The sequence below is a fragment of the Tenrec ecaudatus genome, chromosome 12 (genome assembly GCF_050624435.1).
Source record: "Tenrec ecaudatus isolate mTenEca1 chromosome 12, mTenEca1.hap1, whole genome shotgun sequence".
NCBI lineage: Eukaryota > Metazoa > Chordata > Mammalia > Afrosoricida > Tenrecidae > Tenrec > Tenrec ecaudatus.
The window spans coordinates 130,416,330-130,488,418 of NC_134541.1; the positions used below are offsets into that span (position 1 = coordinate 130,416,330).

General features: G+C 49.9%; 1 protein-coding gene across 1 annotated transcript; it reads right to left on the reverse strand.

The window, feature by feature from the left end:
* Positions 1-611: 611 nt before the first annotated feature.
* Positions 612-41,747, reverse strand: LOC142422965 (2-acylglycerol O-acyltransferase 3-like). The gene is made up of 11 exons (XM_075528164.1): positions 41,633-41,747; positions 41,242-41,327; positions 3,562-3,633; positions 3,414-3,465; positions 2,861-2,941; positions 2,621-2,728; positions 2,445-2,515; positions 2,071-2,275; positions 1,577-1,751; positions 856-1,058; positions 612-766 (listed from the first exon to the last, which is right to left on the reverse strand). Exons 1-11 carry the CDS (start codon positions 41,745-41,747, stop codon positions 612-614), a joined length of 1,323 nt encoding a protein of 440 aa, XP_075384279.1.
* Between the last annotated feature and the right edge of the window lie 30,342 nt (positions 41,748-72,089).

A 72,089-nucleotide genomic window follows, 5' to 3' on the forward strand; every position in this document is an offset into this window, starting at 1 on the left:
CCCAAGAAGAAGTCACCAAGGCACATACTAGTTAAACTATCCAACTATGAGGAAAAGGAGAAAATCATGAGAGCAGCTAGGGAAAAACAAGCAATCAGATATAAAGCCTTCCACATAAGAATATCCTCAGACCTATCAGCAGAAACGATGAGGAAAAGGAGAGAGTGGAGTAACATATTCCAAGAACTGAAGGAAAACAACGCAAACGCAAGAATACTCTACCCAGCCAAATTATCGATCGAGATAGATACTTATTTATGCTTGGTGGGTTGTTCTTCTGCTCATACTGGGTCGGCAAAGATAGAGGTGGGAAGAGTCAGGGGAGCAGGGCTTGTTCACAGTCACACATTGCATTGAGCCTTCCTAGGAGGAGAAATCAGGGTTTTGCTGCCCACGTCAAAGCAGAAGCTCAGGTGGAACATGGGGGGCTGCCTGAGCCTACTTGCTCGAATGGGAATGGGCTGGCTCTGAGCAGATGGGCACCCGACTTCATGATACTGGCCTCCTGAAAGGAAACCAGCTTTTATTACGTGGAGGGGAGCCACAGGTCAGGGAGGGGGTGGCATTGTCCTGACCATGCACTCGGCAGAGGAGGGAGGGCGAGGCCTGGGTTAGAGGAAGGTGAGGTGAGCATCAGCAGGGACACCACAGCTCTCCTTGTGCTCCTCAAACAGCCGGTCCAGGGCCTTCAAGTAGAGTGTGTGGTAGTGGTCGACGTCTTCCTCCGTGGGGTGGAGGACCTGGGGCACATCGATGGGGCGGCCCACTGGGGAGACAGGGACGCAGCTGCTGTGCACAGATCCCTCTCATCCCCAAGAGTATGAAGGCAGCTTGCCCTCAGAGATGAGTACTCACCCACCGTGGTGATGGGCCTGCGGAATGGCATGAGGCCCCAGGAGGTACCCGAGAAGATGCTCTGGCCAAAGAAGATACAAGGAGAAAAGCCCACCAGTTTCTTGAAGGTCATCTGGCAGCGGTACTGCCAGCAGTCGGCAGGAAAAGTTTTGACATTGAAGATATCATTCTCTCCGAAAGAGTAGATGGGTACCAGGGAGGCCCTTGGGAGGAGAGGAGGGAGGCATGAGGCTGGTGGCTGGCGCCTGAGTTGTCTCAGAGCCTTTCAGCTGCTGCTTCCCAAGACCTCTGAAATCACACCAAAGTGGGGCGTCCACCTCCGGCCACCAAGAAAGAAATGGCAGAAAGGGCTCACCTTTCTTGAGACTCAACGGTGCACTGAAATCAGTTACTTTTCTCATTTTGCCTTTACAATATGACATGCTTGCCATGCGGCGTGTGTGCTACTTCCCATGTGAGAAAACATGGGCTTGCCTCTGAGATCGTGGTAGGGATTTGAACCCAGGATGCCCGGGAGCCCTGTTTTGGCCACTCTAACCTTGCCTTTTTCTGATGCACAGATATGGAGTGTGGTGGGCAGAGGTTGCGCGCTGTGATTGGCTGAGTGTGAGCACTCAGTCACGGAGGTGGGCACTCTCCCTGCCTGTATGGCCCTTCAGCGGGACCCTGGTGAAAGCTCCAGCATCTTCCACTGACCCCGGGGGAAATCAGAGCCACTCACCCATGCCGAAGCGCAAGGCGCACGAAGCCTTTGCGATTCAGGAGACTAAGGCAGTGCTGGCCAGGGCTTGAGTACAAGGCCTCCTGCGCACCCCCGACGGTGATGACCACAAGCTGGCCGCACCGGTTCTGTGATAGGATTTGGTCCAGGTTCTGACGGTCCACAGAAATCAATCCTGTAAGGGGGGGATGGGGGGTGGCTGGGGACGCAGGAAGCAGTCATCACCAGCACAGAGTCCCCTGAGTCCCTCCACTTTATGGGAAGGGTGAGCTCCAACTTCTGTCCCATATCCTCTCATCCCACTCTGTGTCAGCCTCTAGTCCACAGGCCTGCACCAGATCACCAGCATCCACTCAAAGCACCTGAAGCGAGTGGTGCTGGTGGAGGTGTGACTCTAGCCCTGGTCACTGTTTCCTGCTGCTGCTACTCCTCCTCCTCCTCCTCCTCTTCATCACCTCCTCCTACACTTCGTCCTCCTCCTTCTCCTTGCTCACCAGAAGTCATGAGATATTCACGGTAGATGGGGACGTAGAAGACTCCTGCCAATGTGGTAAACAGGGACCGGAGCCCAGGGAACTGCAGGGAGAAGGCGTTGCTCTCTGTGCAGAAATTGCTGAACAACCCGATGCCCATGACCCCGTGGGGGTGGGCGCCCATCACGTAATTGCGGTCAGGGGGCAACTCGGCTGTTTTCACCAGCTGTGGGTGTTCCGGCAGGATTGGGGAGAGAGAGACAAAGGGAACGTCACACTGGGAAATGTTAGTCCTCCTCCTCAGTGGACTTCCAAGTGCAAGGTCCTGGGAGGGGCCAGAAGTTGGCCGTGTGCCCCCTCCCCACTGCCTGTGCCTGGGCCATCTGACCAGTCACCTTGATAGGAAAATAATCCCTCAGGTACTTCCAAATTGTCCAGTTCCTCTTCCACATGGAGCATCTTCCACCTGGGATCACAGGTCACAGATGTTGGCATGTCAGAGTCCTCCCAGGGTCCTGTCCTGCCAATTTTTGCTGGGAGGGGGCCGGGGAGGGAGCTGTGCCAAACTCACCTTGCTTGGGGGTGTCCCAGTCCAGGTAGAGCCAGGCAAAGTAGAGAAGAGAGATTGACCACAGCGAGGTGAAGAGGAGGAGGAAGAGCAGGATGGTGGAGAAGGCGCCTGGGTGAGAGGTGAGAGGGAATGAGGAATGAGCTCCCTAAGAGCTTCCGGGCTCCCTTGGCCTGTAGGGTGAGGACAACTGGTGGCCCTCTCTCCAGTCCCAGGCCTCCGAGCCTCTCCCATTCTGCTCACCCAGGAAAAGAAATGTGGTCACATAGTACAAGGCTGATGCTGATTCCAGCCACCGCCTTCCTCGGGTTTTCATGGTAGGTGAGGGCGAGGGAGCCTCCATCGCAAGGCCTCCTGTCTTCTGTGGGTTTCAGGGTGCCAGAAGGCCCCCAAGCGAGAGCTTCGAAGCCTGCCCTTGGTAAGGTTTACTCAGCCTGGAAGCCTTGCTTTCACTGTGCATGTGATCTGGTGAGTGGCTGTGGCCCTGAGATCTGTGGACCGGAGACCAGAAGGCTCCAGACTCCTCCCTGGAACTGATCTTTGAACTTCTCCCTATCAGTTTTGTAGTCTGGCCCCTGGGCGGACCGGGAAGTCGTGTTCTAGGGAGGGGCAGCCCCTGTGTGCTAGAGATTGGTGTGGGATGGGGGCAGTGGAGCTTATCCAGTGGGTCCCAGCAGCTCCAGTTGTGTGGGGGGGGGGGGGAGGCGGCGGGGGGCGTAAAATCCCCAGGAGATGATTCCTCCCAGCCTGCCTGATCCTAGGCCTGTTTACAAGTCACAGAGAGGGTCAATGCTAAGGGGCTCCAGGGTTGTCGCGCAACCTGGACCTGACGTGCACGTGGTGTGCCACTGTGAACACAAACAAGCGCGCGCGCACGCACACACACACACACACACACAATGAGTGTGCCCGCCGTTCCCGTCTTTATTTCACTCCCTGGATACCCGGGGTAGAGGGTGGGGGCAGCAGATTGGTTTAGGAGGGTTGCTGGAGGTGTGCAGGGCACAATAAAACGCCTGCAAGAAGGGAACCAGTGGAGAGGTCTGGGAGGCTGGCCCCAGCACCAAAAATTAAGTGGATTCCTGCCCCTCCCCCAAGAAGAATTTGTTTCAAAGGACGGCATTGATTCTGCAGCTCCGGGAGAGGGACATATCTGATCAGAGCACACGGGAGTAGATGAAGGCTCAGGAGGAGAGAGTGGAGCACAGCCTGGCCCACCAGGCCATGAGGATGATGTTCCTGATTAGAGCAGCCAGTTCACAGAGAGAACATGGCTGGCCCCACTATGAGACATGATGCCCCTCAGTGACCAATGGCGCTACAGGGGACAGCACCGGAGACACAATCTGCGAATTGCACCTGACCTGATCCCACCACACCAAGGCAAAGCACTGAGGTAGTGCAGCGGAACAGCAAGGGAATGGAGCGGCAAGGTCCTCAGGGAATGCTGAAAGTGGACTTTGGGTCCAGGACGTGGTTCCCCAACAGATTGGACTGGAAAACACTCCTAAAGGCCAACAAACAATCCTTGAACTAACTACAAGCTTTTGTTTCTTGATGTGTTTTGTTTTGTTCTTTGTCAATGGTTTGTTGTTGCTGTTTTGTTGTCTGGTTGTATACTGTTGCTTTGTTTTCCTCTGTCTTGTTTTTGTGCATGTTATTATCTCTACAGGTCTGTCTAAATAAGACAGGCTGGATGAACTATCTGGATGAAAAACAACAGGAACGACAGTTCCGGGGGGACTTGGGATAGGGGGAAGTGGGGGGGGGGGTAAGGAAGTGGTGTTAACAAACCCAGGGACAAGGGAACAACACGGGATCCAAATTGGTGGTGAGGGGGTAGTGGCAGGCCTGGTAGGGAATGATCAAGGGTAAGGTTACATAAGAAGAGGTATAGCTGTAACCCAGGTGGGGACAGAGCATGATAGTGGGGCAGGAGGAAAGTCAAGGGAAATAGAGAAAAGAGCTAGGAGACAAAGGGCATTTATAGAGATCCAGACAAAGACATCTACATGCAAATATATATATATGAGGATGGGGAAATAGATCTATGTGTCTATAGTTATAGGTTTAGTATTAAGGTGGAGGAAGGACATTGGGCCTCTACTCAAGCACTCCCTCAACGCATGAATACTTTCTTCTATTAAATTGGCACTCTACGATGCTCACCCTCCTGACACACCTGCTGAAGCTAAAACAGGTGAACAAGTAAATGTGGTGAAGAAAGCTGATGGCGCCTGGCTAGCAAAAGAGATAGTGTCTGGGGTCTTAAAGGCTTGAAAGCGAACAAGCTGCCATCTTTCTCAGAAGCAACAAAGCCCACATGGAAGAAGCACACCAGCCTGTGTGATCACGAGGTGCCAAAGGGATCAGGGATAAGGCATCATCAAAAAAATCTTACCATAGTGAATGAAGGGGGAAGTTCAGAGTGGAGACCTAAAGCCCATTTGTCAGCCACTGGAGATCCCCTCACAGAGGGGTCTAAGGGAGGAGATGAGTCAGTCAGGGTGCAACATAGCACCGATGAAGAATACAGCTTTCCCCAGGTCCTGTGCTTCCTCCCCGCCAACTCCTGTTACGGCTTAATAGAATAAAATAATTTGTCTTAAGTTACTCCATTTTGAAAAGCTAAGTGCCACCCCCATTCTAAGAGAGGTATGTTATCTTGGAAAAGCAAGTCACTGTGACCTTACAACTATCTGCTGGTAAATGTGAGCAAGAAGTTTTGCAAGATCATCTGGTCCAAGATAAGCTGAGCAGGACATGCTGAACTACCCGCATTCCTGTTATCTTGTGTAAACACCCTTTCCCATTCCTTGCTCTACCCCCTCGCCTTGCTGGTTTTAAGGGTATAAAAGGGAAAGAAAAATTTGGCCGGACGCTGCAGTGTTGGACCCTGCGTGGCCATGCTGTAGCCCAAATCCGGATTTGTCTTTTTGTCTATTTGTCTTTTTGTCTTTCTGTAATAAAGTTTTGCTTTGTTACTTCACAACTGCTTGTGGGTCAGTGGTCTATGTGGGGCACAACTCCGTAACAACTACCATGATATGAATTCTACCTTGCAAGTCTGGATGGAGCAGAGGTTGTACACTGGTGCATATAGGAGCTGGAAGCACAGGGAATCCAGGGTGGATGATACCTTCAGGACCAGGGGTGTGAGGGATGATACTGGGAGAGTAGAAGGTGGGTGGTTTGGAAAGGGGGAACTGATCACAAGGATCTACATGTGACCTCCTCCCTGGGGGACTGATGAGAAAGATGAGGCTGTGTGCTTCTGTCATGATTTACAGCCACGGAAGCCCTACATAGAATCACTGTGAGTGGAATTGACCAGATGGAAGTGGGTTTGGTGTGATAAGCCCCCTGGTGAAGCTGGTGGGTAGTGCTGGACGTCCATCCTCAAGTAGTTTCAACCCACCCATCATTCTCCAAGGGAGAAGACTGACTCACAATGTAGCTATGATTTGAAGCTCATTGGATACCAGTGTTTTCTTTCCTTTTCTTTCTTTATTTTGGTGAACAAGCATGCATGAGATGCACTGGGTTATACAATGTTTAGTCTTTGCTTTGGACCACAGTGCCCTCTTTTGTGGATGACCTTGTTGGGAACCGGACATAATCAGCCTGACAAAACCGACTCCATACTGTCTGCCCAGCAGGGCTAAAGCCAAGTCACCTCAACCTTATCTTATCCTGATACACGCCAGATGGCCCACCCTTGTCTGCTCCAGCACCAGACATTCCAACTGCAGATTTGTGTCTGCCTGCCCTGTGTGCTCTACCCCCCGCCCTTCCTTTTTTACCTTCCCTTGGAATTCCTTTGTTTGCCTCACCCTTTAAAAAGAGGCTTGTGTAGCAATAAACTGAGACCTTGACAAGAATCTGCTTGGTCTCCCTCCTCTCTCTCGCCCGTTTCTCTTTCAGACTGGGTCCCCCTCGGAAACCCTTCGAATAACTGAGTCCCGCTGGTTGGGGCAAGTGGCGCCCACATGGGGCCCGAGGTGTGGACCCTTGCCGGACGGACCCCCAGCTCCATAAGAGCTCCCAGTAGAAGACGCCCGGCCGGGCCCCAATGAAGAAATGAAGAAGAAGTCGCGGACTGTCTTCGCAGCTCACGAAGACTGATCAGCCTCGGTGAGTAGAACTCCATCCGTCCCATAGAGATGGGCCAAAAACTAACTAAAGAGATGGTCTTTATAAAGGACCTTAAAATTTCCCTCAGAGAGAGAGGAGTACTAGTTAAGAAAAAGGATTTGATAAGATTCTTTTTGTAGACAAAGTCTGTCCATGGTTTATAGTGAATGGGCCTAAAATTCATCGTGGGAAATGGCAAAAGGTCGGGAGGGATTTGAATGACAAACTGCATAAAGAAGGACCCGATGCTGTTCCCGCCGCGGTTTTTTCTTATTGGGGATTGATCAGGGACATTGTTGAGGCCACTTCTGAGGACCCGGATAAGCAACAACTTTTCTCGGTGGCGGAATATTGCCTCCGCCCACTTTCTCGCTCGACCTCCGTTTCTTCCCTTTGTTCGGATAAACATCCCTCCAAATCTCCCTCGGTAATCATAGAAGTGCCAGGTTCAGAAAAACCTGACTCAGAAGAGCCCGCTGCAGGGGAGCCTGCCCCCCCCCCCGCAACTTCCCCTTACCCTCCCCTCCCACAAGAAAAGTATAATCCCCAAAATTTGCCTGCTACCTACCCCGTGTTTTCCAAAGCCACTAATGACGAGCCCCTAGACCGTGATGATGTGGCCACTCTGGAGGAAGAAGCGGCCCGTTACCATAACCCTGACTGGCCCTCTGTCCTTTTAGCCAGACCTCCACCTTATAACAATCAGATATGTGCCCCTGCTCTCCCAGTTCCCGCCACCTTGATGCCTGCCCTCACTGAGGCAAAGGCAAAACTTTCCTCCCAAGTCGCTGAATTAAAGGAAGTTTTGAACCTCCAAAAGGATTTCGCCCGCCTTTCCACGGAACTTTCCTCCCTTCAAACGTCCCTCCGAGAAACTATTTTTTGTTCACCTTGCCAGGCAGCACACCCTCGCGGGTCCGCTAAAGAGCATGTCCCTAAGACATACAAAGCCAAACCTGCCCAACTCTTGTTCCCCGTTCTCACCCGCTCCACCAGGTCCTCCCCGAGCTCCACCCCTGATAACCCTCAGGCAGAGTCCGCAGAGTCTGCCGGCTCCCCGCCCGTGGGCTCTGGTGACAAGGACGGGGTGGGGGGGAGGGGGGGCGGAAAACGATAACGCGTCAGGGTCTGAGAATGAAAACGAAAGCGGGAGCGAAGACGAGGAGCCGCCCGTACAGGGGACTGGCTCTAAAGCTCGAGAATTCCGAAAGATTCACTTTAAAAACTTAAGGGAACTCAATACCACGGTCCGAACTTACAGAGCCAACGCCCCTTACATTTTAAGTGTTTTGGACGCCGTCCCCCGCGGGGGCCATATGCTTCCCGCTGAGTGGACGCTAGTAGTGCAGGCTGTTTTGACTCGAGCCCAATTTTTAACTTGGAAAGACGATTTTTTTGATAGATGTCAGTCTATTGCCGCCACCAACCTCAAATCCCCTCGGTCACCTTCGGCTGCCTGGACCTTTGAAAAGCTTAGTGGGCAGGGCAAGTATGCTGCCGAAACACGCCAGCAACGCTTCCCAATCGGTCTCTTAGCCCAGACTACCAATACTGCCCTTGGCGCGTGGCAAGCGCTTCCCGCTTCTGGTTCAGCCATCACCCCCCTCACAAAGATAACTCAAGGGCCGCAGGAGCCATGTAATGAGTTCGTTAGCCGCCTTTTGGAAGCGGCCGAACGGACCCTCGGCCATGAGGCTGCTAGTGATAAGCTCATTAAACAGCTGGCCTATGAGAATGCTAATTCCTCCTGCAGGGCGGTTATGCGCGGCAAGGCTAGGGATTAAACCCTTAACAAAATGTTACACATGTGCAAGGATGTCGACCCTTTTTCCACTAAAGTTTCCCAGGCCATTCATCTTGCAGTGGGCGCCGCCTTGCAGGTCAATAATTCTTCGAAAAATTGTTTTAAGTGCGGCCAACCGGGACACTTCGCCCAGCAGTGCCCTGTCGCGGCCCCCTTCTCCACTAAAATTACCTCCCCTGGGGAATCGAGTGCCCGCCCCACCATCCCCGCCACCCCTTGCCCCCGATATAAAAAGGGAAGGCATTGGGCTACTTCCTGCCGCTCCATTACTGATATCAACGGGCGTCCCTTGCCTCCGCTCTCGGGAAACGGCCAGCGGAACCAGCCCCGGGCCCCTCAACCCACTCCCTTTGTTCCGGCCTCGGGGAACAGCCGGCAGCCCGACCCTCCCTGTACCGTGCCACACCAGGAAGCGCAGGAGTGGACCTGTGTACCGCCACCCCCACAATATTAACCCCTAAAGATGGAGTGCGAATTATCGACACTGGAATTTTTGGCCCCCCACCACCAGGTACCTTTTTTCTGATTTGGGGACGCGCTTCAACCACCTTAAATGGCATTACTGTTCACCCCTCATTGGTAGATAGTGATTATGCAGGAGAGATGAAGATTTTGGCAAGTGTTTCTAAAGGTATTGTTTCCATCCCACGGGGGCAGCACCTGGCCCAGGCCCTACCGCTGCCTCTAAACACTTCTCACCCGGCGATGAGCAACACTCGTGGTGCCTCCCGACCGGGCTCCTCTGACCTTTATTGGGTCCAGGCTATTACTAAGGATCGACCAACACTTACTCTTAAGATCCAGGGGAAGGCCTGTGAGGGCATCTTAGACTCTCGAGCAGACTCCACTGTCCTTTCTCAAAGCTCCTGGCCTTCTGCTTGGCCTTTACAGGCCTCTCTAACTCATCTGCAAGGGATTGGGCAGTCAAAAATACCCTGCAAAGTTCCCAACTTCTAATCTGGGAGGATAGCGAGGGCAATACAGGTACAGTTCAGCCTTTTGTTGTTCCCGGCCTGCCCGTCAATCTTAGGGGCAGGGATGTCCTTTCTCAGATGAAGGTTTTTATGTGCAGCCCTAACGAAGTCGTCGCCCAACAAATGCTCTCCCAGGGTTATTTGCCCGGGCAGGGATTGGGCAGACTGGGTCAGGGAGACTCAGCGCCTGTCGCAGCTGTCCCAAAAAATGATCGCACAGGCTTAGGATTTTCTAATCATTTTTTGTAAGGGCCATTGCTCCTCCTGCACGCCAGGCAGAAAAGATTACATGGAAGAGTGATGAGCCTGTCTGGATTGACCAATGGCCCCTCCTGTCACATAAGTTGTCCGCCGCCACACAGTTAGTGCAGGAACAGCTGGAGGCTGGGCACATTGAACCCTCCACCTCGCCCTGGAATACGCCTGTGTTTGCTATTTAAAAGAAAACAGGGAAGTGGCGGTTATTGCAAGATTTAAGGGCAATTAATAAAACCATGGTTCCCATGGGCGCCCTACAACCAGGTCTTCCTTGGCCAATAGCTATTCCTAAGAATTTTGTTAAACTAATTATTGATCTTAAGGATTGTTTTTTTTCTATCCCTCTTCACCCCGAGGATTGCAAGCATTTTGCATTCTGTCTCCCTGTAATGAATTGCGTAGGGCCTTCCCCTCGTTTTCAGTGGCGAGTCCTCCCGCAGGGGGGGGGCACAAGCCCCACCCTGTGTCAAAAATATGTGGCTCAAACGGTTGACCCCTTCCGCTTGTCATTTCCTAACTTATATATTATCCATTACATGGACGACATTTTGATGGCAGGGCCCTGCGAGCAACAGCTCCATCAGGTTGGACAGCAACTCATCATTGCCCTCCAAAATAGGGGTCTCCAAATTTCCCCGGAGAAAATTCAAGTCCACCCCCCACAATTATTTCTGGGGTTTGAATTGTTACCTAATCGAGTTTATTCTCAAAAGATCCAGTTACGTACTGACTCCTTGCATACTTTAAATGACTTCCAAAGGTTACTCGGGGACATTAACTGGCTCCGCCCTTACTTAAAAGCTCACTACCAAAGAACTTAAGCCTTTATTTGATATTTTGCGAGGAGATACAAATCCCTCTTCCCCTCGCGCGCTCATCCCCGAGGCCCAACAAGCTTTAGCCCAGGTCGAGCGAGACATTAACAATCAAAGCATTGGTTAATTTTCCCCAGAATTGCCGTTCAATTTTATTATTTTCCCCACCCCCCCCACTCCCCCACAGGGTTGCTCTGGCAGCTCAAGCCTTTATTTTGGGTCTATTTGCCCGCTTCCCCTAACCGAGTATTACCTACTTACCCTCATCTGGTTGCCCAACTCTTACGCCTTGGCAGGGAAGCTGCTTTAAAACTGTTTGGTAGAGATCCTGAAACTATAATTGTGCCGTACACCGCCACCCAGGTCCAGTGGCTCCTCCAGAATGATGATGATTGGGCTGTTAATTGTACCTCTTTTCAGGGCTCCATAGATAATCATTATCCGGCCGATTAATTAATCCAGTTTTTCCAAAGATCCCCAGTTATTTTCCCCCATTGGACTAAGATGGCTCCAGTTGTGGGGGCCCTGTTGGTTTTCTCTGACGGATCGTCTTCTGGAATGGCCGCCTTTAGCATAAATGGGCAGGTCTCTCAATTTCGGACTGAGTTCTCCTCAGCTCAGTTGGTAGAATTAAGCGCCATCATAAAAATTTTTAAGGCCTTGCCAGATAGTCCTTTTAATTTGTATACTGACAGTGCTTATGTCGCCGCTTCTGTTCCGCTTTTAGAAACGGTCCCTTATATCCGCCCTACAACTAATGCCTCCTCCTTGTTTTCCCAATTACAAAAATTGATTTTTTTTGCCCGTACAGCCCCTTTCTTTATAGGCCACATTCGTGCCCATACTGGGTTGCCAGGACCGCTATCCGAAGGAAATGATTTAGTAGACCAGGCCACACAATTAATTGCAACCAACCTCTCTATAACTCCCCTTGAAGCAGCCCAAAGAGCTCATAAACTACATCACCTTAACGTCCATACCCTTAGGCTTAAATATTCCATCACACGGGAGCAGGCCAGACAAATTGTACGGCAATGCAAAGGCTGCTTGACCCTTTTACCCGAGCCTCACAACGGGGTCCACCCCCGTGGGCTCATGCCCGGAGAGTTGTGGCAAATGGATGTTACCCACCACCCACCCTTTGGTAAACTTAAGTATATCCATGTTTCGGTCGACACGTTTAGCGGCTTCATTTGTGCCTCCCTTCAAACTGGGGAGGCCACCAAGCACGTCATCTATCACATCCTCGCTTGCTTGGCTGCCACCCCTCAACCCAAGGTACTTAAGACGGACAATGGCCCTGGATATACCAGCTCCAGTTTTAAACAATTTTGCACACAAATGGGCATCCGCCATGTTACTGGCATTCCCTATAACCCTCAGGGCCAGGGCATCGTGGAGAGAACGCACCAAACTTTAAAAAACATGCTTTTCAAACTACAGTCAGGGGGGGAGTCTTTATATCCCCGCTCTGGCAACTCCAAAACTCTTTTAAACCATGCACTCTTTGTTTTAAATTTCCTCACTTACGATGCCAGTAGTAAAACGGCTGCCAATCGCCTTTGGCACCCAGCCACAGCCGGAGGCTACGCACAGGCATTATGGAAGGACCCGCTGCACAACAAATGGCAGGGACCAGACCCGGTCCTCATTTGGGGAAAAGGACACGTGTGTGTCTATGACTCCAAAGCACAAAATGCCAGATGGCTGCCTGAAAGATTAATTAAGTTGATAAACCATCAGCCAAAAATAACGCCCTCCAGGGAGAAGATAACCCCCTGAGAGATAGTTTCCTTTTTTGTTTTTCAAATGTGAACCTTCGCCTCTTGCCTTAAAATTGGAGCAGCCGCCTCAGCCCCGTTGTTGTTGTTGTTTGCCTTGGGACTCGCTTCAGGGGCATGCACGGGTTATCCCGATGATTGGACTTGGTGGCAAAAGTTCGTTATTTTTTCCTTTTATTTTTTTGTTTGCGTAGTTTTTTCAGTTTTGAATTGTCTGTAGAGGGGACCAAGATGTTTGTTTTCACCTCCTTTTTATGCATAAATGTCCTTTTGAGACCCTCCCTTGCTGTGTCCTCGCACCAGCTGTATAATTACACTTGGAGCCTCATCAATCAGGCCGGCGATGTAGTTAACTCTTCCTCCCAAGTTGCCAGCACGCCCAAATGGCCCACCCTCCACACTGACCTTTGCATTTTGGCCCTTGGCGCTGACCCGTCTTGGGGGTCCCTGATCTTATGTGGCCCCAATCGCAGGCCCCTAATAATCACAAGCCCAAGTGGCTATGCAGTTATTCAGGGGGAAGAGGTCTCCTCCACGCCCAGAAAGACGGGGTCTATGTGTGCCCAGGAGCTACTCATAGGCCTCGTAACCTTAATCACAAATGTGGCTTCAACCCAGCTTATTTTTGTGCCTCCAGGGGTTGCGAAACCACTGGAAGTGTTTATTGGAAGCCCAGCTCTACCTGGGACTACATAAACGTCACTGAGCCCCCGGGGCGTCCTTCTTGCACCACAGGTCAGTGGTGTCTGCCTATTAGCATCTCGTTCACCGATAAAGGAAAAGAAAAATTACATGACTGGGAAAACAACCCTTGAGGGTTTGAGTGGGGGCTCCGTATTTACAGGTCCGGGCCGGACATGGGACTCACCTTTAAAATAAAATTAACTAAATCACTTCCCAACACCCAACGTCCAGCCTCTGTTGGGCCTAATCCGGAGCTCCACAATGGTCTTGGCCATGGCCAAGCCCCTGTACTAAGGCATAATCCGGCTGCTCCTACAAAAAGCCCCCCTATCACCCATTCCTCAGCATTGTTTCAACCTACCCTCCCCGTAGGGCTCCCCTCAACCACGGATCTTTTGTTAGCAGTAGTTAACGCTTCAGTGCACACCCTTCAAAGATCTAACCTTACCTTTTCAGATAACTGTTAGGTGTGTTATTCCTCCCTTCCCCCTTTTTATGAAGGAGTAGCTCATTTTGGCAACCCAGTATTCACCAACTCAACTACTGAGCTTCGATGGAACCCCGAGGAGCAGCAGGGCCTCACTCTCGGACAGATCTCAGGAGTGGGACTCTGTCTCCTGGGACCACGCATGTTGCCACCCAAAAAATTAGTTGATATTTGCAACCAAACCCTTGTAGTGAATGCTTCTTTTACGTACGTTTCTTCTACAAATCGTTCCTATTTTGCTTGCTCCTCAGGATTAACCACCTTCATAATCACTGCCACCTTTTTAAAAAATAAGGAATATTGTGTTCAAGTTTTACTTTTGCCCCATTTAACTGTCCACAGCCCCGCAGATTTTTTGCAGTTTTGGGAACAAAAAACGCCTCCCCGCTCAAGAGTCAAACGTGAGCCCCTCACTGCACTCACCTTAGCTGTGGTCCTTGGCCTCGGAGCCGCTGGGGCAGGTACTGGAATTGCTTCATTGATTACCACCAATCAACAGTACACCCAGTTAAGCGCAGCCATTGACAAAGATCTTCAAGACCTCCAGGCGGGGCTTGCCAATCTCATAGATTCAGTGAGCTCCCTCGCCGAAGTAGTCCTTCTACTCGCCGAAGTAGAAGAGGGCTAGATTTGCTTTTCTTACAAGGCGGCCTATGTGCCGTGCTTAAGGAAGAATGCTGTTTTGATGTGGATAAGTTAGGATTGGTGAAAAATAGTTTGCAAAAGGTCAGAGATAGCTTGGAAAAAAGGAAAAAGGAAAGAGAACAGCAGGAGTCTTGTTATAAAAATTGGTTTTCTACTTCCCTTTGGCTTTCCACTTTACTCCCCAGCTTGTTGGGACCTCTTGTAGGTCTTATTTTACTTTTAACTTTTGGCCCTTGGGCCTTTAGCAAGTTAACCAGTTTTGTTAAGTCACAGATTGACGCAGCCCTACGCACAAAGCCGGTCTCCGTCCACTACCACCGGATCAACACCGGGGACACTGATGAAGAGGAATCCTCCGAGGGCGTGTCTCGAGCTACAGAGACCCCCGGGCTGCAATTCTCCACCCTTGCCTCCACGGTCGATCCCTCTCGGTCCTGGCCGCGCAGGGCCCTGAATTGGGCTAAAAGCCATGGAGAACATTGTCAGTGCATACAAACATCCGTTTTGTTCCCTCCCCTGCGGCGCGTGACCGGGCCATGGTTGCCCTCATCGGGGTGGTATATTTGACTAAATTGTAAGACCAAGAGTGGCATATTTGTCCATTGTAAGACCCCCCCGCCTTCAGTGTTGAGTTTGCAGCCAATGACGGGTAAGGACGGGGGGAACTCTTTACCAACCTGAGACAGGCGTTGGCCGCCAAGAGGGCCTGCTAGCCCATGACGGGTATGGACTGAGTTGCGCCCTAGCCACCTAAGACAGGCGGAATTCCCTGAAGGATGGTCACTGCACGCCGTACCCCCCTTTTTAATAATGTAAGGAAGGGGGAGATGTTGGGAACCGGACATAATCAGCCTGACAAAACCGACTCCATACTGTCTGCCTGGCAGGGCTAAAGCCACTTCACCTCAACCTTATCTTATTCTGACACACGCCAGATGAACCACCCTTGTCTGCTCCAGCACCAGACATTCCAACCGCAGATTTGTGTCTGCCTACACTGTGTGCTCTACCCCCCGCCCTTCCTTTTTTACCTTCCCTTGGAATTCCTTTGTTTGCCTCACCCTTTAAAAAGAGGCTTGTGTAGCAATAAACTGAGACGTTGACAAGAATCTGCTTGGTCTCACTCCTCTATCTCTCGCCCGTTTCTTTTTCTGGCTGGGTCCCCCTCGGAAGCCCCTCGAATAACTGAGTCCCGCTGGTTGGGGCATGACCTGAGCAGGAGCTTACCTTGCTTATTGGAGAATCCCTCCCTGGTAGAAAGCCTGTGCCCCTTGGGATAGGAGATTAGATTTGGGCGACATGACATTTCCAAGAGTTTCTCAGAGCCCCAACACCCCTCAGCCAGTGCCCTCACAGAGATAGCAAAGCAGTCCCGGAAATGCCGACACACCTCCCAGTTGCAGATGCAGGCAGAGGGCGGAGCTGTGCCCCAACTCAATACATGTGTCAGTCTTCATGGAGCCACGGCAGATAAAAGGCGGCAGGGAGTCAGGCCTGGCCTCACAGTACCAGTAACCTGTCCACGCACACCAACTGGGGCCGCGAGAGTGGCAGCCCTCCACCAGTCCTACTCCTATGTCAGACTCCACCACTCCTACTCCTATGTCACTCCACCGGTCCTACTCCTATGTCAGACTCCAACGGTCCTATTCCTATGTCAGACTCCACCAGTCCTACTCCTATGTCAGACTCCACCACTCCTACTCTTATGTCAGACTCCACCAGACCTACTCCTATGTCAGACTCCACCGGTCCTACTCCTATGTCAGACTCCACCACTCCCTATGTCAAACTCCACCGGTCTTACTCCTATGTCAGACACCAGCAGTCCTACACTTACGTCAGACTCCACGAGTCCTACTCCTATGTCAGACTCCACCAGTCCTAATCATATGTCAGACTCGACCGGTCCTTCTACTGTGTCAGACTCCACCGGTCCTACTCCTACATAAGACTCCACCGGTCCTTCTCCTATGTCAGACTCCACTGGTCCTACTCCGATTTCAGAATCCACTGGTCCTTCTACTATGTCAGACTCCACCGGTCCTACTCCTATGTCAGACTCCACCGGTCCTACTCCTGTCAGACTCCACCGGTCCTACTCCTATGTCAGACTCCACCAGTCCTAATCCTATGTCAGACTCCGCCGGTCCTACTCCTATGTCAGACTCTGCTGGTCCTACTCCTATGTCAGACTCCACCAGTCCTGCTCCTATGTCAGACTGCACCGGTCCTTCGACTATGTCAGACTCCACCAGTCCTACTCCTGAGTGGGACTCCACCAGTCCTACTCCTACGTCAGACTCCACCGGTCCTTCTCCTATGTCAGACTCCACCGGTCCTACTCCGATTTCAGACTCCACCGGTCCTTATACTGTCACACTCCACCGGTCCTACTCCTATGTCGGACTCCACCGGTCGTTCTCCTCTGTCAGATTCCACCGGTCCTACTCCTATGTCAGACTCCACCGGTCCTTCTCCTATGTGAGACACCACCGGTCCTACTCCGATGTCAGACTCCACTCGTCCTTCTCCTATGTCAGACTCCACCAGTCCTACTCCTATGTCAGACTCCACCGGTCCTTCTCCTATGTCACACTCCACCATCCTACTCCTGAGTGGGACTCCACCAGTCCTACTCCTACGTCAGACTCCACCGGTCCTTCTCTTATGTCAGACTCCACCGGTCCTACTCCTATGTCAGACTCCACCGGTTCTACTCCTATGTCAGACTCCACCACTCCCTATGTCAGACTCCACCGGTCCTACTCCTATGTCAGACAACAGCAGTCCTACACTTACGTCAGACTCCACCGGTCCTACTCCAATGTCAAATTCCACAGGTCCTACTCCTATGTCAGACTCCACCGGTCCTACTCCTATGTCAGACTCCACCAGTCCTAATCCTATGTCAGACTCTGCCGATCCTACTCCTATGTCAGACTCTGCCGGTCCTACCCCTATGTCAGACTCCACCACTCCTGCTCCTATGTCACACTGCACCGGTTCTTCTACTATGTCAGACTCCACCAGTCCTACTCCTGAGTGGGACTCCACCAGTCCTACTCCTACGTCAGACTCCACCGGTCCTTCTCCTATGTGAGACTCCACCGGTCCTACTCCGATGTCAGACTCCACTCGTCCTTCTCCTATGTCAGACTCCACCAGTCCTACTCCTATGTCAGATTCCACCGGTCCTTCTCCTATGTCACACTCCACCATCCTACTCCTGAGTGGGACTCGACCAGTCCTACTCCTACGTCAGACTCCACCGGTCCTTCTCTTATGTCAGACTCCACCGGTCCTACTCCTATGTCAGACTCCACCGGTTCTACCCCTATGTCAGACTCCACCACTCCCTATGTCAAACTCCACCGGTCCTACTCCTATGTCAGACTCCACCGGTCCTACTCCTATTTCAGACTCCACCGGGCCTACTCCTGTCAGACTCCACCGGTCCTACTCCTATGTCAGACTCCACCGGTCCTACTCCGATTTCAGACTCCACCGGTCCTTCTACTATGTCAGACTCCACCGGTCCTACTTCTATGTCAGACCCCACCAGTCCTAATCCTATGTCAGACTCCGACGATCCTACTCCTATGTCAGACTCTGCCGGTCCTACCCCTATGTCAGACTCCACCAGTCATGATCCTATGTCACACTGCACCGGTTCTTCTACTATGTCAGACTCCACCAGTCCTAGTCCTGACTGGGACTCCACCAATCCTACTCCTACGTCAGACTCCACCGGTCCTTCTCCTATGTCAGACTCCACCGGTCCTACTCCTATGTCAGACTCCACCGGTCCTACTCCTATGTTAGACTCCACCAGTCCTACTCCTGAGTGGGACTCCACCAGTGCTACTCCTACGTCAGACTCCACCGGTCCTTCTCCTATGTCAGACTCCACCGGTCCTACTCCTATGTCAGACTCCACCAGTCCTACTCCTATGTCAGACTCCACCAGTCCTAGTCCTGACTGGGACTCCACCAGTCCTACTCCTACGTCAGACTCCACCGGTCCTTCTCCTATGTCAGACTCCACCGGTCCTACTCCTATGTCAGACTCCACTGGTCCTACTCCTATGTCAGACTCCACCAGTCCTACTCCTGAGTGGGACTCCACCAGTCCTACTCCTACGTCAGACTCCACCGGTCCTTCTCCTATGTCAGACTCCACCGGTCCTACTACTATGTCAGACTCCACCAGTCCTACTCCTAAGTCAGACTCCACCGGTCCTTCTCCTATGTCAGACTCCACCGGTCCTTCTCCTATGTCAGACTCCACCAGTCCTACTCCTAAGTCAGACTCCACCGGTCCTTCTCTTATGTCAGACTCCACCGGTCCTACTCCTATGTCAGACTCCACCGGTCCTACTCCTATGTCAGACTCCACCACTCCCAATGCAGACTCCACCGGTCCTACTCCTATGTCAGACTCCACCAGTCCTACTCCTAGTGGGACTCCACCAGTCCTACTCCTACGTCAGACTCCACCACTCCTTCTCCTCTGTCAGACTCCACCGGTCCTTCTATTGTGTCAGACTCCACCGGTCCTACTCCTACGTATGATTCCACCGGTCCTTCTCCTATGTCAGACTCCACCGGTCCTACGCCGATTTCAGACTCCACCGGTCCTTCTACTATGTCAGACTCCCCGGTCCGACTCCTATGTCAGACACCAGCAGTCCTACACTTACGTCAGACTCCAACGGTCCTACTTCAATGTCAAACTCCACCGGTCCTACTCCTATGTCAGACTCCACAAGTCCTAATCCTCTGTCAGACTCCGCCGGTCCTACTCCTATGTCAGACTCTGCCGGTCCTACCCCTGTGTCAGACTCCACCAGTCCAACTCCTATGTCACACTGCACCAGTCCTTCTCCTATGTCAGACTCCACCGGTCCTACTCCGATTTCAGAAACCACCGGTCCTTCTACTATGTCAGACTCCACCGGTCCTACTCCTATGTCAGACTCCATCAGTCCTAATCCTATGTCAGACTCCGACGATCCTACTCCTATGTCAGACTCTGCCGGTCCTACCCCTATGTCAGACTCCACCAGTCCTGATCCTATGTCACACTGCACCGGTTCTTCTACTATGTCAGACTCCACCAGTCCTAGTCCTGAGTGGGACTCCACCAGTCCTACTCCTACGTCAGACTCCACCGGTCCTTCTCCTATGTCAGACTCCACCGGTCCTACTCCTATGTCAGACTCCACCAGTCCTACTCCTGAGTGGGAAACCACCAGTCCTACTCCTACGTCAGACTCCACCGGTCCTTCTCCTATGTCAGACTCCACCGGTCCTACTCCGATGTCAGACTGCACCGGTCCTTCTACTATGTCAGACTGCACCGGTCCTTCTACTATGTCAGACTCCACCGGTCCTACTCCTATGTCGGACTCCACCGGTCCTCCTATGTCAGACTCCACGAGTCCTACTCCTATGTCAGATTCCACCAGTCCTAATCCTATGTCATACTCCACCAGTCCTGTTCCTATGTCACACTGCACCGGTTCTTCTACTATGTCAGACTCCACCAGTCCTAATCCTGAGTGGGACTCCACCAGTCCTACTCCTACATAAGACTCCACCGGTCCTTCTCCTATGTCAGACTCCACCGGTCCTACTCCGATTTCAGACTCCACCGGTCCTTCTACTATGTCAGACTCCACCGGTCCTACCCCTATGTCAGACTCCACCGGTCCTTCTCCTATGTCAGACTCCACCGGTCCTACTCCTATGTCAGACTCCACCGGTCCTACTCCTATGTCAGACTCCACCAGTCCTACTCCTGAGTGGGACTCCACCAGTCCTACTCCTACGTCAGACTCCACCGGTCCTTCTCCTATGTCAGACTCCACCGGTCCTTCTTCTATGTCAGACTCCACGGGTCCTACACCTATGTCAGACTCCACCAGTCCTAATCCTATGTCAGACTCCACCGGTCCTACTCCTATGTCAGACTCCACCGGTCCTACTCCTATATCAGACTCCACCAGTCCTACTCCTAGTGGGACTCCACCAGTCCTACTCCTACGTCAGAGTCCACCGGTCCTTCTCCTCTGTCAGACTCCACCGGTCCTTCTACTGTGTCAGATTCCACCGGTCCTACTCCGATTTCAGACTCCACCGGTCCTTCCACTATGTCAGACTCCAATGGTCCTACTCCTATGTCAGACTCCACCGGTCCTTCTCCTCTGTCAGACTCCACCGGTCCTAATCCTATGTCAGACACCAGCAGTCCTACACTTACATCAGACTCCACCGGTCCTACTCCAATGTCAAACTCCACCGGTCCTACTCCTATGTCAGACTCCGCCGGTCCTACTCCTATGTCAGACTCTGCTGGTCCTACCCCTATGTCAGACTCCACCAGTCCTGCTCCTATGTCAGACTGCACCGGTCCTTCTGCTATGTCAGACTCCACCAGTCCTACTCCTGAGTGGGACTCCACCAGTCCTACTCCTACGACACACTCCACCGGTCCTTCTCCTATGTCAGACTCCACCGGTCCTACACCGATTTCAGACTCCACCGGTTCTTCTACTATGTCAGACTCCACCGATCCAACTCCTATGTCAGACTCCACCGGTCATACTCCTATGTCAGACTCCACCGGTCCTTCTCCTATGTCAGACTCCACCAGTCCTACTCCTACGTCAGACTCCACCGGTCCTTCTCTTATGTCAGACTCCACCGGTCTTACTCCTATGTCAGACTCCACCGGTCCTACTCCTATGTCAGATACCACGAGTCCTACTCCTAGTGGGACTCCACCAGTCCTACTCCTACGTCAGACTCCACCGGTCCTTCGCCTCTGTCAGACTCCACCGGTCCTTCTACTGTGTCAGACTCCACCGGTCCTACTCCTACATAAGACTCCACTGGTCCTTCTCCTATGTCAGACTCCACCGGTCCTACTCTGATTTCAGACTCCACCGGTCCTTCTACTATGTCAGACTCCACCGGTCCGACTCCTATGTCAGACACCAGCAGTCCTACACTTACGTCAGACTCCACCGGTACTACTCCAATGTCAAACTCCACCGGTCCTACTCCTATGTCAGACTCCACCGGTCCTACTCCTATTTCAGACTCCACCGGTCCCACTCCTGTCAGACTCCACCGGTCCTACTCCTATGTCAGACTCCACCAGTCCTAATCCTATGTCAGACTCCGCCGGTCCTACTCCTATGTCAGACTCTGCTGGTCCTACCCCTGTGTCAGACTCCACCAGTCCTGCTCCTATGTCAGACTGCACCGGTCCTTCTACTATGTCAGACTCCACCAGTCCTACTCCTGAGTGGGACTCCACCAGTCCTACTCCTACGTCAGACTCCACCGGTCCTTCTACTATGTCAGATTCCACCGGTCCTACTCCTATGTCAGACTCTGCCGGTCCTACCCCTATGTCAGACTCCACCAGTCCTGATCCTATGTCACAATGCACCGGTTCTTCTACTATGTCAGACTCCACCAGTCCTAGTCCTGAGTGGGACTCCACCAGTCCTACTCCTACGTCAGACTCCACCGGTCCTTCTACTATGTCAGATTCCACCGGTCCTACTCCTATGTCAGACTCCACCGGTCCTACTCCTATGTCAGACTCCACCAGTCCTACTCCTGAGTGGGAAACCACCAGTCCTACTCCTACATCAGACTCCACCGGTCCATCTCCTATGTCAGACTCCACCGGTCCTACTCCGAAGTCAGACTGCACTGGTCCTTCTACTATGTCAGACTGCACCGGTCCTTCTACTATGTCAGACTCCACCGGTCCTACTCCTATGTCGGACTCCACCGGTCCTCCTATGTCAGACTCCACGAGTCCTACTCCTATGTCAGATTCCACCAGTCCTAATCCTATGTCATACTCCACCAGTCCTGCTCCTATGTCACACTGCAACGGTTCTTCTACTATGTCAGACTCCACCAGTCCTAATCCTGAGTGGGACTCCACCAGTCCTACTCCTACATAAGACTCCACCGGTCCTTCTCCTATGTCAGACTCCACCGGTCCTACTCCGATTTCAGACTCCACCGTTCCTTCTACTATGTCAGACTCCACCGGTCCTACCCCTATGTCAGACTCCACCGGTCCTTCTCCTATGTCAGACTCCACCGGTCCTACTCCTATGTCAGACTCCACCGGTCCTACTCCTATGTCAGACTCCACCAGTCCTACTCCTGAGTGGGAAACCACCAGTTCTACTCCTACGTCAGACTCCCCCGGTCCTTCTCCTATGTCAGACTCCACCGGTCCTACTCCGATGTCAGACTGCACCGGTCCTTCTACTATGTCAGACTGCACCGGTCCTTCTACTATGTCAGACTCCACCGGTCCTACTCCTATGTCGGACTCCACCGGTCCTCCTATGTCAGACTCCACGAGTCCTACTCCTATGTCAGATTCCACCAGTCCTAATCCTATGTCATACTCCACCAGTCCTGCTCCTATGTCACACTGCACCGGTTCTTCTACTATGTCAGACTCCACCAGTCCTAATCCTGAGTGGGACTCCACCAGTCCTACTCCTACATAAGACTCCACCGGTCCTTCTCCTATGTCAGACTCCACCGGTCCTACTCCGATTTCAGACTCCACCGGTCCTTCTACTATGTCAGACTCCACCGGTCCTACCCCTATGTCAGACTCCACCGGTCCTTCTCCTATGTCAGACTCCACCGGTCCTAGTCCTATGTCAGACTCCACCGGTCCTACTCCTATGTCAGACTCCACCAGTCCTACTCCTGAGTGGGACTCCACCAGTCCTACTCCTACGTCAGACTCCACCGGTCCTTCTCCTATGTCAGACTCCACCGGTCCTTCTTCTATGTCAGACTCCACGGGTCCTACACCTATGTCAGACTCCACCAGTCCTAATCCTATGTCAGACTCCACCGGTCCTACTCCTATGTCAGACTCCACCGGTCCTACTCCTATATCAGACTCCACCAGTCCTACTCCTAGTGGGACTCCACCAGTCCTACTCCTACGTCAGAGTCCACCGGTCCTTCTCCTCTGTCAGACTCCACCGGTCCTTCTACTGTGTCAGATTCCACCGGTCCTACTCCGATTTCAGACTCCACCGGTCCTTCCACTATGTCAGACTCCAATGGTCCTACTCCTATGTCAGACTCCACCGGTCCTTCTCCTCTGTCAGACTCCACCGGTCCTAATCCTATGTCAGGCACCAGCAGTCCTACACTTACATCAGACTCCACCGGTCCTACTCCAATGTCAAACTCCACCGGTCCTACTCCTATGTCAGACTCCGCCGGTCCTACTCCTATGTCAGACTCTGCTGGTCCTACCCCTATGTCAGACTCCACCAGTCCTGCTCCTATGTCAGACTGCACCGGTCCTTCTGCTATGTCAGACTCCACCAGTCCTACTCCTGAGTGAGACTCCACCAGTCCTACTCCTACGACACACTCCACCGGTCCTTCTCCTATGTCAGACTCCACCGGTCCTACACCGATTTCAGACTCCACCGGTCCTTCTACTATGTCAGACTCCACCGGTCCAACTCCTATGTCAGACTCCACTGGTCATACTCCTATGTCAGACTCCACCGGTCCTTCTCCTATGTCAGACTCCACCAGTCCTACTCCTACGTCAGACTCCACCGGTCCTTCTCTTATGTCAGACTCCACCGGTCTTACTCCTATGTCAGACTCCACCGGTCCTACTCCTATGTCAGATACCACCAGTCCTACTCCTAGTGGGACTCCACCAGTCCTACTCCTACGTCAGACTCCACCGGTCCTTCTCCTCTGTCAGACTCTACCGGTCCTTCTACTGTGTCAGACTCCACCGGTCCTACTCCTACATAAGACTCCACTGGTCCTTCTCCTATGTCAGACTCCACCGGTCCTACTCTGATTTCAGACTCCACCGGTCCTTCTACTATGTCAGACTCCACCGGTCCGACTCCTATGTCAGACACCAGCAGTCCTACACTTACGTCAGACTCCACCGGTACTACTCCAATGTCAAACTCCACCGGTCCTACTCCTATGTCAGACTCCACCGGTCCTACTCCTATTTCAGACTCCACCGGTCCTACTCCTGTCAGACTCCACCGGTCCTACTCCTATGTCAGACTCCACCAGTCCTAATCCTATGTCAGACTCCGCCGGTCCTACTCCTATGTCAGACTCTGCTGGTCCTACCCCTGTGTCAGACTCCACCAGTCCTGCTCCTATGTCAGACTGCACCGGTCCTTCTACTATGTCAGACTCCACCAGTCCTACTCCTGAGTGGGACTCCACCAGTCCTACTCCTACGTCAGACTCCACCGGTCCTTCTCCTATGTCAGACTCCACCGGTCCTACTCCGATTTCAGACTCCACCGGTCCTTCTACTATCTCAGACTCCACCGGTCCTACTCCTATGTCAGACTCCACCAGTCCTAATCCTATGTCAGACTCCGCCGATCCTACTCCTATGTCAGACTCTGCCGGTCCTACCCCTATGTCAGACTCCACCAGCCTGATCCTATGTCACACTGCACCGGTTCTTCTACTATGTCAGACTCCACCAGTCCTAGTCCTGAGTGGGACTCCACCAGTCCTACTCCTACGTCAGACTCCACCAGTCCTTCTCCTATGTCAGACTCCACCGGTCCTACTCCGATTTGACACTCCACCGTTCCTTCCACTATGGCAGACGCCACAGGTCCTACTCCTATGTCAGACTCCACCAGTCCTAATTCTATGTCAGACTGCACCGGTCCTTCTACTATGTCAGACTCCACCAGTCCTACTCCTGAGTGGGACTCCACCAGTCCTACTCCTACGTCAGACTCCACCGGTCCTTCTCCTATGTCAGACTCCACCGGTCCTACTCCGATTTCAGACTCCACCGGTCCTTCTACTATGTCAGACTCCACCGGTCCTACTCCTATGTCAGACTCCACCAGTCCTAATCCTATGTCAGACTCCGCCGATCCTACTCCTATGTCAGACTCTGCCGGTCCTACCCCTATGTCAGACTCCACCAGCCTGATCCTATGTCACACTGCACCGGTTCTTCTACTATGTCAGACTCCACCAGTCCTAGTCCTGAGTGGGACTCCAGCAGTCCTACTCCTACGTCAGACTCCACCAGTCCTTCTCCTATGTCAGACTCTACCGGTCCTACTCCGATTTGACACTCCACCGTTCCTTCCACTATGGCAGACGCCACAGGTCCTACTCCTATGTCAGACTCCACCGGTCCTTCTCCTCTGTCAGACTCCACCGGTCCTTCTACTGTGTCAGATTCCACCGGTCCTACTCCTACATAAGACTCCACCGGTCCTTCTCCTATGTCAGACTCCGCCGGTCCCACTCCGATTTCAGACTCCACCGGTCCTTCTACTATGTCAAACTCCAACAGTTCTACTCCTATGTCAGACTCCACCGGTCCTTCTCCTCTATCAGACTCCACCGGTACTACTCCTATGTCAGACTCCACCGGTCCTTCTCCTATGTCAGACTCCACCGGTCCTACTCCTATGTCAGACACCAGCAGTCCTACACTTACGTCAGACTCCACCGGTCCTACTCCAATGTCAAACTCCACCGGTCCTACTCCTATGTCAGACTCTGCCGGTCCTAATCCTATGTCAGACTCTTCTGGTCCTACCCCTATGTCAGACTCCACCAGTCCTGCTCCTATGTCAGACTGCACCGGTCCTTCTACTATGTCAGACTCCACCAGTCCTACTCCTGAGTGGGACTCCACCAGTCCTATTCCTACGTAAGACTCCACCGGTCCTTCTCCTTTGTCAGACTCCACCGGTCCTACTCCGATTTCAGACTCCACCGGTCCTTCTACTATGTCAGACTCCACCGGTCCAACTCCTATGTCAGACTCCACCGGTCCTACACCTATGTCAGACTCCACCGGTCCTTCTCCTATGTCAGACTCCACCAGTCCTACTCCTAAGTCAGACTCCACCGGTCCTTCTCTTATGTCAGACTCCACTGGTCCTACTCCTATGTCAGACTCCACCACTCCCAATACAGACTCCACCGGTCCTACTCCTATATCAGACTCCACCGGTCCTACCCCTATGTCAGACTCCAACAGTCCTGCTTCTATGTCAGACTGCACCGGTACTTCTACTATGTCAAACTCCACCAGTCCTACTCCTGAGTGGGACTCCACCAGTCCTACTCCTACATAAGACTCCACCGGTCCTTCTCCTATGTCAGACTCCACCGGTCCTACTCCGATTTCAGACTCCACCGGTCCGTCTACTATGTCAGACTCCACCTGTCCAACTCCTATGTCAGACTCCACCGGTCCTACTCCTATGTCAGACTCCACCACTCCCAATGCAGACTCCACCGGTCCTACTCCTATGTCAGACTCCACCGGTCCTACCCCTATATCAGACTCCACCAGTCCTGCTCCTATGTCAGACTGCACCGGTCCTTCTACTATGTCAGACTCCACCAGTCCTACTCCTGAGTGGGACTCCACCAGTCCTACTCCTACATAAGACTCCACCGGTCCTTCTCCTATGTCACACTCCACCGGTCCTACCCCGATTTCAGACTCCACCGGTCCTTCTACGATGTCAGACTCCACCTGTCCAACACCTATGTCAGACTCCACCGGTCCTACTCCTATGTCAGACTCCACCAGTCCTACTCCTACGTCAGACTCCACCGGTCCTTCTCTTATGTCAGACTCCACCGGTCCTACACCTATGTCAGACTCCACCGGTCCTACTCCTATGTCAGACTCCACCACTCCCAATGCAGACTCCACCGGTCCTACTCCTATGTCAGACACCAGCAGTCCTACACTTACGTCAGACTCCACCGGTCCTACTCCAAGTCAAACTCCACCAGTCCTAATCCTATGTCAGACTCCGCCGATCCTACTCCTATGTCAGACTCTGCCGGTCCTACCCCTATGTCAGACTCCACCAGTCCTGATCCTATATCACACTGCACCGGTTCTTCTACTATGTCAGACTCCACCAGTCCTAGTCCTCAGTGGGACTCCATCAGTCCTACTCCTACGTCAGACTCCACCGGTCCTTCTCCTATGTCAGACTCCACCGGTCCTACTCCGATTTCATACTCCACCGGTCCTTCTACTATGTCAGACTCCACCGCTCCTACTCCTATGTCAGACTCCACCAGTCCTACTCCTGAGTGGGACTCCACCAGTCCTACTCCTACGTCAGATTCCACCGGTCCTTCTCCTACGTCAGACTCCACCGGTTCTACTCCGATGTCAGACTTCACCGGTCCTACTCCTATGTCAGAATCCACCGGTCCTTCTCCTATGTCAGACTCCACGAGTCCTACCCCTATGTCAGATTCCACAAGTCCTAATCCTATGTCAGACTCCACCGGTCCTTCTACTGTGTCAGACTCCACTGGTCCTACTCCTACGTAAGACTCCACCGGTCCTTCTCCTATGTCAGACTCCACTGGTCCTACTCCGATTTCAGACTCAACAGGTCCTTCTACTATGTCAGACTCCATCGGTCCTACTCCTATGTCAGACTCCACCGGTCCTTCTCCTATGTCAGACTCCACCTGTCCTACTCCTATGTCAGACTCCACCGGTCCTACTCCTGTCAGACTCCACCGGTCCTACTCCTATGTCAGACTCCACCAGTCCTAATTCTATGTCAGACTCCGTCAGTCCTACTCCTATGTCTGACTCTGCTGGTCCTACACCTATGTCAGACTCCACCAGTCCTGCTCCTATGTCAGACTGCACCGGTCCTTCTACTATGTCAGACTCCACCAGTCCTACTCCTAAGTTGGACTCCACCAGTCCTACTCCTACGTCAGACTCCACCGGTCCTTCTCCTATGTCAGACTCCACCGGTCCTACTCCGATGTCAGACTCCACTGGTCCTTCTCCTATGTCAGACTCCACCGGTCCTACTCCTATGTCAGACTCCACCGGTCCTTCTACTATGTCAGACTCCACCAGTCCTACTCCTGAGTGGGACTCCACCAGTCCTTCTCCTACGTCAGACTCCACCGGTCCTTCTCTTATGTCAGACTCCACCGGTCCTACTCCTATGTCAGACTCCACCACTCCCTATGTCAGACTCCACCGGTCCTACTCCTATGTCAGACACCAGCAGTCCTACACTTACGTCAGACTCCACCGGTCCTACACCAATGTCAAACTCCACCGGTCCTACTCCTATGTCAGACTCCACCGGTCCTACTCCTATGTCAGACTCCACCAGTCCTAATCCTATGTCAGACTCCGCCGATCCTACACCTATGTCAGACTCTGCCGGTCCTACACCTATGTCAGACCCCAACAGTCCTGCTCCTATGTCACACTGCACCGGTTCTTCTACTATTTCAGACTCCCCCAGTCCTATTCCTGAGTGGGACTTCACCAGTCCTACTCCTACGTCAGACTCCACCGGTCCTTCTCCTATGTCAGATTCCACCGGTCCTACTCCGATTTCAGACTCCACCGGTCCTTCTACTATGTCAGACTCCACCGGTCCTACTCCTATGTCAGACTCCACCGGTCCTTCCCCTATGTCAGACTCCACCGGTCCTACTCCAATGGCAAACTCCACCGGTCCTACTCCTATGTCAGACTCCACCAGTCCTAATCCAATGTCAGACTCCGCCGGTCCTACTCCTATGTCAGACTCTGCTGGTCCTACCCCTATGTCAGACTCCACCAGTCCTGCTCCTATGTCAGACTGCACCGGTCCTTCTCCTATGTCAGACTCCACCGGTCCTACTCCTATGTCAGACTCCACCGGTCTTTCTCCTATTTCAGACTCCACCGGTCCTACTCCTATGTCAGACTACACCGGTCCTACTCCTATGTCAGACTCCACCGGTCCTACTCCTATGTCAGACTCCACAGGTCCTACTCCTATGTCAGACTCCACCAGTCCTACTCCTGAGTGGGACTCCACCAGTCCTACTCCTACTTCAGACTCCACCGGTCCTTATCCTATGTCAGACTCCACCGGTCCTACTCCTACGTAAGACTCCACCGGTCCTTCTCCTATGTCAGACTCCACCGGTCCTACTCCTATATCAGACTCCACCGGTCCTTCTCCTATGTCAGACTCCACCGGTCCTACTCCTATGTCAGACTCCACCGGTCGTTCTCCTATGTCAGACTCCACCGGTTCTACTCCTATGTCAGACACCAGCAGTCCTACACTTACGTCAGACTCCACCGGTCCTACTCCAATGTCAAACTCCACCGGTCCTACTCCTGTGTCAGACTCCACCGGTCCTACTCCTATGTCAGACTCCACCGGTCCTACTCCTGTCAGACTCCACTGGTCCTACTCCTATGTCAGACTCCACCAGTCCTAATCCTATGTCAGACTCTGCCGGTCCTACTCCTATATCAGACTCTGCTGGTCCTACCCCTATGTCAGACTCCACCAGTCCTGCTCCTATTTCAAACTGCACCGGTCCTTCTACTATGTCAGACTCCACCGGTCCTACTCCGATTTCAGACTCCACCGGTCCTTCTACTATGTCAGACTCCACCGGTCCTACTCCTATGTCAATCTCCACCGGTCGTTCTCCTCTGTCAGACTCCACAGGTCCTACTCCTATGTCTGACTCCACCGGTCCTTCTCCTATGTCAGACTCCACCATTCCTATTCCTGAGTGGGACTCCACCAGTCCTACTCCTACGTCAGACTCCACCGGTCCTTCTCCTATGTCAGACTCCACAGGTCCTACTCCGATGTCAGACTCCACTGGTCCTTCTCCTATGTCAGACTCCACCGGTCTTACTCCTATATCAGACTCCACCGGTCCTTCTCCTATGTCAGACTCCACCAGTCCTACTCCTGAGTGGGACTCCACCATTCCTACTCCTACGTCAGACTCCACCGGTCCTTCTCTTATGTCAGACTCCACCGGTCCTACTCCTATGTCAATCTCCACCGGTCGTTCTCCTCTGTCAGACTCCACAGGTCCTACTCCTATGTCAGACTCCACCGGTCCTTCTCCTATGTCAGACTCCACCAGTCCTATTCCTGAGTGGGACTCCACCAGTCCTATTCCTACGTCAGACTCCACCGGTCCTTCTCCTATGTCAGACTCCACCGGTCCTACTCCGATGTCAATCTCCACCGGTCGTTCTCCTCTGTCAGACTCCACAGGTCCTACTCCTATGTCAGACTCCACCGGTCCTTCTCCTATGTCAGACTCCACCAGTCCTATTCCTGAGTGGGACTCCACCAGTCCTATTCCTACGTCAGACTCCACCGGTCCTTCTCCTATGTCAGACTCCACCGGTCCTACTCCGATGTCAGACTCCACTGGTCCTTCTCCTATGTCAGACTCCACCGGTCTTACTCCTATATCAGACTCCACCGGTCCTTCTCCTATGTCAGACTCCACCAGTCCTACTCCTGAGTGGGACTCCACCATTCCTACTCCTACGTCAGACTCCACCGGTCCTTCTCTTATGTCAGACTCCACCGGTCCTACTCCTATGTTAGACTCCACTGGTCCTACTCCTATGTCAGACTCCACCACTCCCTATGTCAGACTCCACCTGTCCTACTCCTATGTCAGACACCAGCAGTCCTACACTTACGTCAGACTCCACCGGTCCTACTCCAATGTCAAACTCCACCGGTCCTACTCCTATGTCAGACTCCACCGGTCCTACTCCTATGTCAGACTCCACCAGTCCTAATCCTATGTCAGACTCCACCAGTCCTGCTCCTATGTCACACTGCACCGGTTCTTCTACTATGTCAGACTCCACCAGTCCTACTCCTGAGTGGGACTCCACCAGTCCTACTCCTACGTCAGACTCCACCGGTCCTTCTCCTATGTCAGACTCCACCGGTCCTACTCCGATGTCAGACTGCACCGGTCCTTCTACTATGTCATACTGCACCGGTCTTTCTACTCTGTCAGACTCCACCGGTCCTACTCCTATGTCAGACTCCACCGGTCCTTCTCCTATGTCAGACTCCACGAGTCCTACTCCTTTGTCAGACTCCACCAGTCCTACTCCTGAGTCAGACTCCACCGTTCCTACTCCTATGTCAGACTCCATCAGTCCTAACCTGTGTCAGACTCCACCACTCCTACTCCTGTGTCAGACTCCACGAGTCCTACTCCTATGTCAGACTCCACCAGTCCTACTCCTATGTCAGTCTCCAGCATTCCTACTCCTGAGTTAGACTCCACTGGTCCTCCTCCTATGTCAGACTCCATCAGTCCTAACCTGTCAGACTCCACCAGTCCTACTCCTGTGTCAGACTCCACCAGTCCTTCTCCTATGGCAGACTCCACCGGTCCACCTCCTATGTCAGACTCTTCCAGCCCACCTGCACCCCTACACCCCTGCAAGTGCCTTAAGGACTCCACACTGTTTGCCTGGGGGCAGGAGAAAGCAGATTGTCAGGTGCCTGGGTACCCCAGATTGCATGGAGTTGCTGAGACCCAAGAAGGGGAAAACCCTCGCAGGACACTAGCCCTTAGTGGCCCCCGCTTAAGAGACTGGATAAGGCCCCTTACTGTGGAGGGAGCCAGACTGAGGCACCCGCCAACAGCTCTTACACATTCCCGGCTTTGGGCTCAATTGTCTGGCCTTGACCCCCGGTCTAGCCCCAAGGATTTTCCCCTTAAGAGACCCACATACTAACCCTCATCAGTCCAGCAAGGAAGAGTTAATGATTACCAGAGTTCACAAGGTATAAGGAAAATTGCCAAGGGGTGTGGTCTGGAGGTAAGGAAAGGGTCACTCCAGCCCTGTGGAGGTCAGGACTTTGGACCTCTGTGAGGAGTCGGGCTGGCAGCCAGCAGTCTAGAAACCAACTTGCCTGGGCAGTGTCTCCTGTGAATGGCCGACCCCTGTGTTGCAATGAGAACAGCTCAGAGACCCTTTAGTCAGTGGGTGGGCCCTGAAGCTGGAGGGACTGCAGAAAGTTTACTTACCAGGCAGCACATAGGTCCTGTATGAGACCCCACAGAATGAAAGGCTTACAGAGAAAGACCAAGGATTGATGTGGTGCCAGTCCTTTTTCTAGGCCCAGGATTGTAACACATTGCCCTTCTCCTCTTACACGGTTCAGTCACGTGTCCCAGGGAACAAGCTCCTACTGGGAAATACTTCTGCTTCATTCATACCCATCACAGTGGCTCTTTGAGTAAGGTCGCCTCCCCCCTGGCTGTCAGCAACAAGAGACCAAGTCTACTCCTCCACACAGTGGACCCCTTGGCTCTACAGGTGAGAGATGCTCACTAAATGAACACAGGGTCTGGAGGAGGCAGGGTCAACCAGTTTCCAGTGTCCAACATCGGTGCTCAGACTAGCCTGCTGGCTTCCCTTTCCAGGGAGTTGGTCAAGATCTCTCATCAAGAGGGGCTTTCTCAGAACTTGCCTTTCCCCTTTCCTTCCACAGGGCATATTAGGTGTGCATGTGTGCGTGACTGGAAGAGGTTAAGGGGTGGTGGACCTAAAACTCCAAAGAAATGCTCAGGTCACACTGAAAGGCACCAGCCCAGGGGACATCTTCACGTATGAGGTAGGCAGGCTCCTCAAGGGAGGTGGTTCATCAGCAGGAGAGAGGGAGGAAGGAGAGGGTTATAAAAACAATAACAACCAAACGTATGGAAATTGACAAGTGTTGGGCGCATGTGGAGATAGCCACACTGTGGTGCCCTGTTGGTAAAAGGGTGAATCCTCTGTGGAAAACAGTTTGATGGAGCCTCACAGTTTCAACCTTGCACAAGCATCTGATCCAGCAAGGCCAAAGGGGCCCAGGTGGCACAAACAAGCTAAGCACTTGACTGCAACGGGAAGATTGAGGGTTCAAGACCCCCATCAACACCTCGCCAAGAGAAAGACTGGCCTGTCTGATCTGGTAGAGATGGCAGTCACAAAAACCCTAGGGGGGCATTTCTACTCTGTCACAGCGGGTGGCTGTAAACCGGCACCTAGCAACAATCATCAACCTTACATATGCAACAGAATGAAAAGCAGGGCTCCCAAGAGGTACTTGTACACCAGTGTTCACAGCAGCCTGACTCCCAGTAACCCAATGGTGGGAACAAGGGGTCAACAGGGGAATGTCTAAACTACGCGAGGTCCATTCATACAGACGCACTCTGTTGTTAGGTGCTGTCCACTTGATTCCAACGAATAGAGTCTGTGAAACACTCACTGTGTGATTCGGCGCCATCCTCACAATTGTTCCTGTGCTTGATTGAGCCCATGGTTACAAGCCACTGTGCCAATCCATTTTGTTGAGAGCCTTCCTCTTTTCCACGGGCCCTCTAGTTTACCAAGCAGGATGTCCTTTCCCAGGGCCTGGGTTCTCCTGGTAACATGTCCCAAGTTCTTTTCATGAAGTCTAGATATCCAGGCATCTGAAGAGCATTTGGCTGGACTTCTTGCAAGACAGATGTCCACTCTATTGGTTGTCCAGGGTACGCTCAACATACTTTGTCAGCACCAAGCTTATCGATTCTTTTTGTCTTCCTGATTCCATGTCTGACTTTACATGCATCAGGTGATTGAAAATACCATGTCTTGTGTTGGGCGTACTTCAGTTCTCAAAGTAAATTCTCTGCTTTCCCACACGCAAAAGAGGTCTTGTACAAGCAAGAGCAAATCCTTGACAACATCAACCTTCCCTCTGGTTTGTTTGTTTTTTTTTTTTTCAGAAATCACAGAGCTCTTTAATTTCATTGTTCGCTAAATTAAACTGGACCAAATGACTCCAAATCATAAAAGACATGATTGAAAGCTTTTTCACCTCCATTTCAAACAGTTCATTGAGATGAAACAAAACTTGCCACGGACCCTGATTCTTGGTACACCACTTCCTATTGGGATCCTTGGAAAGCCCTCACGTCAAAACATGAGCAGATGGCTGTGATTTTCCTGTGCCTTGGTCCAGGGTCTTCCAACCAAAGTAGTCAAGGTAAGACTGATAGGGCATGACCAGACAACACCCTGGGCAACAGATTCTGACAAAATCATGGCTTTGGACCAACAGCCTTAGGTATCAGGAGTCACAATCCCCACCCCACCTCCCCACCTCCTCCTGCCTTCTACAAGAGGATTCTGAGCTCCTTGGCACCCCCTTCTCCTATGGTTTGATTAAGGTGATGGGCAGGCTGGAATGGTGATCAAAAGCTAGCAGATAGATTCATTTACATAGGAAAAGGCATGAAGCTGCCTCTCAGTAGTTCTCTGTATGCGCCCTGCTTCAGGAGATTTGGCAAGAGGAATGACTTGGAGGAAGTGCATCTGGAGTTGCACTTGTTTCGGTTGAACAGGACGCCATGGGGAGATGGACCTCAGCTCCACTCGATGGTCCACGTGGAGGGAGAGAGAGCCCTTCCCTCTGTTTATCGTGTTCCTATCTCTTTTTCCGCTTGTGAGCATTTGGTTTTCTGTCTTTCCTTTTCATTTTATTTTTTGAGTTGGTGTTCTTGACGTTGAGTTGTAATCCATCCTGAAGGCTGCAATCCTTGAACTTCATCAGCAAGAGTTTCAAGTCCTTCCTCACTTTCATGAAGCGAGGTTGTGTCCTCTGTGAAGATCAAGTGTACGGCAAGCTGTTAATAAGCCTTCCAAATCCTGGTGCCATATTTCCCCCATATCAATTCAGCCTCTCTGATGAATTTGCTCAGTATGCAGATTGAGTGAGTATGGTGAGAGGATGCAACTCTGACATGCAACTTCCCTTACACCATGCAGTGTTCCCTTGTTCCGTTCCCACAACTGCCTCTTGGTCCATGTGCAAGTTCTGAATGAGCACACTGAAAAGTTCTGGAATTCCCATACTTCTCAAGGCAATCCATGGTTTGGGATAATACACACAGTCCGATGCCTTGGCATAGTCAATACAACCCAAGTAAACATTTCTCAGCATTTCTTATTTTCAGCCAACTTCCATCTGACATGAGCAATGATATCCCTTGTTCCATGTCCTCCTCTGCATCCGGCCAGAACCTCTCGGTGTTCCCTATGGATGCACTGCTACAACTTTTGCTGGATGATCTTCAGCACAATTTTATTTCCATATGATATCAATGATATTGTCCTATCATTTGAACATTCTGTTGGGGCACCTTTCTTTGGAATGGGTACCAACATGGTCTCTTCCCGTCAGTTGGTCAAATATCTGTCTTCCACTTTTCCTGACATTGACTAGTGAGTGTTTCCAGTGCTTCATTAGCTTGTGGAAAAACATTTCAATTGATACTCTGTGGATTCCTGCAGCCATGTTTTTGGTTAACGCCTTGAGGGCGCCTTGAACTCCTTCCTTAAGCACCATTGTTTTTGCTCATGTGCTACCTCCTGAAATGGTGGAATGTCTGCTAGTGTTCTTTGATAGTGTGACTCTGTGTACTCTTTCCCTCCATTTTCTCTTGATCATTCAATATTTTGCCCCTATAATCATACAACATGTCAACTCAAGGCTTGAATATCTTCCTCAATTCTTTTTGTTTCAGATATGCTGAACATGTTCTTCCTTTTTGGTTGTCTTTCTCTAGGTCTGTGCACATTCAATGTTTGACATTTTCTTCTTGAGCTGACCTTTGAAATTTTCTGTTTAGCTCTTTGACTTCATCCTTTCATCCATTTGCCTTAACTACTCTATGATTGAGAGCAAGTGTCAGAGTCTCTTCTGACATCCACTTTGATCTTTTCTTTCCATCTTGTTATTTCAATGACATTATACTTTCTTCATGAAGTCCTCCCACAGCTCCTGAGGTCTTCTGTCTTTAGTATTCAATGCAGTAAATCTGCTCTTGAGATGATCTCTAAATTCAAGTGGTCTAGACTCATTGTCATATTTTGGCTCTCGTGGACTTGTAATTTTCTTGAGCCTTGACCTGAGCTTACATATGAGCAATTGATGATCTGTTCCACAGTCAGCCCCTTGTCTGCTTTTAGTTACTGATATTGAGCTTCTCCATCTTCACTTCCCACAGACACAATCAGTTTGGTTTCTGTGTATTCCATCTGGAGAAGGTCATGTGTACAGTTGCCTTTTGGGTTGTTGAAAAAGGTATTTACAATGAACAAGTTGTTGTTCTGGCATCGCCAGCACGGTTTCTATTACCAAGACCGTATTTTCCAGCTACTGGTCTTTCCTGTTTCCAATGTTTGCATTCCATTCCACAATAATTATCAATGCATCTTGATTGCATGTTTAATTTCAGACTGAAGACAGTAGAATTCTTCTATTTCTTCACCACCAGCTTTTTTGGTGGATAAATATATTTCAGTAGCTGTATTGATTAGATTTCCTTGAAGGCAGATAGATACGATCCTATCACAGATAACGCTAGAATCACACCTGATTTTGCAATGTGCTTATTTTTTTCAACGTTGTATTAGGGGCTCATACAACTCTTATAACAATCCATACATACATCAGTTGTGTAAAGCACATCTGTACATTCTTTGCCCTCATCATTTTCAAAGCATTTGCTCTCCACTTAAGCCCTTTGCATCAGGTCCTCTTTTCACCCCTCGCTCCCCTTTCCCCATCCCTCATGAGCCCTTGATAATTTATAAATTATAATTTTATCATATCTTTCCCTGTCCGACGTCTCCCTTCACTCACTTTTCTGTTGTCCGTCCCTCAGGGAGGAGGTCACATGTAGATCCTTATAATCAGTTCCCTGTTTCCCATCCACTCTCCTTCTAGCCTCCCAGTATCGCCACTCACACCCCTGGCCCTGAAGGTATCATCTGTCCTGTATACCCTGTGCCTCTAGCTCCTATCTGCACCAGTGTACATCCTCTGTTCTATCCAGACTTGCAAGGTAGAATTCTGATCATGTGATCATGATAGTTGGGGGTTTGGGGGGGGTGGGGTAAGCATTTAGGAACTAGAGGAAAGCTGTATTCTTCAATGGTGCTACATCACACCCTGACTGACTCATCTCCTACCCTATACGCCTCTGCAAAGGGATCTCCACTGGCCGACAAATGCACTTTGGGTCTCCACACTGTAGTTTGCCCTTCATTCACTATGGTAAAAAAAAAATGTTTTTGTTCTGATGATGCCTTATACCTGATTCCTTCGACACTTCGTGAGTACACAGGGTGGTGTGCTTCTTCCAATGTGGGCTTTGTTGCTTCTGAGCTAGATGGCTGCTTGTTTATGATCAAGCCTTTAAGTCCCCAGACCCTATCTCTTTTGATAGCCGGGCACTATCAGCTTTCTTCACCACATTTGCTTATGCACCTCTTTGTCCTCAGTGATCATATCATGGAGGTGTGCACCCAGTGATATGATTTTTTTGTTCTTTGATGCCTGATAACTGATCCCTTCGGAACCTCGTGATCACACAGGCTGGTGTGTTCATTCATGTGGGCTTTGTTGCTTCTGAGCTAGATGGCTGTTTGTTTATTTTCAAGCCTCTAAGACCCTAGATGCTATATCTTTTGATAGCTGGGCACCATCAGTTTTCTTCACCACATTTACTTATTCACCCGCTTTGTCTTCAGCAGTTGTGTCGGGAGGGTGAGCATTATAGAATGCCAATTTAATACAAGAAAGTACTATTACATTGAGGGAGTACTTGAGTAGAGACCCAATGTCCTTCTGCCACCTTAATACTAAACCTATAAATATAGGCACCTAGATCTATTTCCCCATCCTCACATATATATTTGCATATGTACATGTCTTTTAGACCTCTATAAATGCCCTTTGCCTCCCACCTCTTTCCTCTATTTCCCTTGACTTTCCTCCTGTCCCACTATCACACTCCGTCCCCACCTAGGTTTCAGCAATACCTCTTCGTTACATTACCCTTATTCATGCCCTACCATGCCTGCCACACCCACCTCACCACCAATTTGGATCACTTGTTGTTCCCTTTCCCCTGGGTTTGTTAACACCACTTCCTTACCCCTCACCTCCGCCTATCCCATTTCGCCCCAGAACTGTCGGTCCCATTGTTTTTCTTCCAGCTTGTTCATCTAGCCTATCTTATTTAGACAGACCTGCGGAGATAACATGCACACACACACAAAAAAATAAGACAGAGCAAATCCAATAAACAATATACAACAAAACTACAACCAGAAACCACTGACAAAGAAAAATACAAAACAAGAAAGAAAAGCTTGTAGTTAGTTCAAGGATCTTTTGTTGACTTTCGGAGTGTTTGCCAATCGTGTCTGTTGAGGCACCATACCCTGGCCCCAAAGTTCACCTTTAGAATTCCCTAGGGAGCTTGCCGCTCCATTCTGCTGCTGTTCAGATTCAGATGCACAACCCCAGTGCTTTGCTTTGGTGTGGTGGGATCAGGTCAGGCTCAATTCCCACACTGTGACTCTGCTGCTGTCCCCTGAAGGGCCATGGTTCATGTCTCATAGTGGGACTGGCCATGTGGTCCTCTCTGTGGAGAGGCTGCTCTAATTGGGATCATCGTCCTCAGGGCCTGGTGGGCCAGGATGTGCTCCCCTCTCTCCTACTCCTCCTTCATCTGCTTCCTTGTGCTCTGATCAGATATGTCCCTCTCCTGGGGCTGCAGATTCAATGATGTCCTTTGAAATAAATTCTTCTGGGGAAGGGGCAGGCATCCACTTAGTATTTGGTATTGGGGCCAGCCCCCAGACCACTCCACTCGTTCCCTACTCCACTCCGGAATATTGCATTCACACCTTGGGGCACTGGGTTGAAATCTGGTCCCTCTTTCCCTGTGAAGATATAAACAATACCCTCCCCTTGGGTGGGTTAGTGCCCCATGCCCCTGCTACCCATTTCTTCCTTATTTTCATCCTTTTTTTTCCATTCCCTGCCTCTTCCGCAGTTGTCTACCATACTACACGGTCCTCTCCCCAAGAATGTTTGTATACAGTAGCTTTTTCTCTATGCCCCTTTTGCTTTTTTTTTTTTGCATGCTTACCTCAGCGGGCTCATGTTGTACTTGTCTTTTTGTGCCTCGCTTACTTCACTTAGCATGATTTCCTCCAGTTGTTCCCATGCCGCTATGTGCTTCATATGTTCATCATTGCTTTTTAGCGATGCGTAGTACTTCATTGTATGTATATACCACAGTTTTTTAATCCAATCGTCAGTTGATGGACATTTGGGTTGTTTCCAACTGCTTGCAATTGTGAACTGTGCCGCAATGAACATTGGAGCACAGATATCTGGCCTTGGTTTGTTTCTTGCCTCTTCTGGGTATATTCCCAGTAGGAGGATTGCTGGGTCATATGGTAACTCGATTTCCATCTGTTTTAGCTATTGCCAGATCGATTTCCATAGTGGCTGTACATACTTACAGGCCCACCAGCAGTGGATGAGAGTTCCTGTCTCCCCACAGCCCCTCCAACACTTGTTGCTTTCTCATTTTTTGAATTGGGCTATCTTTGAGGGTGTGAGGTGGTAGGTACCTCATTTTTGTTTTAATTTGCATTTCTCTTTTTTTATTATAAAGCAAGTTTATTTCTGCAAAGTGGAGGTGTCTGATGTTTCCCCTGGCAGGAGTAGGCCCACAGGTCCACAGTAGCAGCATGGCACAGGCTCCAGCTTCTTTTTTGCTTCAGCATCTTTACTGGGGACCAAAGATGTTGGGATCATGAAGTGTCAGACTGGTCACAAGCTGTTCAAAGTCGCCCAGGCTCCAGGGCAGGGATGATATATTTTCAGGACCATGACAAGATCCATTCTCGGGGCTTACATCAATGGTCCCAGGCGGGAGGATGGCAGAGAAAGCACCCCCGAACAGTGGGTAGTCTCGGGCCAGCTCTATGGGCTTGAAAGTAGGGGTGGGCACTAGAGAGGTTTAAGAAGAAGCCCACATGGGGCGTGGATGATACCCCTGGGGCCAGGTAGCATCAGCGCCTGCCGCCGGCCATGGCCCACTCCCCAATTTGCATTTCTCTTATGGGTAAAGATCAGGAACATTTTCTCATATGTTTGTTGGCCATTCGGATTTCTGTCCCTGTGAAACTTCTGTTCAAGTCCTTTACCCACCTCTCGTGGGCAGTTAGTTTTTTTCTTTTTCAAAGCTAGCAGAGTATTCTAGGTTTTAGTAATACGGCCTTTGTCTGATGTGCCATTGATAAAGATGTTTTCCCAGTCCGCGGACTCTCTTATTACTCTCTTGGTGAATTCTTTTGATATACACAGGTGTTTTGTCTTCAGTATATCCAATTTGTAAATTTGTGCCTCCTCTGTGTTTGTGTCCTTCCCTATTTCTGATAGCCTATGTATTCCCTGTGCCAACGATTTCAAGTTGGTCCCAATTCCAACATTGATGGCCCTAATATTTTGGTGTTTAACTTCAAGGTCTATGATCCACCTTGAGTTTCTTCTTGTGCATAGAGTGAGATAAGGGTTTTGCTTCATTTTTCTGAAGGTAAATATCCATTTTTCCCAGCACCACTTGTTAAAGAGGGCATCTGCTTCCTATTTGATATTTTTGGGCCCCTTATCAACGATCAGTTATCTGTATGCTGATGCTTTTATTTCTGGGTTTTCAGTTCTTTTCCACTGGTCTGAATATCTGTCATTGTCCCAATACCATGCGGTTTTGACAAGTTTGGCTGCATAGTAGGTTAAAGCAAGCCCTCCCATGGTGTCCTTCTTCTTGAGGAGTTCTCTGCTAATTCTGAGCTTCTTTCCTCTCCATATGAAGTTGGTAATAATTTTTTCCATTTCTTTGAAGAAAGATGAGTGTACTTTTATCAGGATTGCATTAAACCTAAATAGTGCCTTGGGCAGAACTGACATGTTAACTATATTGAGTCTTCCAATTTACCAGCATGGGATATTCTTCCATTTGTTGAGGTCACTCTTGGTTTCTTGTAATAGAAACCGTACAGGTCTTTTGTTTTTTTAGTCAAGTATATCCCTAGATGTTTCAGTTTGTATTTGGCTATTGTGAAGGGTACCACCTTTTTGATCTCTTCTTCTGTGGTCTTATCCAGTGTGTCTAACAGTCTGATGGACTTCTGTTTGCTGATCTTGTATCCTGCCACTCTACCAAAATCCTCTATTGCTTCCAGTACTCCCCTTGTGGAACTTTGAGATTTTCCATATTTGGGCTGACCTCATAATACAGGTCCTTGTGGTTGAGGGTGACATTGAGGGTGAAGGTGGAGGAGTCGTGGTGTGGCTGCAGGGAGGGCTGCTCATCTGGCCGGTAGCGAACCATGAAGTTCATCACTTGCCCGCATGTGTGAACATGGGAGAGAAATGCCTCGTGAATGGAAGAACCATGGACTTTGGATGGAGATGCCCAGATCCCTGCACTACAGTGGTCTCATGACTTCCCCAAGTCTGAGCTGAGCTAGACTGAGCCCCAGGGCTGCACACTGCAGGTTCTCCTTCCTGGGGCCTGGCATCCAGGTCCGACACAGGTTCTGGGTAGGGACGTCCAGTCCCGGGTGAGGGCTGTGGGTGGGTGGAGGGGGCAGGCAACAGCAGGCATGGTCACCCACCTTGGTGTGGGGCAGGGAACAGGGTGTTCACCATGGGCCCCACGTAGGTCCTCATCAACTGCAGCCACTGATCCTCATAGTCCACCTGCATCATGTGGATGTCCACCGTGGACATGTTCTGATAGCCTCCGGCCAGCCTGGAGTCCTGTGGGCAGTGGGCACTGAGCCACCCCACGTCCTGTAGGCATGCCCCTACTGGAGCAGTGCCAATCTTCTCCCCTCTCTTATGCCCTGCCCTCAAACCTCATGTTCAGGAACAGTTTTCTGTGGGGTCCTCCATCCTGGGCGCAGTGCCCCCTTGTGGCTCTCGCATTTGGGGTGGTGTGGCTTATTTATCTTGTCCACCCACATGGTGAACCCCAGCAGGCTGACCCAATTCATTGTCGTAAATCTATGATTTTGTTCAATGGCTAGCATCTAAGCCATACCTGGTAACTATGTCGGAGGGACAGGTGGATGGATACATGGACGAAAGGATAAATGGATGGGTGGGTACAAGGAAGGATGGATGAATGGGTGGATGGACAGAGAGCAGATGGATGAATGAATAAATGGAAGGGTGAGTGTGGCTACTTGGCATCCCCCTACAGAAGGGTCTTTGGGCGGAGATGAGCCTGGTGGGGTGTGATGTAACAACCTTCAAAAATACATCTTTCCTCTAGTTACTAAAAATACTTTTTTTCCATGCACTAACATGATCCAAATTCTACCTTACAAATCTGGCTAGACCAAAGGATGTACACTGATACAGATATGAACTGGCAACACAGTGAATCCCGGATGGACAATCGCTTCAGGATCAGGTGTGTGAGTGGCAATAATGGGAGGGTGGATGGGGGCTGATTTGGCAAGGGGGAACTGATTATAAGAATCTACATATAACCACCTCCCTGAGGGATGGACAACAGAAAAGTGGGTGAATGTAGACATCGTGTAGTGCAAGATACGACAAAACAATAATTTGTAAATTAGCAAGGGTTCATGAGGCTGTGGAGAGATGGGAGGGAAGGATAAAAATGAGGAGCTGATGCCAGCAGCTTGGGTGGAGAGCAAATGTTTTGAGAATGGTGATGGCAATGAATTTACAAATGTGCTTTACATAATTGATGTATGTATGGATTGTGATAAGAGTTGTATAAGCCCATTCAGACATCAAAGAACTGAAAATCATACCAGTGTGTATCCACTTTCCTGATACAATTAATGAAGACAAACGTGTGCATAAGCAAATCTGGAAAAGAAAGCTGATGGTTCCTGGCTATCAAAAGATATAGTGCCTGGGGTCTTGGAGGCTCGAAAATAAACAAGTGGTCATCTAGATCAGAAGCAACAAAACCCTCATGGAAGAAACACACCACCCTGTGTGACCACGAGCTGTTGAAGGGACCAGGTATCAAGCATCATGGAACAAAAAAATTCATATCATTGTAAATGTGTAGGTGCAGAGTGGAGACTCAAAGCCCATCAGCAGTCAACCGCACACCCCCTTACTGAATTGTTGTGGAGAGGAGATGAGCCAGTATGGGTGCAGGGTAGCAAAGAAGAAACATATAGCTTTCCTCTAGTTCTTAAATACTTCCTCCACCCACTATCATTATCCCAATTCTACCTTATGAATCTGGCTAGACCAGAGGATGTACATTGGTACAGATAGCAACTGAAATACAGGGAGTCCTGACCAGATGACTCCTCCAGGATCAATGGTGACAGTGGTGATGCCTGGGGGTTGGAAGGAATGTGGGATAGAAAGGAGGAACTGATTACAAGAATCTACCTATAGCTTCCTCCCAGGAGGATTGACAGCAGAGAAAAGGGCAGGGGGAGATGTCATACAGAATAACGTATGACAAAATAATAACAATTTATGAATAAGAAGGGTTCATGACGTAGGAGGTAGTAAGGAGAGAGGGCGGAAATGAGGATCTGATAGCAAAGGCTCAAGTGGAAGGCAAATGTTTTGAGAATGATGTAGGCAAGAAATGTACACATGTGCTTGACACAATGAATGAATGTATGGTGATACGAATTGTATGAGCGCCCAATAAAATGATTTTTAAAAGGGTTGTATGAGCCCCTAATTAAACAATTTTTTAAAACCCAAGAAAGTTGTGTGTCAGGTTTGCATCCTCTCACCCTGTTTATTCAATCTATATGATGTGCAAATCATCAGAGTCGCTGGATTACATGAAGAGGAAGGTGGCATCAGGATGGGAGGAAGGCTTATTAATAACCTGCAATAGACAGGTGATACAACCTTGCCTGCAGAAAATGATGAGGAGCAATTACTGCAACCTTCAGTACAGATCACTGGACCAACAGGTCACATCATGAAAAATGGAGAAAAGGTTGATGTTTTCAAGGATTGGGTCTTGCCTGGATCATAATTAATGCTCAGGGAAGTAGCCATCAGGAGATCCAAAGACTTGTTGCACTGGCTAACTCTGCTGCCCAAGAACTCTTTAGAGTCTTGACCAGCAAAGATGCTACTTTGGGAACTAAGGTGAGGCTGACCCAGGCCATCGTGTTTTCAGTGGCATCCGATGCAGGTGAGAGTGGGACCCTGAATAAAGGAAATGGAGGAACAAAGGGTGCATTTGCATGGTGGTGCTGGAGCAGAATATTGAACGTGCATGGACTGCTAAAATGACAAACCCATCTGTCTTGGAAGAAGTCTGGAGAAGCTTTGTCTCACAGACCTTGCACATGCTGTCAGGAGAGACCAGTACCTGGAGAAGGACATCATGCTTGGTCAAGTAGAGGGGTGGAGAAGGAGAGGAAGGCCCATGACAGGGAGGATTGGCGCGGAGGCTCCAACACCAGGAGCTATGGTGAGGATGGCTCAGAATGGGGCCGTGTTCTGTTTGGTTGGGTTGCTATGCTTTGTGCACGGGGTTGCTATGGGTCAGAAGAGACCCCTTGGCAATGAACAGTATTGGGTCACAGTTCTATTTCACCTAAACATGAAGATGCTCGTTCTCAGGACCTGCCACACGAGCTTACCTCATCTTAAGTCTCAAAGAAAACACGTGTGAGGTTATGGTTGAATTGTCCATGTGTGATTTATGCAGTTTTCTAAGTTCCATGCACAGTGAAGTAATGTCCAAGAGTTGCATGTCACTAGAATTCCAATAAAGAGAGAAAAAATAGAATTGTTTTTGTTGTTGGGTTGGAAGCAGCCAAAGCAGGGAAAATACCAAGAATTCCAAAGTCCAAAAAGTGGAGAAAGAGATTGATTTGTACAGGATAACTAGGGATTACAGATGAGCCAGGGGGGCTATGAGTTACACATGAGTCAGGAGCACTGGGGATTTCACCTGAGTTACATATGAGTCACAGGTAAACTTTGCATGTGAGTTCATCTCGTTTCCATCACAGACTTTCCACACCAATGAACTGTCAACCCAAATCCCTCCTAGGGGGACATTCTCCTCATTCCCTTTTGGGAACATCTTTATCATTTATTTATCCATAAGCTCTAACTTTGTAGTGCATCAGGTGTGAGCCTTCCTCCTGAGAAGGAAGTCGTTTCAGCATAGCCTTAAATTAGAATGATTCCGCCCCGAGGGCGGTGCACTATTCTCACAGTCACAGAAGGAGAGGAGTTGAGGACAATGGAAAGAAGTTTGCCTTCCGACCTCTCTCATTGGCTTCTCTCTGCCAGGCATTTCATTTTAGTGCTCTTGCACAATAAAATGAAATCAACTGCAAACTCGGTAGTCACAGGTTACAGAAGGGGAAATGGAGGTTCAGAAAGTGGAAGTGAGAGGTCCTGGTGAAGCTTTAAGACTTTGAGACCTTGGCACATGCTCAGATTTTGAGTTGAGCCCACAGGAGAAATCGCACCATGAGACGATGGCCAGCTGGATAAGGTCTAGTCCTGTGAACAGTGTCACTCTCAGAAACCCACACGGGGCAGTTCTCCCCTGTCCTGTAGCGTCACTGTGAGTGGCCCTCGACTCGACAGCAGTGACTGTGATTTGGATTTGCATGTGCATTGGGCAAGGATGAAGAAAGTTAGAGACCTGGCTACACGAATTCAAAGCCATGGCATGGGGCTTTGAGCCACGCTTGATCTGAGCCATGTTTGATCCTCAACTCAAAATCAGCTTCTGAGTCCCACCTCCCCTGAAACATGTACCCCCTTCACAGCCATGACACCAATTCCTATTCTAATAAGTGCCTATCGACTCACAGGACAGGGTAGACTGTCCATCTCTATGGGAGTAGGAAGTCCCATCTTTCTCCCTCGGGGTGGCTGGTGGCTTTGAGCTGCTGCCCTTGTGTTTTCATGCCAAGGCACAAGAATTGTGTCCTAGCTGTCCTACTTCTGCTCACAAGACATGGTCACTGTCGCAGCACCAAGACATCCATGCAGCATCTTTCTAGGTGATGAGGCAGCAGGTGCAGGTTGGAACTGGGTTGACAGGTTCTAAGCTCTGAGTTTTGACCTAGGGTTCATTAGGCTTCATCTTGCTGCTTGCTGTCAGGGCTTCCAGCGTTGATCAAGGTCTGAGGCCTGACCTATACCAGCCAAGCTCAGCCTAACAGGGAAGCTGATTGTTCAATTTCCTTCCATGTGACTGGAATCCCTGTGATAAAAGCCGCCAGCAATGGCTCATTGATGTGCACTTCATCCTTGTGTTCCCCTCAGAAGTCCTCTCACTTGGGACCTCAGTCCTGATGCACGAACTCCTCAGAATTGGCCTTAGGGTGTGGGGTCTATGGGTCTAAGGTCTGTGAACTACTGGGAAATTGTTTGCCATACACCTGCGTCCTGGACTCTCCACCTTCCTTCATGTGAAGCCTTAGCCCCTTTGAACCACTCCTGCCCAAGATTGGTGCTGGATTAGGGAGCACCAAGGATGGAGGAGTTACGTGTTGGGTTGATAAATGCAAGATGAGCCGTTCGAAATGTCCCTCTGCTCTCTGGGAGAAAGATGAGGATTTCTACTCCATAAAGAGTGACCGTCTAGGAGCATGATAATGGCACAGGAGGAAAATCAAATGAAATAGAGGAAAGAACTGGAAGGCAAGGCCATTTATAGAGGTCTAGCCAAGGACATGTACATATGCAAATATATATATATATATATATATATATATATATATATATATATATATATATATATATATGGAGAAATAGATCTCTGTGCCTATATTTATAGGTTTAATATTAAGGTGGTAGAAGGATATTGGGTCTACACTCAAGTACTCCCTCAATGCAAGAGTACTTTATTCTGTTAAATTGGCATTCTCTGATGCTCACCCTCCCGACACAACCACTGAAGACAAAGCGGGTTAATAAGCAATGTGATGAAGAAAGCCACCACCCTCCACTATCATGATCCAAATTCTACGTCACAAGTCTGGCTAGAACAGAGGATGTACACTGCTGCAAATAGGAGCTGGAGGCACAGGGAACCCAGAACAGATGATGCCTTCAGGACCAGGGATGTGAGTGGTGATACTGGGAGGGTAGAGGGACAGGGGGTTACAATGGAATATACTGAAGAAAAAACACCTGTGGTGGACTTGTAAGTATGTATGATCACTATGGAAATCAATCTGGTGATATCTAAAACAGATGGAAATTGAGTTACCATATGACCCTGCAATCCCCCTTCTGGGCATATACCCAGAAGAGGCAAGAAACAAAGCAACACCAGACGTCTGTGCTCCAATATTCATTGCGGCACAGTTCACAATTGCAAGGAGTTGGAAGCTACCCAAATGTCCATCAACTGATGATTGGATTAAAAACTGTGGTATATACATTCAATGGCGTACTACTCATCGGTAAAACGCAGCAATGAATGTATGAAGCATATAGCGCCATGAGCAGTACTGGAGGAAATCATGCTAAGCGAAGTAAGTCAGGCACAAAAGGACAAGTACAACATGAGCCCGCTGTGGTAACCATTAAAAAAACAATGCAAAAGGTGCATAGGGAAAAAGCTACTGTATACAAACCGTGTAGTATGGCAGGGACCAGATCAAATCCAGGGATGCTCATGGTAGACAACTGGGGAGGAGGTGGGGAAAGGAAAAAAGAAAAGGATGAAAATAAGGAAGAAATGGGTAGCGGGGGCATGGGGCACTAACCCACCCAAGGGGAGGGTATTGTTTATATCTTCACAGGGATAGAGGGACCAGACTTCAACCCATTTCCCCAAGTGTGAATTCAACATTCTGGCGTGGAGTAGGGAACCAGTGGAGTGGTCTGGCGGGCTGGCCCAATACCAAGTACTAAGTGGATGCCTGCCCCTCAGCCCAGAAGAATTCATTTCAAAGGACAGCATTAAATCTGCAGCTCCAGGAGAGGGACATATCTGATCGGAGCACACAGGAGAAGATGAAGGGGGAGTAGGAGAGAGTGGAGTACATCCTGGCCCACCAGGCCCTGAGGACTATGACCCCAAATAGAGCAGGCAGTCCACAGAGAGGACCACATGGCCAGCCCCACTATGAGACATGACCCATGGCCCTGCGGGTGACAGCACTGGAGACACAGTGTGGGAATTGTGCCCGACCTGATCCCACCACACGGAGGCAAAGCACTGGGGGAGTGTAGTGGAACACCAAGAAATGGAGCGGCAAGGTCCCCATGGAATGCTGAAGGTGGACTTTGGGGCCAGGACATGGTGCCCCAACAGACTGGACTGGCAAACAATTCTAAAGGCCAACACACGATCCTTGAACTAACTACAAGCTGTTCTTTCTAGTTCTGTACTGTTTGTTTTTTGTCAGTGGTTTGTCTTGTTGTACATTGTTGCTTGCTTTTGCTCTGTCTTGTTTGGGGGGGGGGGTTTGTGTGTGTGTGCATGTTATTATCTCCACAGGTCTGTCTAAATAAGAGAGCTGGATGAATCAGCTGGAAGAAAAACAACAGGACCGACAGTTATTGGGGGAAATGGGATAGGGGGAGATGGGGGGTAAGGAAGTGGTGTTAACAAACCCAGGAAAGGGAACAACAAGTGATCCAAATTGGTGGTGTGGTGGGTGTGGCAGGCATGATAGGGCATGATCAAGGGTAATTTAATGAAGAGGTATTGCTGAAACCCAGGTGGGACGGAGCATGATAGTAGGACAGGAGGAAAGTCAAGGGAAATAGACGAAAGATCTGGGAGGCGAGGGCATTTATACAGGTCTAGAGAAAGACATGTACATATATATATGGAAGGGGAAATAGATCTATGTACCTATATTTATAGGTTTAGTATTAAGGTAGCGGAAGGACAATGGGCCTCCACTCAAGTACTCCCTCAATGCAACAGTACCTTCTATTAAATTGGCATTCTATGATGCTCACCCTCCCGACACAAGTGCTGAAGACAAAGCGGGTGAATAAGCAAATGTGGTGAAGAAAGCTGACGGTGCCCAGCTATCAAAAGATATAGCGTCTGGGGTCTTAAAGGCTTGAAGATAAGCAAAGTGGCCATCTAGCTCAGAAGCAACAAAGCCCACATGGAGGAAGCACACCATCCTGTGTGATCATGAGTTTCTGAAGGGATCAGTTATCAGGCATCAAAGAACAAAAAATCATATCATTGGGTGCACACCTCCATGATATGATCGCTGAGGACAAATAGGTGCATAAGCAAAGGTGGCGAGGAAAGCTGATGGTGCCCAGCTATCAAAAGTGATAGCGTCTGGGGTCTTAAAGGCTTGAAGGTAAACAAGCAGCCATCTAGCTCCTAAGAACCAAAGCCCACATCGAAGAAGCACACCAGCCTGTGCGACCAGAATTGTCGAAGAGATCAGGTACAAGGCATCATCAGATCAAAAAAAAAACAAAATCTTACCGTAGTGAATGAAGGGGGAAGTGGAGACCCAGAGTGGAGACCCAAAGACCATTTGTCAGCCACCGAAGAACCCTTGCAGAGGAGTATAGGGGAGGAGATGAGTCAGTCAGTGTGCTATGGAGCACCAATGAAGAATATAGCTTTCCTCTAGTTCCTAAATGCTACCTCCCTCGACTATCATGATCTGAATTCTACCTTGCAAGTCTGGATAAAGCAGAAGAGGTACACTGGTGCAGAAAGGAGCGGGAGGCACAGAGAATCCAGGACTTAGGATACCTTCAGGACTAGGGGTGTGAGTAGCGATACCAGGAGGCTAGAAGGAAAGTAGGTTGGAAAGAGAGAACCGATTACCAGGATCTACATATGACCTCCTCCCTGGGGGAGGGACATCAGAAAAACAGGTGAAGTGAGACGCTGGACAGGGCAAGTTATGACAAAATAGTAATTTATAAATTATCAAGGGCTCATGAGGGAGGGGGAAGAGGGGAGGAAAGGGAAAAAAAGGACCTGATGCAAAGGGCTTAAATGGAGAGAAAAGGCTTTGAAAATGATGACAGCAATGAGCGTACAGATGTGCTTTACACAATTGATATATGTATGCATTGTGATAAGAGTTGTATGAGCCCCTAATACAACGTTGAAAAAATAAGCACAATGCAAAATCAGTCGTGAATTCTAGTGCTGTCTGTGATAGGATTGTATCTATCTGCCTTCAAGGAAATCTAATCAATAAAGCTACTGATATTTATCTACCCACCACAAAAGCTAGTGATGAAGAAATAGAAGAATTCTATTGTCTTCAGTCTGAAATTAAACATGCAATCAAGATGCACTGATAATTATTGTGGAATGAAATGCAAACATTGGAAACAGGAAAAACCAGTAGCTGGAAAATACGGTCTTGGTAATAGAAACCGCGCTGGCAATACCAGACCAACAACTTGTTCATAGTAAATATCCTTTCATCAACCCAAAAGGCAACTATACACATGAACTTCCCCGATGGAATACAAGGAAAGCAAACAGATTATGTCTGTGGGAAGTGAGGATGGAGAAGCTCAATATCAGTTACTAAAACCAGACAAAGGGCTGACTGTGGAACAGACCATCAATTGCTCCTATGTAAGCTCAGGTCAAGGCTCATGAAAATTAAAACAAGTGCACAAGAGGCAAAATATGACCTTGGGTCTAGAACACTTGAATTTACAGAACATCTCAAGAGCAGATTTACTGCATTGAATACTAAAGACAGAAGACCTGATGAACTGTGGTAGGACGTGACGAAGAAAGCATAATGCCATTGAAATAACAAGACAGAAAGAAGAGATCTAAGTGGATGTCAGAAGAGACTCTGAACTTGCTCTCAATCACAGAGCAGTTAATGCAAATGGACGAAAGATTAATTCAAAGAGCCAAACAGAAAATTTCACAGGTCAGCTCTAGGAGACAAAGTCAAACATTGAATGTACACAGACCTAGAGTAAGACAAGCAGAAAGGAAGAACCTGCTCAGCATATCTGACACCAAAAGAATTGAAGAAGAAATTCAAGGCTTGAGTTGACATGTTGTATGACTGTAGGGGCAATATATTGAACGATCCGGAGAAAATTGAAAGAATATATAGAGTCACTATACTAAAGAGAACTAGCTGACATTCCACCATTTCAAGAGGTAGCACATGAGCAAAAACCTATGGTGCTGAAGGAAGAATTTCAAACTCCCCTCAAGGTGTTAGCCAAAAGCATGGCTCCAGGAATCCACAGAATATCAATGGAAATGTGTTTCAGCAAGCTGATGAAGCACTGGAAGCACTCACTGGTCAATGCCAGGAAAATTGGAAGACAGCTACTTGGCCAAAATAATATAAGAGACCATGTTGTACCCATTCCAAACAGAGGTGCACCAACAGAATGCTCAAATTTTAGAACAATGTCATTGATATCATATGGAAGTAAAATTGTGCTGAAGATCATCCAGCAAAAGTTGTAGCAGTGCATCCACAGGGAGCACTGAGAGGTTCTGGCCGGACTCAGAAGAGGACATGGAACAAGCGATATCATTGCTCGTGTCAGATGGATGTTGGCTGAAAACAAGAAATGTTGAGAGATGTTTACTTGGGTTTTCTTGACTATGCCAAGGCATTGGACTGTATATATATTCCCAAATCATGGATTGCCGTGAGAAGAATGGGAATTCCAGAACTCTTCATTGTGCTCATTCAGAACTTGCACATGGACCAAGAGGCAGGTGTGGGAACGGAACAAGGGAACACTGCATGGTGTAAGGGAAGTTGCATGTCCAGGGTTGCATCCTCTCACCATACTCACTCAATCTGCATACTGAGCAAATTCATCAGACAGGCTGGATTGATATGGGCCGAAATGTGGCACCAGAATTGGGGGAAAGCTTATTAACAACTTGCCGTACACCTGATCTTCGCAGAGGACACAACCTTGCTTGATGAAAGTGAGGAAGGGCTTGAAACACTTGCTGATGAAGGTCAAGGATTGCAGCCTTCAGGATGGATTACAGCTCAATGTCAAGAACACCAACTCGCAAAAAAAAAGAAAGAAAGAAAACGAAATCCTCACAAGTGGACCAACAGATAACAGCAGGATAAACAGAGGAAAGATTGAAGTTGTCAAGGATTTGCTCTTGCTTGAATAAGACCTCTTTTGCGTGTTGGAAAGCAGAGAAGTTACTTTGAGACCTGAAGTATGTCCAACCCAAGACATGGTATTTCAATCACCTCACATGCATGTAAAGTCAGACATGGAATCAGGAAGACAAAAAGAATCGATATGCTTGGTGCTGACAAAGTTCGTTGAGCGTACCCTGGATAGCCAATAGAACGGACATCTGTCTTGGAGGAAGTCCAGCCAGAATGCTCTTATTTTTTTTAAACATTTTATTAGGGGCTCATACAACTCTTACAACAATGCATACATACATCAATTGTATTTTGTTAAGCACATCTGCACATTCTTTGCCTCATCATTTTGAAAGCATTTGCTCTCCACTTAAGCCCTTTGCATAAGGTCCTCCTTTTTTCCTCTCCGTCTCTGCTCCGCCCTCCCTCATGAGCCCTTGATAATTTTTAATTATTATTTTGTCATATCTTGCCCTTTCTGACTGTCAGAATGCTCTTTAGAGGCCCAGATGTCAAGACTTCATCTCAAGAACTTGAGACATGTTACCAGGAGAGACCAGGCCCTGAGAAAGGTCATCCTGCTTGGTAAAGTAGGGGGGCCATGGAAAAGAGGAAGGCTCTCAACAAAATGGATTGGCACAGTGGCTTGTAACCATGGGCTCAATCAAGCACAGGAATAATTGTGAGGATGGCGCCGAATCACACACTGCGTGTTCCACAGACTCTCTATGGTCGGAATCGACTGGACAGCACCTAACAACAGAGTGCTTCTGTATGAATGGACGTTGCGTAGTTTAGACATTCCCCTGTTGACCTCTTGTTCCCCCAATTGGGCTACTGGGAGTCATGCTGCTGTGAACACTGGTGCTCAAGAACCTCTTGGGAGCCCTGCTTTTCACGCTGCTGGGTGTGTAAGGTTGATGACTGCTGTTAGGTGCCAGTGTACAGCCGCCCCCTGGGACAGAGGAGAACTGGCCCCCTAGGGTTTTTGTGAGTGCCATCTCTACCAGAGCAGACAGGCCAGTATTTCTCCTGGGGAGTGTTGACGGGGGGCTTGAACCCTCAATCTTCCCGTTGCAGTCAAGTGCTTAGCTTGGGCCTTGCTGGATCACGTGCTGGAGCAAGGTTGAAACTGTGAGGCTCCATCAAACTGTTTTCCACAGAGGATTCACCCTTTTACCAACAGGGCACCAAAGTGTGACTATCTCCACATGCGCCCAACACTTGCCAATTTCCATGTTTGGTTGTTATTGTTTTAATAACCCTCTCCTTCCTCCCTCTCTCCTGCTGATGAACCACCTCCCTTGCGAAGGCTGCCTACCTGGCAGGTGAGGCTGACCCCTGGGTTGGTGCCTTTCAGTGTGACCTGAACATTTCTTTTTTTTTCTTTCTTTTTTAAATCATTTTATTGAGGGCTCGTACAACTCATCAAAATCCATGTATACATCCATTGTGTCGAACACATTTGTACATTTGTTGCCATCATCTTTCTCAAAACATTTGCTTTCTACTTGAGCCCTCGGTATCAGCTCCTCCTTTTTTTCCCTCCCTCCCCCCCCCTTCCTCCCTCATGAATGCTTGATAATTTATAAAAAAAAAATGTTCATGGCTTACACTGATCCATGTCTCCTTTCACCCACTTTTTTGTTGCCTATCACCCTGGGAAGGGGTTATGTGTAGATCATTGTGATGGGTTCCCCATTCTTTTATTTTTTTATAAATTGTTTTATTTGGGACTTTTATAACTCTTATAACAATCTATACATCAATTGTATAAAACACATTTGTACATATGTTGCCATCATCATTTTCAAAACATTTTCTTTCTACTTGAGCCCTTGGTATCAGCTCCTCTTTTTCCCCTCCCTCCCCCACCTTCCCACCCTTGTGCAAATGCACTTTTTTCTTTTTCTTTTTTTTTTAATTTTAACAATTTATTAGGGGCTCATACAATTCTTATCACAGTTCATACATATACATACATCAATTGTATAAAGCACATCTGTACAGTCTTTGCCCTAATCATTTTTTTCTCCTCTTTTCTTTTTTTACATTTTATTAGGGACTCATACAACTCTTATCACAATCCACACATATACATACATCAATTGTATAAAGCACATCCATACATTCTCTGCCCCAATCATTCTCAAAGCATTTGCTCTCCACTTAAGCCCCTTGCATCAGGTCCTCTTTTTTTTTTCGGACCTGAACATTTCTTTGGAGTTTTATGTCTACCCCCCCCCTTTGACCTCTCCCAGCCATGCACACATGCACAACTAATATGCCTTGTGGATGGAAATGGGGCAGGGTAAGTTGTCAGAAAGCCCCTCTTGGTGTGCGCTCTTGATCAAGTTCCTGGAAGGGGAAGCCAGCAGGCTAGCCTGAGCACTGATGTTGGACACTGGAAAGTGGTTAACCCTGCCTCCTCCAGACCCCATGCCCATTTAGTGAGCATCTGTCACCTGTAGAGCCAAGGGGTCCACTGAGTGGAGGAGTAGACTTGGCCTCTTGTTGCTGACAGCCAGGGGGGAGGAGACCTTAATCAAAGAGCCACTGTGATAGGTATGAATGAAGCAGGAGTATTTCCTAGTAGGAGCTTGTCTCTTGAAACATTTGACTGAAATGTTTGGTTTGAGAAGGGTTGGGCTTGGAAAAAGGACCGGCTCCCACGGAGTGTGTTCCCCACCAATCCTCAGCCTTTCTCACCAAGTCTTCCTTTCTGAGGGTCTCATACAGGGCTGACCTGCTGCCAGGTAAGTAAACTTTTTGCAGTCCTTCCAGCTTCAGGGCCCACCCACTGACTAAGGGGTCTCTGAGCTGTTCTTATTGCAACAAAGGGGCCGGCCATTCACAGGAGACACTACCCAGGCAAGTCGGTTTCCGAACTGCTGGCTGCTAGCCCGACTCCTCACAGAGGCTCAAAGTTCTACCTCCACAGGGCCGAAGTGACCCCCTTCCTGACCCCAAGACCACACCCCTTGACCATTTCCTTTATACCATGTGAACTCAGGTAATCATTAACCTTTCCCTGGTGGGTTGATGAGGGTTAGTGTGGGGTCAATCAAGGGGGCAAAAACTAGTCACTGGACCAGTGGTCAAGGCCAGGCGATTAAGGCCAAAGCCAGGAATGTGTAAGAGCTCTGGGAAGCCGCCACAGTCTGGTTCCCTCCACAGTAAGAGGCCTCCTCCCACCTCTTAAGCGGGGGCCACTAAGGGCCAGTGTCCTGCCAGGGTCTTCCCCTTCTTGGGGCTCAGCAAGTCCATGAAGCCTGAGGAAACAAAGCACCTGGCAATCTGCTTTCCCCTGCCCCCAGGAAAACAGTGTAGGGTCCTTAAGGCACTTGCAGGGGTTAGGGGTGCAGGTGGGCTGTAAGAGTCTGACATTGGAGTAGGACCGGTGGAGTCTGACATAGGAGTAGGACTGGTGGAGTCTGACATAGGAGCAGGACCTGTGGAGTCTGACATAGGAGTAGGACCGGTGGAGTCTGACATAGGAGTAGGACCGGTGGAGTCTGACATAGGAGTAGGACCGAAGGAGTCTGACATAGGAGTAGGACCGGTGGAGTCTGACATAGGAGCAGGACCGGTGGAGTCTGACTAGGAGTAGGACCGGTGGAGTCTGACATAGGAGAAGGACCGGTGGAGTCTGACATAGGAGTAGGACCGGTGGAGTCTGACATAGGAGTAGGACTAGTGGAGTCTGATAGAGGAGTAGGACCAGTGGATTCTGACATAGGAGTAGGAGTGATCGAGTCTGACATAGGAGTAGGACTGGTGGAGTCTGACATAGGAGTAGGACCGGTGGAGAGCTGCCACTCTCACCGCCCCCAGCCAGGTGTGCGTGCACAGGCTCCTGGTACTGCTAGGCCAGGCCTGACTCCCTGCTGCCTTCTACCTGCCATGGCTCCATGAAGACTGACACATGCAGAGAGTTGGGGCACAGCTCCTCCCTCAGCCTGGGACTGCAACTGGGAGGTGTGTCAACATTTCCAGGACTGCTTCGCTATCTCTGTGAAGGCACGGGCAGAGGGAGTGGGGGCTCTGAGAAAACTCTTGGAAAAATCATCTCACCTAAATATAATCTCATATGTTATGGGGCACCGGCCTTCTGCCAGGGGCAGATTCTCCAATAAGCAAGGTGAGCACCTGCTCAGGTCATCCACAAAGAGGGCACCATTGTCCAAAGCAAGCACTAAGCATTGTATAGCCCAGTCCATCTAATTGCATGCTTGTTCACAGAAATAAAGAAAAGGAAAGGAAACACTGCTATCCAGTGGGCTTCAAATCATCGCCACCATGTGAGTCAGTCTTCTGCCTTGGAGAAGGATGGGTGGGTTGGAACTACTTGAGGTTGGATGTCCAGCACTACCAACCAGCACCACCAGCTCCACCAGGGGGCTTATCACTCCAACCCCACTGCCATCTGGTGCATTCCACTGACAGTGACTCCATGTCAGAGTCCATGCTGTAAATCATGACAGAAGCAGACAGACTCATCTTTCTCCAGCAGAGCTGCTGGTGGGCTTGAACCCACCCACTTTACCTGACATTCATACAACACTTATCTGACAGCACCACCCCAAAACCCACCTCACTGCCATGGAGTCGAGGCAAACTCACAGCGACCTCCTGTGGGTTTCTGAGACTGTAAGTGTTGATGAGAGTAGAGAGCCCAGTCTTTCTCCCGCAGAGCGACTGGTAGTTTCGAACTGCCAATCATGCAGCAGATCGTAGCCCAACACAACACGTCTCCACTGTACCACCAGGGCTCCCAGGCTGCTGACGCGGGTTGGTTTCATAGATTCGATTTTTAATGTTATGGTCGTGGTCAAATGAAGTGGATTTTTTAGCTACTTAGTTTATTTACCATTTTTAATAGAAAGAGTGAAGACATTCTTTTCTCTTCTTTTGGAAACTAGCTTGTGTGTCACAAAAGACTGTAAGTCAGTTTCCATTTTACTTTTGACCACTCAGACCATGGTGGAGATCTGATGGGTAAGAAAGCTGGAATTGTTCAGGCTGTGAACCTTCAGAGAAAGCATTCTTGAACTGAAACCAATCTCACTGCTATCGAGCTGATGCCAACCCTTTATGGGAGTCGAGTCTTTCTCCGGCACAGCTGCTGGTGGTTTCAAACTGCAGACCAGGAGGATCGCAGCCCAACGGATAACCATTGCCATCTAGTTGACCCTGCCCCTCTGGGACTGGGTAGCACTGCCCCTGTGGATTTCCTCTACTGTAACTCTGTACGAGCGTAGAAAGCTCCATCTTTCTTCCTTGGAGGGGCTTGTGTTTGCAAATGCTGACCTTGTGGATTGTGGCAGGCTAAGGGTCTTATTGAAAGAGAAATTACATACTAGACACTCACCTATAATTCCCAGGGCCCGTTGGAAGGCGTATATTCTTGTATGCCGCTAACTCAAGAAAACCCCAAACTCACTGACATCAAGTCGATCCCGACTCATAGCGACCTGATAGGACAGGGTGGAACTCCCCCCGTGGGGTTCTGAGATGATATATCTCTACTGGAATAGAAAGCATGGCCATTCTCCCAAAGAGCGAGTGGTGGCTTCAAACTGCTGACTTTGCAGTTAGCAGGCCCCAGTGTAACCCACTGCACCACCAGGGCTCCCTGTATACAACTAGACTCTCTCTCTAAAGTGTGTGGCCTGTGGGAAGCAGTGGACAGAGGAAGGAGCCTTAGGAGTGGTCAGAGTCCTCACAGGCCTTCTGCTGGCTCTGCCTCAGGTCCCACCAGATCCTCAAGACCACAGAGCTGTATCCTTCTCAACACCACCTCTTCTTCGGTTTCTACCCTCCAGTCATCCTGGTGGTCAGGGCCTTCGATAACTTCTGCATGGAGGCCATGCTCATGCTGCCCTGTTGGTCCCACCTTCCCATCTTCTGGGACTAGTGGTGAAGTGGCGGTGGGTAGGGGGCCGCTGGGTCTCAGACCCCTCGCTTTCCTCCACCGGAGATGGAGGTAGGTTGATTATCCTGTTCCCCCAAATTCCCAATGACGCACGCTCGCCCCCTCCAAGACCCAGGAGTCTAGTTTCTCAGCCCCACACCCCTACCCCCTCCACGTTTAGCCTCTTTGGACAAGGCCAGTGCTTCCTACTTGCCCTCTAGGCCTGGAGGTAGCCAGGTGGCCTTTCCTGAACCTGGGAGTGTCCTGAGAGTTGCTACAGGCAGAACCCTGAGCACAGAGTGTTCAGATCCAGTTGGCGACAGAACATGGCAAGGGCTGGATGCCCAGGTTGCCCCATTGATGGGTGGATGGGCAGGGGCGGATATCCTGAGTCCCCTGTGGGCCACTCCTCTCCAGGCCTTGCTGGTGCAGGGCTTCTAGCTCTGAGAGAAAGAGCTCTCCCTGGAGGCCGCCAACAGGCAGTGCTCCTGGCTGCCGGCGCTGCTGTGCATGGACCCTGGCTCTTCCACAGTTGCCAGGATCTGCTGCTGGGTGCAGAGCCTCGTCTCACCTCCCTGGAGTACACAAGCCCAGGCCGTACTGAGCGGGCAGTGGGCAACCAATGCCCGTGGCTTGTCTCCTGCCTGCAGTGGGGCCTCGTCCCCGTGCCGCCGTGCAGGTGGACACGCTGTTGGCGCCCCACAGCAGCGGCTCATGCACTCTTGCAGGAGCTATAAGGTGACCCTGCGTGCTGCCACTGCAACCACTCCTGAACTGACCTGCTGCCCCCACCCTCTATCTCAGGTATCCAGGGAGTGAAATAAAGAAGGGGAACCAAGTAAGCACACTCGGGGTGTGGGTGTGGGTGTGTGTGTGTGTGTGGGTGTGTGTGTGTGTGTGTGTGTGTGTGTGCAGGTCAGGACCAGATCAGGTGCAAGCCAGTACCAGGCCACACTTCAGCACCTGGCTCCCATGGCCTGGACCCTCACTGCGACTTACAAACAGGCCTACTTTCAGACAGGCTGAGGAGGAATCATCTCGTGGGGATTTGTGTGCCCCCCTCCCCCACACACATACCTGGCCCTGCTAGGACCCACTGGGTAAACTCCACTGCCCCTTCGTCACACCAATCTCTCCAGCACCCAGAAGCTGCCCCTCCCTCGAACACAGGTTCCCGCCCGCCCAGCGGCCAGCCTAGACCACTGATAGGGAGAAATTCAAGTATCAGTTCCAGAGAGAGTCTGGAGCCTTCTGGCCTCTGGTCCATGGATCTCAAGGCCACGGCCGCTCACCAATTCACAGGCACAGGAAGAGCCAGGTTTCCCGGGTGAGAAAACCTTACCAAGGGCAGGCTTCAAAGCTCTCACTTGCTGGCCTTCTGGCACCCTGAGCCCCAAGAAAGACGGGAGGCCCTGGGATGGAAGTTTCCTTGGCTCCCCCACACTCCCCCACCATGAAAACTCCAGGAAGGCGGTGGCTGGGATCAGCATTGGTCTGGCACTATGTGACCACATTTCTTTTCATGGGTGAGCTGAATGGGAGAGACGCGGAGGCCTGGGACTGGAGGGAGGGCCACCAGTTGTCCTCACCCTACAGGCCAAGGGAGCCCGGAAGCTCTTAGGGAGCTCATTCCTCATTCTCTCTCACCTCTCACCCAGGCACCTTCTGCACCCTCCTGCTCTTCCTACTCCTCTTCACCTCGCTCTGGCCCATCTCCCTGCTCTACTTTACCTGGCTCTACCTGGACTGGGACACACCCAACCAAGGTGAGTTTCGGGCAGTCCCGCCTCCCCAACCCAGCAAAAAATGGCAGGGCAGGAGCCTGGGAGGACTCTGACATGACAACTTCTATGACCTGTGATCCCAGGTGGAAGATGCTCCACGTGGATGAGGAACCGGACAATTTGGAAGTACCTGAGAGATTATTTGGTGTGGCTTCAGGGGTCTTGGGAAGCAGCAGCTGAGAGCCTCTGAGGCAGCTCAGGCACCAGCCACCAACCTCATGCCTCCCTTCTCTCCTTCCAAGGGCCTCGCTGGTACCCATCTACTCTTTCGGAGAGAATGATATCTTCAACGTCAAGACTTTTCCTGCCGACTCCTGGCAGTACCGCTGCCAGATGACCTTCAAGAAACTGGTGGGCTTTGCTCCTTGCATCTTCTTTGGCCAGAGTCTCTTCTCGGCCACCTCCTGGGGCCTCATGCCCTTCCCCAGGCCCATCACCACGGTGGGTGAGTACTCTTCTCCTAAAGCAAGCTGCCCTCAGCCTCCTGGGCATCAAGGACTCTCTGCTCAGCAGCTGCCTCCCTCTCTCCCCAGTGGGCCGCCCCATTGACGTGCCCCAGGTCCTCCACCCCACGGAGGAAGACGTCAACCACTACCACACACTCTACTTGAAGGCCCTGGACCGGCTGTTTGAGGAGCACAAGGAGAGCTGTGGTGTCCCTGCTGATGCTCACCTCACCTTCCTCTAACCCAGGCCTCACCCTCCATCCTCTGCCGAGTGCATGGCCAGGACAATGCCACCCCCTCCCTGACCTGTGGTTCCCCTCCACCTAATAAAAGCTGGTTCCCTCTCAGGATGTCAGTGTCATGCAGTCAGGTGCCCGTCTGCTCAGAGCCAGCCCATTCCCATTCGAGCAAGTAGGCTCAGGCACCCCCCATCTTCCACCTGAGCTTCTGCTTTGACTTGGGCAGTAAAACCCTGAATTCTCCTCCTAGGGAGCCTCATCCAATGTGTGACTGTGAACAAGCCCTTCTCCCCTGACTCTGCCTCCCCGCCCCCCCAATCTGTGAATGAAGCCACCTGCTTGCTGAGAGCAAAAGGACACCGGCACAATGTCGGGGAGAGGGGCTAGGTGGAAGGTTGGAATTTGAGGGGGAGCCGGGCTTAAGTAAGTCTGGAAGACTGCCTGACTAAGGGACTTACTTTGAGCAGGGATGAACTTGGTCAGAGGTACCCCGTGAAATGGAAGAGAGGTGTCAATCCCACTGGTAGAAAAGACAGGTGAGCTACGTAGCTGGCCTCTGTGCCCACTGCCCATCCTGGGGACTTGAAGGAGCCGTGTATGCACAAGGTTTTCAGCAGCTCTTTCCTCTAAAGTGCGGAGCCAATTCCTTCTTCGCTGTCTGTTCTTAGCATGGAAGCCCCGCTGAAACCTGCTCACTTTGGGGGAGACTACTGGCTTCCATCCTTTGGAAACGTTGTCAGGAAAGACCAGCCCTTGAAGAAGCCCTCCCATTTGGTCAAGTGGAGGGGCAGTGACAAAGAGGAAGGCCCTCAAGGAGGTGCATGGACACAGTGGCTGCAGCCATGAGCTCAAGCAGAGGAGCCCTGGTGAGGATGGTGCACCAACAGCCACGCAGAGAGAGCCTTGGTGGTGTAATGGTCATGTGTGGGGCTGCTAACCACAAGGTCAGCACAAGGTCAGCAGTTTGAAACCACCCACCACCCTGCAGGAGAAAGAGGAGCCTGTCCACTCCAGGAAAGACTGACTGTCTCCATAACGCTGTGCAGCAACTCTACTCTGTCCTGCAGGCTCCCTGTGAGTGGGAGGGCACTTGACAACAGTGGACTTGGTTTGCAGTTTGGTTGTGGAAACGGAATGATGATTAAGTTTGGCAGGTTAGCACAAATGTGTCCACATGTGTTTGGAGGGACACAAGTCTACCCAACCTGTGGTTTACAGATCCTTACGTGGTTGTCCCACCACCACCACCCCTGACTGTACTTTGCACAGTACAACGCGTGTCATTTCAGCCATTTGTTACGTGTATCATCCAGTGACCTCAGTTACTCTCACCGTTATCCAGTTCCATTTTTTTCTCATCCTTAGCTAAAACTCAATACGCCTCAGTATGCCTTAAAAAAATCTCTCTCTCTCTCTCTCTCTCTCTCTCTCTCTCTCTCTCTCTCTCTCTCTCTCTCTCTCTCTCTCTCTCTCTGTAAGAGAGAGAGGTGGATGTGGGGGGAAGCATGTGCGCATGCTTTGGGTGAATGGACAGAGTCAGTTGGTTTTCCATTCAACAATTGATGTGCCTTTTGCTTTGTGACATTGATTGTAAAACCCACAAGGCAGCAGCACTCTTTCCACTTCCTCCCTGGTTTATCGTTTCCCTGCTCCCGTCTTTCTTGTCTTCTGAGCTTCACCTCTCGGCAAACACTGACCGTTTTTGTTTCAAAAGGTTGGCTGCTACAGTGAGTGCACCCATTTGTAGACCTGGTGCTTTCGCTCCCATTTGGAGGCCTGTCTCAGATTTCCCTGAAGTACCTTTGATCTTGATATTGTGGTCGCTAACTTTATACCCCCTAGCCTGGCTTTCACATCACATCATGTTAACGAGTGCACTAGACCCAATCTTATCAGTATCATCCCCCAACACCTCGGATGACAGACTCATTATATAGTGGTTCCCCACCTTCCTCATGCCGCCATCTGTTCATATCCTCCCCCTCCCAATCGTAAAATTATTTTTGTTACTACATCATAATTGTCATTTTGCTACTGTGATGAATCAGGCGACCCCTGTGAAAGGGTTGTTCGACCCCAAAAGGAGTTGAGACCCACAGGTGGAGAACCGATGCATTAGGAAAAGGTCTTGGTGGGAGTTCCAGAGACTGTCTAGACGAGCCACATTAAATAACGCATTGCTCCGCAGTCATATTTACTGCAGGCTTTAGGTCTGTATCCCAGACTGAAATAAGAACCATTCATCAAAATGCAATGAGTCCAACTACAAGTGCATAAAATACATCCCGTGGAAGAATTTCCCCTTGTTCCTCCATGAAAATACAGGCATTCCCATGACTACCGGGGTCATTCTCAGGTGAGAAGTTCTGTGTTCACTTCCAATTGGTACAGAGAAGTGCTTAGTCCTTGCATTAGTCAGCACTCCCTCTTCATCCAAGGAGAGCGTTTGCCCCTCCTCGCTAGAATAGGCTAAGGGGCCCTGGTGATGCCGTGGTTAAGTGCTTAGTTGCTAAGGAAACGTCTGGGGTTCAATTTACCCAGCATATCTGAGGCAGATAGGTTTGGCAAGCTACTTCTGTAAAGAGTGCAGCCTATGGACCCCCCAAGGGGGAAGATCCTCTCTGTCACACAAGGTGGCTGAGGAATGGAATCAACTCAGAGGCCCAGTAAGAACAACGTCTGGCTGCCAGCAGGTGCCTTCTTGGCCCAGGCATGGAGTTTAGGGGAAGGAGGAGTAGAGAAGAGCGGGCTTGACCTCTTTGCTGGCCTCTCCTGTCACTTCTGGTACAGAACGCTTTGTGACTGGAGGAGAGGGCGTGGCAAAAAGCCAGCGAAGTTCTCACCTTGGCTGTCCTGTCACAACACATCCTGGTTACAGTGGATTCCCTTCCCTGATGGCGCATTACTGAAGTCTTCAGAGTTTGTTCTGGAAGATATTTTGGACCGATTCCTGTGCTGCTTCTTCCTTAACCTCTGGCTCCAGTTTCTGCCCCTGCTGCACCCAGGCTTTCTCTGTGGGAATCCCAGCTCCATGCATGGGCAGCCTTGGCCTGCATTCCCTGGGTAGCCACTGTTCTTCCTTTTTCCTGCCTCACAGCACCCAGCCAGCCACAATCTCACCTTTGATTTTCTCAGTGGGGTATGCATACATTCTCTAACAGGCTCTTGGAGTATTGAAGCCTTTGTTAATGAACCCAAGGTGAGCCTTGCCCTTTGGGGATGGGCTCATAGCACTTTCAAAGTGTGAAGAGCAAGAAGGAGGAGGAGGAGGAGGGAAAGAGAGAGGGAGAAGGAGGAGAAAAGTGAAAAGAAAAGCAGTCCCTCTCCTTCATTTCCAAACTCTATTGTGTATTGTGGTGAGAGACTCCTCCTTGCTTTGAACATGTCTGTGTGTGGTCTGGTTTGACTCCTTGGGAAAGTACTGAAGACAGTGTATTATTGTGTATGAATCCGCTGGCTATTATCTTTGCAACTTCTGCCAATGAGTGGGAGGGATGTTCAAATGAGGTGCTTGAAGCCCATCAAAGGGATTGGATAGTTTGCTAAGAATGTACATAAGGTTCATGGCACACTTGTGGAGGTGGACCATTCCAATGAGAGCTATAGAACCCTAACAAGAAGACAGGCGAGTTTTGCCATCCTGCTGTGCTTAAAAATGAGCCATTTGGGGGTAGCAGAAGGGAGAGACCTTATTATTAGCACCAAGTCCGTAGCCCTGGGTCCCTCCTAGACCCAAGAGACTGAGAGGTACAATACTGGAGAGAGTGAGAAATGGTCATCAATAAGCAGCAGCAGAAGAAGGAGAACCGAGAGGCTGCCAGGTGTGCTTGGTGTACTTCTCAGCTCACAAAGCAAGAAAATGGAGTCCCTTTGGTTAGGAGGCTTCCTATCAGATTGAGATGTCTCTGGGCACATGAGGGAACTACGCTAATCTACCCATGGGCTTAGAGAAGGAGTGCCTTCTGACTGAGGATGACCTGCAGTCCGTGGGGTGACTCCAGGCACTTATCAGCATTGCTCAAGAGCTTTGTAACACTTACTGAAGCAGAGCTGAGGAAATGCTGGCCCAACAGGCATAAGGAGCCAACAGCTAATAGGCAGAAGGCCAAGGAGAATCCTGACTTAGGGCCTGGCTCAGAAGAGGCTATCCTGAAAACCGTGTCCTGAGTATTTCCAAATTCTGATTGTAACCTCTTACTTCCATAATAAACTGCATCGTCATGATTATTGTCCTTGAATTCTGTGTCTTCATTGCAAAGAACTGCCAAACCCAGCAGAGAAGCAGCCAGTGCGGTGGGACCATTTGGTGTCAGAATTGGTGAAAAGATCAGAGGGTGGAGGCACATCTGGTCTGACTTCCACCTTATAAATATCAGCCTTGGACTGTCGAATTTTATGTTCCTTGTCCCTTGTGAGATTAGCAGAGACCAGATACTATGCAGACAGGGATGCACAGGGTAGTTTTGATATTTTAGGGCTCAAGCTGTACCTGATACAAGCATCACCCAGGTTTGTCTTGGGGTTTTCTCTTGAGTTTTGTGGGGGCACAGGGAGCAGCTTCAGGTGAGGAATGGAGGAAAGAGGTGCGGAGCAGTGGAGGGGCCAGAGCCTGCTGGATCTTCCTTCCTCTCAGCCTTCGGTTTGTCTGTTGATCCCGTGAGTAGGGGGGAGGGGTGCATCTCACCAGAGGAAAGGGAGGTGATGAATAGACCCTTGTCAGGAGATGGTATGGAGAGTGGAATGGATACCTTTCCCATGCAACCCTTCTTTGAAGACTAAAACCAGTGTGTCACACAGAGGGATGGCAGTGGCTTTGAGCCTGAAGCAAGAGAGCGATATTTGAGAAGCCAGGAGAGTCTGGCTGGGAAAAAATTGAGTTGGTGGAAGCAGACCTATGTTACAGTGCTCCCCGTACCTGTGAGGCCATGGGGTAAGTCTATCTGAAAAGAGGCTAGATGTGGTCTGAGCAGAAAGAGTAAGAAAGGAGAGGGGGCACTGGCCTCCTATGCAAACACTGGGATGGAAGGAGAGCCCACAGCACAAACCTGAAGGGGGCAGGCAGGTCAAGGTCAGCCTTGTGTCTCTGGGAGAGACTTGAAACCTCTTTGAGGGTGTTCTTGTCCTGCTGGGGATGGACTCTGCAGGGACAGAAGGGACTGACCATGATGTCCCTTGAACAAGCACAATATGTCCCTTTGTCATCCATGAGATTGGCACCCTCCCTATAGCAGTGACACAACACAGATAGGTGCCCCCGGCCCCTGACTCCACCCTCACCAGTCAGCCTTCTTTGGAGAGTGCCACTCTCTCCAGGAAGCCGGCCAAGATTGAGAAAACCTGTTGCTTCCTGAACCTTCCCATGCACCCTATCTTCCCTAGCCCAGTTGAGGTTAAAGGTCACTGCAACACATTTCACACTGGGACATGGTTTTCTCCAACGTCCAACTCCAAACTTACTGTCCCCAGTCTATGTGACCCTGTAGGATTGGATGGATTTCCTAGTCGGTCACTCTTAATGGAGTAGAAATCCTCATCTTTCTCCCACGGAGCTGAGTATAGCTTTGAACTGCTGATCTTGTGGTTAGCAGCTCAACACGCACCCCCTTCGTCCGTGGTGCTCCCTAATCCAGCACCCATCATGGGCAGGATTTGTTGAAAGGGGCTAAGGCTTCATATGAGGGAAGGTGGAGAGTCCACATAGGTGTATGACAGACAATCTCCCACCAGTTCACAGACCTTAGACCTATAGACCCCACACCACAAGTCCCAGCATGAGGAGTTGAGCCAGCAGGACTGAGGTCCCAGGTGAGATGTCTTCTGAGGGAAACACAAGGATGAAGCGCACATCAAGGAGTCATTGCTGGTGAATTCTATCACAGGGATTACAGTTACATGGAAGGAAATTGAACAATCAGCTTCCCTGTTAGGCTAAGCTTGGCTGGGAAAGGTCAGATCTCAGACCTTGATCAACGCTGGAAGCCCTGACAGAAAGCAGCAAGATGAAGCCTAATGAACCCCAGGTCAGAACTCAGAGCTTAGAAATTGTCCACCGCGTTCCAACCTGCACCTGCTGCCTCATCACCTAGAAAGATGCTGCACGGATGTCTTGGTGCTGCGACAGTGACCATGTCTTGGGAGCAGAAGTAGGACAGCTAGGAACCAGTTGTTGTGCCTTGGCCTGAAAACACAAGGGCAGCAGCTCAAAGCCACCAGCCACCCCAAGGGAGAAAGATGGGACTTCCTACTCCCATAGAGATGGACAGTCTACCCTGTCCTGTGAGTCGATAGGCACTTATTAGAATAGGAATTGGTGTCATGGCTGTGAAGGGGGTACATGTTTCAGGGGAGGTGGGACTCAGAAGCTGATTTTGAGTTGAGGATCAAACACAGCTCAGATCAAGCGTGGCTCAAAGCCCCATGCCGTGGCTTTGAATTCGTGTAGCCAGGTCTCTAACTTCCTTCATCCTTGCCCAAGGCACATCCAAACCCAAACCAAAGTCACTGCTGTTGAGTCGATGGCCACTCGCGGTGACGCTACAGCACAGGGGAGAACTGCCCCCTGTGGAATTCTGAGGATGACACTGTTCACAGGACTACAACTCATCCAGTTGGCCATCATCTCATGGCTAGCTTTCTCTCAAAGGCTGGGCATGCGCCCACACCTGGAAGTTTTGAAGTTACCCCACGTCCTCTCACTCCCACTTTCTGAACCTCCATTTCCCCTTCTGTAACCTGTGACTACCGAGTTTGCAGTTGATTTCATTTTATTGTGCAAGAGCAGTGAAATGAAAGGCCTGGCAGAGCATAGCCGCTGAGAGAGGTCGGTAGGCAACGTCCTTCCATTGTCCTCTATTCCTCTTCTTCTGTGACTGTGAGAACAGTGCACCGCCCTTGGGGCTGAATCATTCTAATTTAAGGCTATGCTGAAAAGACTTCCTTCTCAGAAGGAAGGCTCGCCCCTGATGCACGACCAAGTTAGAGCTTATGGATAAATAAACGATAAAGATGTTCCCAAAGGGAATGAGGAGAATGTCCCCTTATGAATGGTATATGGGTACAAAGTTCATTGGTGTGGAAAGCCTGTGATGGAAACGAGATGAACTCACATGCAAAGTTTACCTGTGACTCTTATGTAACTCAGGTGGAATCCCAGTCCTCCTGGCTCACGTGTAACTCATAGCCCTCCTGGCTCATCTGTAATCCCTAGTCTTCCCGTACAAGTTAAGCTCTTTCTCCATTTTTTGGACTTTGGAACCCTTGGTATTTTACCAGCTTTGGCTGCTTCCAACCCAACAACAACAACAATTCTATTGTTTCTCTCTTTATAGGAATTCTCGTGACATGCTACTCTTGGACATTACTTTTTTTTTAAGGGCTCTTACAACTCTTATCACAATCCATACATATACATACATCAATTGTATAAAGTACATCTGTACATTCTTTGCCCTAATCATTTTCAAAGCATTTGCTCTCCGCTTAAGCCCTTTGCATCAGGTCCTCTTTTTTCCCCTCCCTCCCCACCACCCCTCCCTCATGAGCTCTTGATAATTTATAGATTATTATTTTGTCATATCTTGCCCTATCCGGTGTCATCCTTCACCCCGTTTTCTGTTGTCCATCCCCCAGGGAGGAGGTCACATGTAGATCCTTGTAATTGGTTCCCCCTTTCCAACCCACTCACCCTCTACTCTCCCAGTATCGCCGCTCACACCTGAAGGTATCATCCACCCTGGATTCCCTGTGCCTCCAGCTCCTATATGCACCAGTGTACAACCTCTGCTCTATCCAGATTTTCAAGGTAGAATTCGGATCATGGTAGTGGGGGCTGGGTGTGAGGAAGCTTTTAGGTACTGGAGGAAAGCTGTATTCTTCATCGGTGCTACGTCGCACCCTGACTCACGCATCTCCCCCGCCAGACCCCTCTGTGAGGGGATCTCCACTGGTCAACAAATGGGCTTTGGGTCTCCACCCTGCACTTCCCCCTTCATTCACTATGGTAAGGATTTTGTTGTTGTTGTTGTTGTTGTTATGATGATGCCTTATATCATGGAACATAGAAAACTGTGTAATCACACATGTACAACTCAACCGTAACCTCACACGTGTTTGCTTTGAGATGTGAGATGAGGTAAGCTCATGTGGCAGGTCCTGTGAACGAGCATCTTCAAGTTCAGGTGAATTAGAACTGCTACCCAATACTGTTCGTTGCCAAGGAGATGCTTCCGACCCATAGCAACCCTGTGCACAAAGCATAGCAACCCAACCAAACAGAACACGGCCCCATTCTGAGCCATCCTCACCATAGCTCCTGGCGTTGCAGCCACCACGCCAATCCTTCCTGTCAAGGGCCTTCCTCTCCTTCGCCACCCCTCTGCTTGACCAAGTATGATGTCCTTCTCCAGGGACTGGTCTCTCCTGACAGCATGTGCAAAGTCTGTGAGACAAAGCCTCCCCGGACTTCTTCCGAGACAGATGGGTTTGTCATTTTAGCCGTTCATGCACGTTCAAGATTCTGCTCCAGCACCACCATGCAAATGCATCCTTTCTCCCTCCATTTCCTTTATTCAGGGTCCCACTCTCACCTGCATCGGATGCCATTGAAAACATGATGGCTTGGGTCAGCCTCACCTTGGCCCTCAAAGTAGCATCCCTGCTGGTCAAGACTCTAAAGAGGCCTTGGGCAGCAGAGTTAGCCAGTTCAACACGTCTTTTGATCTCTTGATGGCTACTTCCATGAGCATTGATTGTGATCGAGGCAAGACCAAATCTTTGACAACATTAACCTTTTCTCCATTTTTCATGATGTGACCTGTTGGTCCAGGAGAGAGGGTGTGGGTCTTCTTTACACCGAGTTGTGATCTGTACTGAAGGCTGCAGTAATTGATCCTCATCAGCAAAGACTTCATGTTGTCCTCACTTTCAGCAGGCAAGGTTGTATCACCTGCCTATTGCTGGTTATTAATAAGCCTTCTTCCCATCCTGATGCCACCTTCCTCTTCATGTAATCCAGGGTCTCTGATGATTTGCTCATCATACAGATTGAATAAGTATGGTGAGAGGATGCAACCCTGACACATACCCTTCCTGATTTTTTAAATCGTTTTATTAACGGCTCATACAACTCTTATCACAGCCCATACATACATCAATTGTGTGAAGCACATTTGTACATTGATTGCCCTCATCATTCTCAAAACATTTGCTCTCCACCCATGCACCTCGCATCAGCTCCTCATTTTTATCCCTCCCTCATGAACCCTTGAAAATTTACATATTATTGTTTTGTCATATCTTGCACTGTCCGACATCTCCCTTCACCCAGTTTTCTATTGTCCATCCCCCAGGGAGGAGGTCTCATGTAGATCCTTGTAATCGGTTCCCCCTTTCCAAACCACCCTCCCTCCACCCTCCCAGTATTGCCACTCACACCACTGGTCCTGAAGGAATTATCCACCCTGGATTTCCTGTGTTTCCCATTCCTATCTGCACCAGTGTACATCCTCTGGTCTAGTCAGATTTGTAAGGTAGAATTTGGATCATGATAGTGGGTGGGGCGGAAGCATTTAGGAACTAGAGAAAAGTGGTATGTTTCTCGTTGCTACATCACACCTTGACTCGCTTTTCTCCTCCCCAAGACCTTTCTTTAGGGGGATGTTCAATGGCCTACAAATAGGCTTTGGGTCTCCACTCTTCACTCCCCCCACCTTCACAATGATATGATTTTCTTTTCTGTTGATGCCTGATACCTGATCCCTTCAACACCTTGTGATCATACAGGCTGGTGTGCTTCTTCCACGTGGGTTTTGTTTCTTCTGAGCTAGATGGCCGCTTGTTTTCCTTCAAGCCTTTAAGACCCCAGATGCTATATCTTTTGATAGCCAGGTAACATCAGCTTTCTTCACATTTGCTTATGCACCCATTTATCTTCAGTGATCATATCAGGTAGGTGAGCACACAATGATATGATTTTTTGTTCTTTGATGCCTGATAACTGATCCCTTTGTCACCTCGTGATCACACAGGCTGGTGTGTTCTTCCATGTGGGCTTTGTTGCTTCTGAGCTAGATGGCCACTTGTTTACCTTCAAGCTTTTAAGACCCCAGACGCTATATCTTTTGATAGCTGAGCACCATCAGCTTTCTTCACCACATTTGCTTATGTACCTGCTTTGTCTTCAGTGTTTGTGTCAGGAAGGTGAGTATCATAGAATGCCAATTTAATAGAACAAAGTATTCTTGCAATGAGGGAGTACTTGTCCTTCTGCTACCTTAATACTAAACCCATAAATATATGCACATAGATCTATTTCCACATCCTCATATATAAATATATTTACATATGTACATGCCTTTATTTAGACCTCTATAAATGCCCTTTGCCTCCTAGATCTTTCCTCTATTTCCTTTTACTTTCCTCTTGTCCCTCTATCATGCTCAGTCTTCATTTGGGTTTCAGTAATTCCTCTTGATTACATTATCCTTGATCACGCCCTACCAGGCCTCCTACACCCTCCTCACCACCTATTTGGATCACGTGTTGTTTCCTTGTCCCTGGGTTTGTTAACACTACTACCTTTCCCCCCACCTCCTCCTCTCCATATCCCCAGGAACTTTTGGTCCCATTGTTTTCACCTCCAGCTTGTTCATCCAGCCTATCTTATTTAGACAGACCAACAATATACAACAAAGCAATGACAAAAAAAACAAAACACAAAAGAAAGACAAGCTTGTAGTTAGTTCAAGGACTGTTTGCTGGCCTTTAGGAGTGTTTTCCAGTGCAATCTGTGGGCACCAAGCCCTGGCCCCAAAGTTCACCTTTGGCATTCCCTTGGGATCTTGCTGCTCCATTCCCTTGCTCTTCTGTTGCACCCCCTTAGTGTTTTGCCTTGGTGTGGTGGGATCAGATCAGGCGCAATTCCCACAATGTGTCTCCAGTTTTGTCCACTGTAGAGATATGGGTCAGTGAGGGATATCATGTCTCATAGTGGGGTTGACCATGTGGTCTTCTTTGTGGACTTGCTGCTCTGTGCAGGAACATCATCCTCAAGGTCTGGTGGGCCAGGATATGCTCCACTCTCTCATCCTCCCCCTTCATCTGCTCCCGTGTGTGCTCTGATCAGATATGTCCCTCTCCCAGAGCTGCAGAATCAGTGCCATCCTCTAAAATAAATTCTTCTGGGGGAGAGGCAGGTGTCCACACAGTTGGGATTGGGGCCGGCCCCTCAGACCTCTCCACTGCTTCCCTACTCCACACTGGCATATTGCATTCACATCTTGGAGCACTGGGTTGAAATCTGGTCCCTCTTTTCCTGTGGAGATATAAACAAAACCCTCCCCTTGGTTGGGTTAGTGCCCTGTGCCCCTGCTACCCATTTCTTTTTATTGTTTATTTATTTATTTACTTCTTTTCCCTTTCCACACCTCCTTTTTAGTTGGCTACCATATGTATCCCTATATTTGGTCTGGTCCCTGCCACACTGCCTGGTCATCACCCCAGGACCTTCCTGATTTTAAACCTTACTATATTCCCTTGTTGTGTTCACACAACTGCCTCTTGGCTCACATACAAGTTCCTCATGAACACAGTGAAGTGTTCCAGAATTTTCATTCTTCTCAAGGC

What these genes read in the sequence shown, in the direction of transcription:
- LOC142422965 (XM_075528164.1), bottom strand. Translation starts at nt 41,747, where the DNA reads ATGTCCACGGTGGACATCCACATGATGCAGGTGGACTATGAGGATCAG. An exon ending in GCCCCCACCCTCTACCCCGG is followed by an intron (nt 3,466 to 3,561) that starts GTATCCAGGGAG and finishes TTGTGTTCACAG; the next exon opens with TGGCACACCACGTGCACGTC. An exon ending in TGAATATCTCATGACTTCTG is followed by an intron (nt 1,752 to 2,070) that starts GTGAGCAAGGAG and finishes CCCCCCTTACAG; the next exon opens with GATTGATTTCTGTGGACCGT.